Source organism: Rattus norvegicus, chromosome 19 (assembly GCF_021556685.1).
Source record: "Rattus norvegicus strain SHRSP/BbbUtx chromosome 19, alternate assembly SHRSP_T2T, whole genome shotgun sequence".
Lineage (NCBI taxonomy): Eukaryota > Metazoa > Chordata > Mammalia > Rodentia > Muridae > Rattus > Rattus norvegicus.
In genome coordinates this window covers 10,060,948-10,131,125 of record NC_141552.1, presented here as the reverse complement: position 1 = coordinate 10,131,125, position 70,178 = coordinate 10,060,948, and the positions used below count along the sequence as shown (strand labels likewise).

General features: G+C 51.7%; 1 protein-coding gene across 16 annotated transcripts; it reads left to right on the top strand.

The window, feature by feature from the left end:
* Positions 1 to 32,894: 32,894 nt before the first annotated feature.
* Adgrg1 (adhesion G protein-coupled receptor G1) lies at positions 32,895 to 69,972 on the top strand. Of its 16 annotated transcripts, none has more exons than XM_087593948.1 (16): positions 33,089 to 33,177; positions 39,892 to 39,982; positions 43,360 to 43,422; positions 58,347 to 58,415; positions 58,891 to 59,313; positions 61,000 to 61,132; positions 61,484 to 61,631; positions 61,932 to 62,063; positions 62,496 to 62,612; positions 62,980 to 63,025; positions 63,272 to 63,375; positions 64,248 to 64,366; positions 65,566 to 65,834; positions 66,552 to 66,660; positions 67,792 to 68,060; positions 68,625 to 69,969. In XM_087593948.1, the coding sequence occupies exons 2-16, from the start codon at positions 39,973 to 39,975 to the stop codon at positions 68,753 to 68,755; spliced, it is 2,142 nt and encodes a 713-aa protein (XP_087450074.1). In that variant the 5' UTR covers positions 33,089 to 33,177; positions 39,892 to 39,972; the 3' UTR covers positions 68,756 to 69,969.
* Positions 69,973 to 70,178: the final 206 nt, after the last annotated feature.

Genomic DNA, 70,178 nt, shown 5'->3' with positions numbered 1-70,178 from the left:
AGAAAGCACAAGGCTCTGGGTTCGGTCCTCAGCTCCGAAAAAAAGAAAGAAAAAAAAAATTAGCCTTCATTAGCTCACCCCAGCTACCCAAGACTGGCCCTAAGAGCAGTTTGTGATTGCAGAAAGTCAAACACAGCCCACCAGCCCATGAACGTGGGCATGGCTAGACAAGCAGTGGCTGCCATACAGTGAAGTATTAGACATGTGAATGCTGATCAGCGCGGGTCCACTTAACTGCAGTCTAAGATCAACGTCCCGGAGAACACAGCCCAATACAATACCCTTTAAACCAAACAGAAATAAGTTTATGCTAAGTGAGCTATCCAGGCAAAGCAAGGCAGCAGCACAGCATTCTGGGTGGCGGAGGGAGTCCTGGGAGTCCTGGGAATTTGTGGTCTAATTGCTGGTGGAGGTGGAGTCTGCTGCTTTTTCTTCCTTCCTGCCCCCACCCTTCTACTCTCTCTTTTCTTTGGTCCTCACGGTGCTCAGGATCCTTGTGTATGGTGTGTAAATACTAGGACCCCCAGATCTTCGCTGAGATTTTAAAAAATGATAAAAAAATAGTATGGAATACAGAAATGCTGGGGTTTGTTTGTTTGTTTGTTTTAAGTATTATTATTTTACATTTTGTGAGTATGTGTGGGCATGTGCGTGTGGGTGCAGTTGCCTGTGGCGGCCAGAAGAGGGCATCAGATCCTTCGCAGCTGGAGTTATAGGCGCCATGCACTGTCTGACATGCGCAATGGGAATCAACTCAGGCCCCCTGGAAGAGCAGCCATTACTCTTAACTGCCGAGTCATTTTTTCCAGTCCCAGACATCTCTGCTTTTGAGAATTTAACATCTTCTTCCTTTGTGCTCCACGCTCTCCCCTCAAAGAAAATCATTTTATGTATCAGATTGCCTATAAATATTTTATCAGCTCATTTGCTCTTTCAAGATAGATGTGTGAGATATCAAGTAACTCACAGGCGGAAACCGAAGCTCACAGAGAGGTATAGCGGCTTACCCGAGGTCACACAGTTTCTTGCCGAACCTGAGATCCAAGCCAGACTCTGCTTCCCTATCGGAACAGGGAGTGTGTGAGTGAGCCCCCAGGACAGTGATTTCCATGGGGTTTGCTGGCGCGTGCTCACACCAGGATAACCGGAAGATTCTTCTCAATAACACGGCAGGGCTTAGGTACAGGCAGGCTGGACTCAAATCTAGGCTTGCCTTGGTTCGGCAAGCCTCTGTTGCCTCTCCGGGATCTGCCTTCATATCTGCATCCTGGTTGATGTGTCGGGATGGTGTGAAAGACCAGAGAGAGAAAGATGTTGGATTTGTCATCTAGACTGCTGGGCACCCGTCTCTGACATCCCTGGCAGCTCTTCAGGCGTCCTCTAACAGCTCTTAGCCAAGCGCGTGTCCTTTGGGGTGTGAGGGAACAGGGGTACCCTGCAGCTGCAGCACAGTCTCAGAGCCTGCCTGCCCTTGGGTGGAGCATCTGTCTGCTCTGCAGCTCCTGGACTACCGACCAGGGATGCCAAGCCGGGTTCTGGAGTGGTCATTCCCACAGTGACCACCAGGGGTCAGTATTGGACATATCTACCTTTGTGTACCAGCCGCCGCTTAGGGCAAAAGCCGCATGGTACAGCATTGCTGTCTGCCTGGTAGGGGCTCTCTAACCAGGTTGCCCCTGGGGTTCTGACTTGACCTAATCTCTGTTTAAAAAAGAGCAATGTCTCTCCATTTGTTCTGACACTTGTCCATTCACTTATCTGTCTATCCAGCCATGACTGCTATCTACCACTTTGTTCAGTTGCCCATTTGTCTACCCATCCATTGTCTCCCACTTATTATCCATCTGTCCTCTCTCCCTCCCCTCCGTCTGTCTGTCCACCCTGATGTGTGTCATCTTTCTGTCCGTCGTGTGGAGTTTTGTACTCATTCACTGATCCATCACACGCCTGTCTAACTGCCGTCTCTCATACAGAGGGGACCTCTGCTGAGCCATAGGGGACCCATGATAGAAGGAGACCTGGAGATCAGAGTGACGGGAGGTCAGATGGCACAACCTGGGCAGTGGGAGAAACTGAAGGTCTTCGTCTAAGGTCATACCTTTTCCGTGTCCGGGAGCGAATCCCAGCCGTGAGTGGAACCAGTAGAGGGCTTCTGGGGAGGAGTAATAGACCCTGACTGACTGTAAGCGGTCAGAAGATGCTAAGTGCCTCCCGTGTCCCCCCCCCCGCCAGGCTGACTTTGAGGGAAGATGGCAGGCAGGACTAAGGTTTTGAGTGCCTCGAGGTGTGTAGGTTGGCCGGTGAAACTGATGGGGTCTGTGCTGGCTGATGCTATGTCAGTCAACTTGACCCACACACTAGAGTTATCTAAAAGGGGGAAGCTCAACTGAGAAAATGCCTCCATAAGATCCAGCTGTAAGGCATTTTCCTTTTTGGTTAGTTGGTTGGTTTTTTTTTTTTTTTTTTTTTTTTTTTTTTTTTTTTTTTGCTTCCTAGGTAAGCGCTCTACCACTGAGCTAAATCCCCAACCCCTGGTTGTTTTTTTTGAGACAGGGTTTCTCTGTGTAGCCCTGGCTGTCCTGGAACTTGCTCTGTAGATCAGACTGGCCTCGAACTCACAGAGATCCGAGTGCTGCTGCCGCCACCCTGTCAGGCAGGCATTTTCTTAACTACTGCTGATTGGGGGAGGACCCAGTCCTTTGTGACTTGTGGTCCTGGGTTTTATAAGAAAGCAGGCCAGTAAGCAGCACCTTTCGTGGCCTCTGCATCAGGTCAAACCTGCAGGATCCTGTCCTGTTTGAGTTCCTGTCCTGACTTCTTCAATGATGAAGACATATAAGCCAAATAAACCCTTTCCTCCCCAGCTTGCCTTTCGGTCATGGTGTTTCACAGCAACAGAAACCCTAACACAAGCTGAGAGCAATACAGTGGGGGCATCGCTGTGACAGGCCTGACCATGTTTGGGGGAGTAAGACGTTGTAACTTTGGGCTAGAAAAGCCATTATTGACTGTCGAGAGCTCAGTGGGATGTTCTGTGGGAGCTTGAGAGATAAGAGTACTGGGGGCAATGTGGAGAACGGAGGCCTGGCTTGTGAAGTTTCAGAGGGAAGGTAAAGGCTCGGCCAGGGTCATTTGCTATTTCTAATTGAGATTCTTTCATTGTGATTCGCTGAAGAGTCAGCTGCGATTAAGAAGAGACCAGCACCATTGAGGTGAAATCTGGGAAGTGTTTCCTCAGGGTCAGCACACAGAAGCTGTGTCCCAGAAAGTTGTACCTCAAGTTGACAGCTGAGGTACACTACTCTGACACTGACAGAGATAGTGTAAGAGTCACCTGGGTGGTACTGGTTTTGAAGGCTTAAAGGGGTCGTGGAGAGCAGCCAAGGCTTGGCTCTGTGAGAGGCCAGAAGCCACCACTGGTGAAGGTACAGCCTCAGTGGCAGTTGATGGGCCAGGAATGAAGGGATTGTGCAGAGAAGTTGAGGCCTGGCACCATGAAGAGATCCTAACAGACTATTGGTAAAAGTGCAGCCCGGTTGCAGCAGAAGACCCCAGCTTTTTGGAGATGTAATGACAGAGCCAAGAACAGCAGCAGCAGTGGAGTGGAACCAGCTGGAGCCTAGAAGACGAGCTGTGTGTCTGTAGAGGGTGGAGCTGGAGAAATGACCCAAGCCCTTGGAGGAGCCCAGGAGGTCGTGAGTGAATCCCAGATAACTGGACATTGAGTTATTTATATTGTTGGAGTTTGTTTTTTCTTGGTTCAGATGTGACTGTGCCCTGGTTCTTCCCTCTTGAAGAAGGTATTTATTTTAATTTTGATTTTTGAAGGATCCCACCATCAATGGGAGGAGAAGCCCTTGGTCCTTGCTCAATTCCTCAGAGTAAGGGAATGTCAGGGAGGGGAAGCAGAAAGGGGTGGGTGGGTAGGTGGGCGGGGGAACACCCTCATAGAAGCAGGGGGGGGGGACGGATGGGATAGGGGGTTTATGGACTGGAAACTGGGAAAGGGGATAACATTTGAAATATAAAGTTTTTAAAAATCCCATAGCTGAAAGATTTTGAGCTTTTAAAAGAGATTTTGGATTTTTAGAGAGATTGGATATTTTAAGTAGACTGAAATTTTAATGTGTTTGAATTTGTAAAGACTGGAACTTTTAATGTTATTTAAGTTTAAATATGAGATCTTGGGGATGAATAAGATGTAGAACTAGAGTTTTAAAAAGGTTACTCATTGTCAGAGTCCGGATGTGCAGGGCCGGACGTGCCTGAGGGAGAGCCAGAGATAGGACTTGCCAAACTAGCTATCAGCCCAAGGACATTGACCATCTGTAGCCACCCCCTCCCCTTCCTTCACCCCCCTGAGTGAGATGAGCCACCCTACCTGCCTGCCGAGCTGCTAGAGAGCACGTACTCCTTGCTGATGTAATTTCGCGCCGAAAGTAACTGTGCACCATTTGAATTGACCAATCATGTGTAACCTCGAGAATGCCCCTAACCTCCCCTATATAAACCCCCGAGTTTGGAGGCTCGGGGTCGATTCCTCTGTCTCCTGTGTGAGATACGTATCGACCCGGGATCCCGCTAATAGGGATCTCGTTAATAAAAGCTACCTCTTGCTGTTACATCAAGAATGGCTACTCGTGGTTCTTGGGGGCACCCCATCCCTCGATCGGAGTGAGAGACTCGGCTCCCCGTTTAGGGGTACGCTCTTTCATTTGGGGGCTCGTCCGGGATCGGAGCGTGACCCCCCCGGAACCCCGAATGCCACTTGGAGGTACGTTAGTGTGAGTGCTGGAAAGCGGCCGCTGTGTGTGTGAGTGTGTGTGAATTAAGTCCTATAGTCTGTGTTTTTCGGTACCAGTTTAAGGTCTTAGTGCACTGTCTGGGCAGATGAAGGATTCCTGCCCTGTGCACGGGTGGAAGAAGGATTCCCGCCCCGTAGAAAGCTAGCTTGAGAGTGCACTGTCTGGGCAGAAGAAGGATTCCTGCCCTGTGCACGGGTGGAAGAAGGATCCCCACCCCGAATAGGCGCCTGTGAGTAGATGAAGGATTCCTACTCCAAATAGTCTTTTTCTTTCTTTTTTTTTTTCCTTTTTAGAAAGCGCACAGGGGGACGCCCCAATCGCGCAGGTTCTGGGACACGTGAGAGACGTTCCGTGAGCCAGCTTTTGTCGGGAGGACCCGGCAGCTGACAGTCAAAGAGATCTGACTGTGTTTGAAATCTTGGACTGACAATTGTGTTTGAACTGTTTGCTTTGTTCGTCGAAGAGTTTTACTTGGTCCCCTTAGTGCTTAGTGAGTAAGAAACTTAATCTTATGGACCCCGCTCTAGTGGCGGTGTGTTGGTTGATAGCCAAAGTTAATTTTTAAAACAGTGTTTTATCTGTGCTTGTGCTCGCAGCCAGCTGAGATAAGCTAGAGAAAGATTTAAATTTTGCTTGGGAGTAAGGAATCTTAAAGGCGGAGTTTCAGCTGGTTTGACACTTAGTGCGTAGCTGCCTAAAAGATCAGAAATGCTGTCAACAGGCTATAAAAAAGGGACAGGCTGTGTTAGAAATGCTACAGGAGGAACTATCTCAAAAGGCTGAGAGCGAGGTGGGAGAGGACTATAAGGAAAACAAGAACAAGAAAGGAATTTCTGACATTTGCTCACAGAAGGAGAGCGCTCATTTAGAGAAGTTCTTTAAGGAAGCCTGCCTTATCTGCTGTCTTTATTCCAAGGGAGGAGCCAGTCTCCAGCACTAAATTACTTTTCTCGTCGGTCATCATTAACATGGAGAGTGCCTTTGGTCCTATCCCCACGGCAGCCAGTTCCTGCCCCTATGGTTAAAATGCCCCAGATTGGGGGACAAAAAGAGCCCCTAAAATAGTTTCAAAGAATCTACAACAAGCTGTAAAGAACTTTGTTTTGTTTTGCCAGTCAAAATTTAGAATTCAGGCTTTGGCAGTGGCCAAGGTCAGGATTAATGTTTTCTTTTCCATGGGCCTTTAAACCCAGTGAGACAGTTTGGTAAAGGGCTGCTACTGAGGTCCTGATAGCCCCAGGTGAACTGGTTACGATTCTTTTGTCAGCCACCTGGCATCTAGCATCCAGGTTCTAACCATCTCTCCATCCTTTTGTTATTAGTTGTTACTAGAAGCCTAGTGTCATTTGGAGGCTGGTTCTCTTGAGAGGCAAAGCCACGGAGCTGACACTGAAGAGAGATACTCCTTGAGGGAAAATCTAAGCTTGTGCTTATTTGTACAATGGCCTTTTTGTTCCAAGAAAGGCCTCCTGGTTTAAATGCTGTTTGCCCTCTTCGGTAGACCTCTATTCTCAAGATTCTCTTGTTTTCTCACCATCCCATTTGAGATGCTTGTTAGTAACTGTTACAGGTCTTCTTTACCACTGAGGAAAGACGGAATCCTACTGGAGACCAGAAAGAAGGTTCCAACACGGATAGAAGGCCCTCACTTCTGCCTGCTCTCTTCAGACGCCTGAAGGTAGGGAGTGCCAGGTCTGCCGCCAGGCTACAAGGGTGGGTCTCTGAGGGGCTGGAAAATGCCCCACCAATCTGGCTAAGATAAGGGAAAGATATGAAGAGAAAGTTACAGAAATTTGAAGGGTTAAGCTAAGTCACTGAGAGAGTTATTGTAAGTTGCAGAGAAAATAAGTTGATGCGTGGTTCAGGGTCTGTGCAGAAAAGTGGACAGCACCTAATAGATGCAGACAGAGAGATTGAAAAAAAGAAAGAAAGAAAGAGGTAAAAAGAGCAGGAAGCTAGGGAAGAAAAGAGACAAAAAGAAGAGGAAGTTAGAGAGCTAAAGAGAGATAAAAGACAAGAGAGGAACACATACTGACCACAGTAGTTAGGGAACCTAGGAAGATAGTACCTGGCAACAGAAGAGAATTCCTGTCTAAAGATCAGTGTGCCTAATGCAAAGAAAAAGGACACTGGGTCAGGGACTGCCCAAGAAAGAACAAGAGGGGCCACTGGAGAGCTTCTTGGTCCTAGAGTGCTGGCAATGTACAGAGATAGAAGGGAAGTGTGGATACAGAGACCCAATGCTCTGTGCTCCTATGCCCCCCAGTGGGCCAATATCCAAAGACCTTGAGTGCAAGGGGCTACTGGCAACAAACAATACTTATGGACTGCCCAAAGAACAGTGGACCTTGGCGTGGGCCAGGTAACCCACTAGTTCATAGTCATCCCTGACTGCCCCTATCCCTTGCTCATGAGAAAATTGCTCTCCAAAATGGCTTGCGTGGGCTAAAATGGCTGGGTGAGGCCATGTGTATGCATATCTACAGACTGTGTATGTGGAGCTTAAGACCTGTCTCAGTGCACCAGTACCTGATGCTGGGAGATGAATGGCTTAGTCCTGTTCTGCCTGGAACACACCACTCCTGCCAGCCGGGCACTAACAATTATCACCCAATCCAGGACTTAAACTGTGACAGAGTAGCTGATGTTTTGCCTTTGAATAGAGTGTTCCAAAAGATGGGACCACTGGTCAGCTGCCATGGACTAGATTCTCCACCGGTTGGGGACAATCTGGTCACCTTGCTGCCCGATCTGGACCTGGAGCCACCACAGCACGAGTGTCAAGTACTGGCAGAAGCCCATGGGTGGAGGAAAGACCTCTGCGACTGGCTGATTGACCCCTGCTGAAAGCCGAGGACCTTGTCCACAGGCGGGAACAGTTCTCTTCATGAATGAAGGTCAGAGATAAGTGGGTGCTGCCGTGGTGGACAACACAGTGTCATCTGGGATGGCTGAACTTCTACCCCCCCAGCACATCAGCACTTCAGATGCCTTTACCATCTCTTGGATGCCCTGGTGAAGCCAACAACTGCAAGAGACGGCCTCGATAGTCATCAAGAAGATACTGGAAGAAATCTTCCCCCTGTCTGGAGTGCCCAAGGTAATCTGGTCAGACAACGGCCCTACTTTCATTGCCAAGGTAAGCCAGGGTGTGGCCAAGTATTTAGAGGTCAATTGGAAATTACATTGTATTTACAGACCTCAAAGTTCAGGACAGGTAGAGTAAATAAATAAAATTTTAAAAGAGACCCTGGGGGTTGGGGATTTAGCTCAGTGGTAGAGCGCTTGCCTAGGAAGCGCAAGGCCCTGGGTTCGGTCCCCAGCTCCGAAAAAAAAAAAAAACCACAAAAGAGACCCTGACCAAATTAAATTAACCATGGAGACTGGCGCAGACTGGGTGACACACCTTCCCTCTTGCTCTCTTCAGAGCAAGAAATACCCCTTCCATATTCAGCCTTACCCCCTTTGAGATCTTATATGGGGCCTCAGCTCCCCTGACTGTATTAGATGATGTTACTGAACCAACATGTCATAGTGCCATAGTAATAATGATTTGTGTGCCAGGCTAAAAGACCTACAGGTGATACAGAAAGAAATCTGCTCAGAGCTGGCAGCAGCCTATGCCCTGGGGACCCCCGAGACATCTCATCAATTCCATCGGAGACTCGGCTACATACGATGGCACCGAACCCAGATACTCGAGCCTCACTGGAAAGGACCGTACCTGGTGCTGCTGACCACCCTGACAGCCATCAATTCTCAGCCCTCACCAGCCGTGTACTAGCTGTTGGGGCTGAGAGCTGGGACCTAGAGGGAAACTCAGATCTTCAAAAAGCTCCCTAGACTTAATTTCATGTTTGCCCTGGGTTCTATCAAGATAGGTGTAGGGATAGGCTTGATTTCTATTACAAATGATGTAACATTACATATGTTATATTTCTTGGGACTGTGCCTCAGGGATCACAGTCTGTATAGGTTTAGAAGTTCTAAAAGCTAGTCATGACCCTGGTATATAGGCTTGGATAGTGTCCAGATTAGAATCCTCATGTTAAGACAACAATACCAAGCCGTTATGCTAGATGAAGCTGAAGTTCTCCATGTAGTCCTAAGATTAGAACTACTAACAAAAAAGAAGAAGGGAATGTAGAACTAGAGTTTTAAAAAGGTTACTCATTGTCAGAGTCTGGATGTGCAGGGCCGGACGTGCCTGAGGGAGAGCCAGAGATAGGACTTGCCAAACCAGCTATCAGCCCAAGGACATTGACCATCTGTAGCCACCCCCTCCCCTTCCTTCACCCCCCTGAGTGAGATGAGCCACCCTACCTGCCTGCCGAGCTGCTAGAGAGCACGTACTCCTTGCTGATGTAATTTCGCGCCGAAAGTAACTGTGCACCATTTGAAATGACCAATCATGTGTAGCTGCGCGAATGCCCCTAACCTCCCCTATATAAACCCCCGAGTTTGGAGGCTCGGGGTAGATTCCTCTGTCTCCTGTGTGAGATACGTATCGACCCGGGATCCCGCTAATAGGGATCTCGTTAATAAAAGCTACCTCTTGCTGTTACATCAAGAATGGCTACTCGTGGTTCTTGGGGGCACCCCATCCCGCGATCGGAGCGAGAGACGCGGCTCCCCGTTTAGGGGTACGCTCTTTCAAAGAAAGGGAAGGTGTGGCTTAATAGTGATGCGTTTGTGTGTCAAGTTGAAGAGGGTCAGTTGTACAGGCTGGTCTCTGTCAGCCTGACACGAACTGGAGTTTTCTGAAAGGAAGGAACCTCAATTGAGAAGATGCCTTCATAAGATCCAGCTGAAAGGCATTTTCTAAGTTAGTGATCGGTGGGGAGGGCCAAGTCCATTGTGGGTGGTGCCAGTCGTGGGCTTGTGGTCCTGGGTTCTATAAGAAACAGGCTGAGCAAGCTATGGAAACAAGCCAGTACGCAGCACCCTCCATGGCCTCTGCATCAACTCCTGCTTCCAGGATCCTGCTCTGTTTGAGTTCCTGTCCTGACATCCTCCAGTTGTAAACAGTGATGTGGAAGTGTAAGGTAAATGGACCCTTTCCTTCCAAACTTGCTTTTTTGGTCGTGGTGCAGTAGAAACCCTGACTAAAACGGGGTCCCAGGAGAGAGGGGAGAACAGGTGTCGTGCATGATGTTCTTTTTCTTCAGGGTAAACAATGACCTTACCCTAAGATGCACACGTTCTTCTCTCCCTTCTGCTCCCCCTCACCTCCCCTCCCTCCCCCATCCTCTCCCTGCCCCTCCCCCTTCCCTGCCTCTCCCTCCCTCCCTCCCCTCTCTCTCATCTATATATTAATTCTCCTTTGCTCACTTCATCCTACCCTCTTCTCTTGAGAACCTTTCTTCCCAACCAGAGAACTTCAGGAGCCCACTGGCCAGCCAGAACGGTCTCCACCCAGAGCAAGCTTTAGTCCCGTCTCTTGCTCCAGAGCGGTTTCCCCTCAGAGAACTTCACGATGATTTTTCTGCCCAAAGGAGGAGATGTGACAGGCACAGGGTTAGCCCCCAGTGGAAAGTCCCTTTTCACCCAGTCCCTGGGTCGCCAGTGAGGTGGTTTACCTGGTTTTAGGTTTGTCCCCCTACAGAGCCTGACTCAGCCCAGACGCACTGTGTCCTCAACCCTCTTTGTCACCACACCACTCAGACACCTCCATGGTAGGTCGCTGAGCCACACTCCCGAAAGAGGGAGGCTAGGCAAAGGCTTAGGCCCTGAGTCTGGAAGTGTGGGGCGACTTGGACAAAGCAGGTTAGTCGTGCACAGTTGCAACCACTGATCCTTGCTCCCTGGGCTCGCTACAGCCGAACACAGGGTGGGAAGCGGACGTGAACGCAGATTTAGCTCCCGTGAGGCTGTGCTGCTGGCCGAGACAGACATAAAAGTTGAAGTCGCTGTGATAAGTGATGGGTTGGGGGGGGGGGTCAGGGAAGAGAGGTCATTTCTGGCACTTTAACACGGAGGCAATGACAAGCAGGCACAACCGCCAACACGAAACCAGAGGGCGAGGAGCAGAGCCCGCGTTTGCCTCTTACTCAGCCTCACACGTAAGCCCTGTGATGCCAAAACCCTCCTACAAGCATCGCTGAACTACGGACACCGAGAACACCAGCCCAAGCTGTGCCTTGTGGGGTCCGGCGAGGACGGATGTGGGAATGGCACCCTGGAACTCGGCCACAGTCCTTGTGGGCACAGGCTCTGGCAGAGGACGCTTGGCCACGCGCTGCATGGCAGTCATGGCCCTGCACAGACCTGCCGGGGCTACATCAGGAATCCCAACTACTCGGAGCCGGAGCCAAACAAATACCACAGACGAGTACTGGGCCAGGAACCGAGATGCTCAAGCAGCAACCCATGTCAGGTTAGGTGGAGAGCTGGCCCTGGAGGACTGTGGGTGCACTTGTGACTCTCGTTGGCAAACGGTAGCAGCAGGGACTTGCTCTACAAGGAGCCATAAAGCCTGGCCTTTCAGACACAAAAGGTCCCCAATTCTCCCCTTGTCCCAGGCTGCCAGATTCCCCCTTGGACTTCTTTAGCAGTTCAGATGGATGTGGGGCTGTTGGGACAGCTCAGCAGGTAAGGATGGTTGCTGTGCAGGTCTGACCCTTGGAACCCGCATAAAGGGAGAAGGTAGGGACTGACTCAACCTCCACTTGCATCCCAGGGCTTATTCTGACCACCCCACACCCACACACATAATGCATGCAACATACACACTATTTTTTTCCCTCCATCTTTATTAACTTGGGTATTTCTTATTTACATTTCAATTGTTATTCACTTTCCCGGTTTCCAAGCCAACATCCCCCTAACCCCTCCCCCTCCCCTTCCTTATGGGTGTTCCCCTCCCCACCCTCCCCCCATTGCCGCCCTCCCCCCAACAATCTAGTTCACTGGGGGTTCAGTCTTAGCAGGACCCAGGGCTTCCCCTTCCACTGGTGCTCTTACTAGGATATTCAATGCTACCTATGAGGTCAGAGTCCAGGGTCAGTCCATGAATAGTCTTTGGGTAGTGGCTTAGTCCCTGGAAGCTCTGATCACGTGCACCATTAATAGAGAAAAATTTAAAGTAATGGCAAAATACAGACACCCCCCCCCCCGACATTACCCACAGGGGAAAGACTGCTTCTGTGGATGCTTCTGATGGGCGCCTTCCAGACAGCCAAGATCAGGCCGTCTATGGGTAAACATAGATGCGTAACTGAATCTCTCGAAACTTGCAAAAAAAGGTTTAAATTAAGACTGACGACCAGAGCTGCCTCAGTCTGGGCTCTGCTTGCTCCCTGGAGAGCCATTTTTGTCAGGGTGAATGTCAACACCTCTCTGGTGTGACAGCCGCTCCCATCACAGGACCCATTACAGCTAGAATGGAAGGGCTTGGCTGATAGGACAGGGAGGGAGGAACCGCGAGGTAAGGAACCCTAAATGGCCCGCAGTTTCCGCCTCTTTTGTAGGAACAAAACTTTGAGTGTGAGCAAATGTCTTGTTTAAACACAGCAATCAGTAATGAATCATTTAGAAAGGGACTCTCTAGGAGATGGAGAGATGGCTCTGTGGTTAAAGGAACTTGCTGTTCTCCCAGAAGATCTGAGAGTTTTAGTTCCTCATATAGCTCCTTATTGGGCCGCTCCAGGGCCTCTGGCGCCCTCTTCTGGTTTCTGTGGGATCCTGCATTCATGTGGCATATGAGTTCTTCATTCAGACATACATGCACATATTATTTTAAATTAAAAGCTTAAAAAGAGAAATAACAAATAAAAAGTGGATCTGTAGGGATGTTAAAAAGATACACCTTTGGTCAACCTTTGTTTCCTAAGTTCCTTGTATGACTTGTCCTCGGGTGGAAATGACTGGGTTGAGAGCTCTCTCTATCCAGACAGCCTCTGACCTTCTTGCCTCTCATGTCATGCTGTCACAAAGCAGTCCAAGTGTCCTGTGACCTCCGTGCTTAAAAGATGCCATCGGGGGTCCTCACTGTCTGGGCTTCAGTGGAAGGTTGGGTTTATGGTCCCCATGTCCCAGCACAGATCGCTTGAAACTTGCTATGTAGCTGAGGCCAGCTTTGAACTCATCCTCCCAAATGTTAGGACTACATGATATATTAAATGAAAGGCATGCCCTACCACCCTCTATTTATTTGTTTTCTTTTATTTATTTGCTTCTTTATTTGTTTGTTTATTTTGAGACAGGATCTCAGTAGGTAGACTTGGCTGTCCTGGAGCTCACTATGTAGATCGGGCTAGCCTCGAACTCACAGAGATCCGCCTGCCTTTGTCTCTGGAGTGCTGGAAGTTTGTAGGGAATATGCAGGGTATGTATATTATTTAACAAAAATGATCAGCCATCCACACGTCAGCGCCCTTGTGAAGAAAGAGGTACCGTCCTGCAGGGTCTGTGCTCTTTCCACAATGCCCCTGCAGCAGAGTGGAACGTTGTTCCAGACTTTAGAAAAATCCCCTTGGTTTTATATTAACTTTCCTACCTGTGTCTACATTCCTAAACCATGAAGTATGGCTTTGTTTGCTTAAGAATTCTCCCTCCTTTCCTCCTTCCCTCTCTCCCTCCCTCCTTCCCTTCCTCCCTTCTTCTCTTCCTCCTGCCTTTCTTCCCTCTCTCCCCCCATCCCTTTCTCCCTACTATACTGGGGATTGAACTCAGGGCTTTGAGTCCTACTATTTGGCTAAAACCCCAGCCCTGTTTAGAGAGTTTCTTCTTTTGAGGTCCTCTCTTGCCAGCTGTATCAAGTTGACAACCATGAGTAGCTACTACACATGCATACACACACACACACACACACACACACACACACACGCCACACTAAAAAACCTGACCAATGCTCTACATGTGTGTTCTTTTGGGGTTTTTTGTGTACTCAGAATATCCTGATGAGTGATGAAGCTGATTTTATCTTTTCGGGGTTTTTTTTTCTTTTTCTTTCTTTCTTTTTTAAAATCTTCTCAGTTTTTTATTGTTTTGTTTTCCTTTCCTTACTGTACAGCTTAGACCTCAGAACAGCACCATGTGTGTATGTGTGCGTGTGCGTATGCATGTGTATGAGTGCATGTGTTTGTACACGTGTGTATGTGTGCATAAATGTGTGTGTATATATGTGTATGTATGCATGTGTGCATATGCATGTGTGTATTCGTGCATGTGTGCATGTGTGCGTGTGTATGTATGTGTGTGCATGTATGTATGTGTGTATGTGTGTATGTATGTGTATGTATGCATGTGTGCACATGTGCATGTGTGTTGGTGTTAGTGCTGAGTGTCAAACCCTGGGCCTTGCCCATGCTGAGCAATGCACTTTACCTCCCAGCCACAGCTCTGCTCCTAGGACCCCTGCCGCTGTAGTGACAGCAGGCTTCCTTATCTCACTGCCCATCTCAAGGGAAAGTTCTTGCCGGTTTCACCTGAAGGTATGTTTGATGAGGTATTTTGGGGGTTTTCTTCTTCTTCTTTCATTTAATGTATCAGATTTAGGAAGTTCCCTTCTGTTTCTGATTTCCTAATTTGTTAAAAATCTTGAATGGGTTGGGTATGACAGTGAATAATTTTGTTTTGTTTTGCTTTTTGAGACAGGGTTTCTCTGTGTATCTCTGGCTGCCCTGGACCTTGATCTACAGACTAGGCCGGCCTTGAACTCAGAGATCGAACTGCCCCTGCCTCCTGAGGGATTAAAGGTGTGTGCCACCACCGTCTGGTGATAGTGGATATTTCTAATTAAGCTGAGTTGGAATTATGGGTTCAAGACCAGCCTGGACTGCATAGTAAGATCCAGGCTCAACAAAGCCTCAAAAGGAAAAGGCATGAATAAATGTCATTCAACCCACGCTCTTTGGCTATATTGTAGTGATTACTTAAGTTTTCTACTTCAAAGTGGATCGCTGAAGGATTTATTCTGCCACCGCCCATCATTCTCCTATCTTGCCTTGGTTGAATGGAACTCAGTTAGATGTTGTCTTTTCATTGGAACTAGAGTTAGTTTGCTAATATTTTGTTAAGAACATGGCGGGGCGGGGGTGGGGTGGGGGAGACAGAGACATAAAGCACGCGAGAAAAGGTACACAGTATTTTTTCCTTGTTTGTTGCCGGGTGTAGGCTATATTTACCCCAGAAAAAGATTTAGAGTCTCCACAGAGTTTGGAGCAACTTGGAGCTGTCAGTTCTCCTGGGAATGTTGTGCGGAATCTGCCAGTCAAGTTGCCTGCGCTTGACTTTGCATTGTGGGAAAGTCTGTGAATCCGGTTACAAGTTCTTCAGTGTGCAGGACCTCTCAGGGTTTCTATCTCTTCTTCCAAAGTTTTTAATGGCATTTCATTTACTGACTTTGTGTGCACGTGTGTTTGTGAACGGACATGGGAACTTGTACCGCAATCTGTGTGGAGGCGGGGAACAACTTCTGAGAGTTGGGTTCTCTTTCCCACCGTGTGGGTTTCAGGGACCTGACTCAGGTCGAGCCACACTTAGCAGCCAGCACCTTTTCCTGCTGAGCCATCTCACCGGGCCCCTGATTATTTCTAACTGAGTTCTACCTTGATGACGTCATGCCAGAGGAACAGTATGGACAACGGAAGTCCTTGGAAATCTATTGAGATTGACTTTTTTTTTTTTTTTTTTTTTTTTGGTTCTTTTTTTTTCGGAGCTGAGGACCGAACCCAGGGCCTTGCGCTTCCTAGGTAAGCGCTCTACCACTGAGCTAAATCCCCAGCCCCTGAGATTGACTTATAACCATGGCTTATGAGCCGTGTTTATAAGTGTGTGGGGAGTGCTTGAAAATATGTGTGTTCAAATCCCGTCTCCTGATTGTGTTGTTCATTCATCCAGTTTATCAATTTAGGTCATCGATTTAGGTCATCGATTTAGTTCATCGATTTAATTTAGTCCTTCAGTTCTTCTATACCACTTTGTATTCTTTCTAACGAATTGAAAAGGTGTCTTAAAATCTATCACATATATTGATTTTGCCATATTATTTTGCTTTATACCTTTCATGCTCATGATAGGAGTAGAAATCTAATATTGTCAAATCCTTTTAGTAAAGTTTTTATTGTTATCTCTACCTCCTAATAGAAATAACTATATCTTTCTAAAGATTGATTTATTTACTTTTATCTGTGTGTGTGTCTGTGTGTATGTGTCTGTGTGTGTGTATGTGTATGTGTCCATATGTATGTGTGTGTCTGTGTGTGTGTATGTGTCTGTCTGTGTGTGTCTGTGTCTGTGTGTGTATGTGTGTATGTGTGTGTGTGTATGTGTATGTCTATATGTGTGTGTGTGTGTGTGTATGTGTCTGTTTGTCTGTGTGTGTGTATGTGTGTGTGTGTATGTGTCTGTTTGTCTGTGTGTGTGTGTCTGTGTGTCTCTGTGTCTGTGTGTGTGTGTGTGTCTGTGTGTGTGTGTATGTGTCTGTTTGTCTGTGTGTGTGTATGTGTGTGTGTGTGTGTGTGTGTGTGTGTGTGTGTGGTCACAGAAGCCAGAGGAAGGCATCGATCTCCTGGAGCTGGAGTTATGGGTGGTTATGAACCTTCCCATATGGGTGCTGGGAACCCATCACGAGCTCTCTGGAAGGGCTTCAAGTGCTCTTAAACACTGCGCCATTTCTCCAGTCAGGCTTTCTTTCTTTCTTTCTTTCTTTTTTTTACTAGTATTTATATCTTCTGGCTGTAAACCTTTGTCTCCTTTTGCATTTTAGAACATTCTCTTTTTGTAATTGTCTCCGTCCAAACAGAAATAAGTTTTCTTCAACTGGAGCATTTGGTCCACTTATATTTCATATAGACATAAATATAATACACGCCTGACATAAATATTTGAAATTAACCTTACACCGTGTTATGAATCTTAGTCATTCCTTCCTTCCTCTCAGTCTCTAAAAGTTGTTTGTGTGGGTTTTGTCACTGTATTTGCCTTTTGAATTTGAAATGTCAGCTGGGTTTCTAGTTTTTTACTGCAACCTTTTCTGTCTAAAGTCCCAGATGATAGACATTTTGGCCTTTGTGGCTCTTAGAGTGCCCTCACGTTGAGGGTCTGTTTAATGACTTCCCTCCCTTGCTGGCCCTGGGCTTGACTTCTGTCTTGCTCAAATAGAAAGTGCTGGAACCTAAGAACATGTGTGTATCCACGGGTGTCCTTGGCACTGAGGTGGCTTCAGTGGCTTTGTTGAGTTCCAACAACCCCCTTCGAGCTCCTCAGTTCTAAGTCCAGCAGAAAGAGGAGGCCCTCCATTTCCAGAAATGGAAATCTTACACTTTTTTACATTCCTGGAGCTTGAGACTCCAAAAGGATACATTCATTACGTTGCCATCTTGGGTTGCATCCCGTAAATCATGTTGCTGTAACGCTGTTGTCTACCTACACTGAGCCACCCATCCATGGGCCACGAGCATGCTGTGCCTTCTGGGGTGGTGTGCTTACAAGTGAGTGTGCATGGGCACGAGTGTGCATGGCTGGTGTGAAGCTGAGGAGGATCCCGGGGAGGCAGGACGGTGGATCACACAGCTTGGTGACCACTCCTATTTACTCGTCTTCAGACAATTGCTCTGAGATCCCTCCTCTCCCATGGTTTAGGAATTAAGAGTAGTGGGTTGGGGGAGCATCCTCATAGAAGCAAGGGGAGGGGATATGGGAGACCAGGGAGCTGGGAAAGGGGATAACATGTGAAATGTAAATACATAAACTGGAGGGCTGGAGAGATGGCTCAGCGGTTGAGAGCACTGACTGCTCTTCCAGAGGTCCTGAGTTCAATTCCCGGTAACCATCATAGCAGGAACTGGCTCAGAAAACAAGAGAATTCATGATGTGGTTCGTCATTAAGGGGGTGCTGCTGTGGGCTTATTGTTACAAAACCTGCTTTTAAAAGATGTTATGGGAGCTGGACAGATGGGTCAGCTGGTAAAGGTACTTACTGTCTGCTCTTCCAGAGGTCCTGAGGTCAATTCCCAGCAACCACATGGTGGCTCACAACCATCTGTAATGGGATCTGACGCCCTCTTCTGGCACACAGGTGTACAGGCAGATAGAGCACTCATCCATCAGCGAATTAAAAACAATAGTAGATGTCTTTGTGCCTTTGAGGTCAGCTGGAGCCAGGGGCCGTTACCATCAGTAGGGCCATTTTCATCTTGCAAGCATCCTCTGAAAGATCAGAAACTGAGATCCAGAGAGGGGCCGTGGATAAGCTAAGGCCACCCACCAGACATCCAGGGAAGCAAGAGTTCAACTTTTCAATTCCGCTTCCATCGATGCTGTGCAGCTGTGGCCTAAACTGTGCTGTCTAGGCCCTCTGTTTCCCCACTGATCAACCAAGAGGAAAGGCTGATCATCGCTTCTGTAGGGTAAAGGACCAGAGAAAACCCTGAACCTATCTTGACATAAAGCCTAAGACCAGGGCTAAGAAACAGAATTCTACCAATCCTGTGGTACGAAATTCCACCAATCCTTGAACTTCCCCCAAGATTAAGCCACAGAATCCCACCAATCCTTGAGCACGAAATCCCACCAATCCCTAAGCTTGCCCTAAGATCAGGCCACCCTAGAAAGCCCCGCCCCCAAGAGATCCTCTATAAGGCCTGCTGGTTTACTCAGCTCCATGCTGCTTCTCATCCCACCAGAGGCAGCCACCCTCCTGAGTATTTTCCTCCCAATCAGTTCCTTGTGTGAGGTTTGCTGTGCAGTGTGACTTTGTGGTTTTCCCTGGCTCCCAACTGCCAGGATACTTCTCGGCGTAGAGCTGTAACACTTTTCCTTAGGGAAACCTCCCCCTGCTGGAGCAGAGCTGTACACTCTGTCTGACCCCTAGGGACCAAGTCCAAGGTCTGTTCGGGGAGGGTGTAGTGGGATCGTGGCTGCCAGGGTGACCCTAGAACCTTACAGATGCCGCGGCATGGGCAGTGGACAATGTGGAGCTGCTGTCCACAGGCTTGAAGAGATCCGGTCTCAGCTCTGCCGCACCCACCGCACGTTTTATAGGTGTTGCCAGTTGGTTGGAGCTTTTCCCAGGGTGTGGACCTGGCACCTTGGGACTTGGTGCCCCGTGGAAACTGGGATGTCTCTGGCAGGCACAGCCACCTCTCTGGGATCTGGCTTCTGACAGGGCCTCCCACCAGCCTCTGCCCTTTCTAGGCTCAGTTTCTGCTCAGTGAAATGTCACTGCGGAAGCGTGGATAATTCTCAAGAGTCCCTCCAGACAAAAGTGTAACGGTCCTGTGAGTCTGGCCCCGGTCTCCATTCCCCATCCAGAGATGGAAAGGAAGACATACTGAGTGTGGGTATTTGGAACAATGGTCTTCCAGCTACCTGGGTCTCGCATTGTCAGTATCCTGTCCCTTCCCACCCCTGGTTGTCACGGGGCTCCTGAAGGTCGTTTACCCACGATCTGTGCTTGGCAAGGCGAAAGTAGCCTAGTCCATCCCTCTAACAGACTCATGGCTAGAGCCCGTTCATGGAACTAGAGGGCCTTGTCTTCAGGGCAGGAGTTTTTCTTTTCTTTTTTTTTTTTTTTTAAGATTTATTTATTATATATATAAGTACACTGTAGCTGTCTTCAGACACATCAGGAGAGGCATCAGATCCTGTTACAGATGGTTGTGAGCCACCATGTGGTTGCTGGGAATTGAACTTAGGACCTCTGGAAGAGCGATAAATGCTCTTAACTGCTGAGCCACCTCTCCAGCCCAGGGCAGGAGCTTCTTGTATAGACCCAGATCCTACTCTGCTCCCAGACCGAGGGCCAAATTAGTTTACTTAGGGCTCCCAGACTATAGGTAGGTAATTGCTTTATTAGTAAAACACGAAGACTTTGATGAGCAATTAATTAGTAGGTGGTGATTGCTAGAATCACTCATTTCTAGTGGGACTAATCTTATTAACCACTCAGAGAAGGCTGATGTCAATGGGTTTGTATACCTCAAGATCCTGTGGGAAACGAAAGGCAATGGTTTGTCCATCTAGAAGGCCCATGGGAGACCAGGAAGTGTGCCTGATAAACCTGCCTGTCTCTCAGTCCATACACACAGGCATTGTCACTGTGCACTTTGCCCAAGTGAAGGAGCTGAGCCCCAGAGGGTTGGTCCCCTTCTCTAGGGTCACACAACCAAGTGGAAATGGTTCCTAGTTAGTCTCATCCCGAAGTTCCCTCTCCCTGCTTTGTGGTAGAGTCTCATTCTCATGTAACCTCAAACTTTCTGTGTTTCTAAGGCTGATCTTAAGCTTCCGGTCCCACTGCCTCCCCCTCTTATGTCCTGGGATGACATATATATTTGTGTCATCAGGTCAAGTGGTGTTTTCCTCTCGAGGCCTCTCAAATTCCTTCTCTTTACTTTGATGGCAGACATTAGGGAGATGTTTTCCAGCTCTTTCTCCCTGGCTTCAAAGGGAGTAGGTGTGGTCCCTACTAATCTGATCCTCCTAACTCCCCAGTTTAGCCACAAAAGAAGCCCTTGGGACTTCAGACCCATGAGGCAGGCCTGCCCTTATAGCCCCTCTTCTGCTCCTTAGCTCCCAGCTTCCACCTGCAATTTCCAGACTCAGCTTTGCCTGCCCACTTCCCTCGCCCAGGGCAGAGCATCGAGTCAATCACAAGATGAACTTAAAAATGTTAATATTATCTTATCTGTGGAGATGTTTTGTCTGTACACCACATGAGTGCCTGTTGCCCACAGAGATCAGAGGAGGGCATCAGGTCCCCAGGAACTGGAGTTATAGATTATTGTTAGTCACCATGTGGGTCCTGGGAATCGAAACCAGGTCCTCTGGAAAGTGTCCAGTGCTCTTAACCATTGAGCCATCTCTCCAGCCCTGAGATTAACTTTAAAATAATTTTTTTTAGTGTGTGTGTGTGTGTGTGTGTGTTGTGGCACACATGTTAGGAGGTGAGGGGGCAGACTTTTAGGAGTCTGTTCTGTTTCCCCCGTGTGAGTCCCAGGGATCGAACTCAGGTTGTTGGCTTGGTGGCAGGTGCTTTGTCCACTGAGCCACCCCATCGGCTACAAGATTAACTTATATTTTTAGTATCATGATTAACCTCTTCTTTAATTATGACCCGTGCATGTCCCAGATTATTTAAACAGGGGATATTGTGTTTTCTTTTAAAAAGCAACAGTTTTTTTTTAATCAAACGCAAAAATAACACCCAGACATGATGCTGCACACTCTTAGCCCCAGAACGCAGGTGCCGAGGCCCTGATTGTTAAGGAGTCTGAGGCCAGGCTGGGTTATGCAGCGAGCAGAACAGCATAACAAATCGCAATGGCAACAAGAGAAACGACTCAGGTAAAAAGGTAAGGTCAGGTAAATATTTAACAGGTTTTATTCTTAGCTTTGGAAGAAGTGGTCATCATGGAACTCGTCGAGGTGGTCTGGGATGAGTTTTCTCCGGCCTAGGAGGTACGGTTTCCATGAGGGACATCGTCAAGCCTTCAGACCCACGGGACTGGTTGTCCCCGAAGCCCTCCTCCTCCTTCTCCCCATCCATCATCCAAGAGCAGGCCCTTGGGGGAAGTAAAGTTTCCTCCCCAGCCAACGGCTGGTGTTGCTGGGTTGCTTACTTCTTTGAAAAAAACGTTATCAAATGTCTGCACTCCCTCACTTAGACCGATCACCGTTGACTGCGGGGGAAGGGGAGGCAGACAGACTGCTCAGGGAACACAGGAACTCCTGAAACTCTTGATTAGACGGGGTCCTGGTTTCACAAGCTGCACACAGGCCGAGCCGCTGTGCACTGTGGCTTACGCAAACCCAACATAGAATGTAGAAATTTTAAGGTAAACGAGTCAAGATGATTTGAGCGTAGACGCCAGACCAAAGCCACGATCTCGAGTTGTGGCCCTGAGCTTGGAGCCCTGTGCTCAGCTCACTCTGGTGGGGCTGGCTCTCACTGAGTCGTTATTCCTTCTGGCTGTCCCCAAAGCCAGGGTTTACAGAGTTCCACCACGTGCCAACCTTGACAGGAGGTGCCCAAAGTGTCAGAGAGCTGCCTGTCAAAAGCGTATCAGGTTGGTGGGAAAGAATGGCTTTGTCGGTAGAGGGGTTTGGGATAGCTGCCCTCTAATAGAAGCAAACAGCAGATCGTATTTTGTGTGACAAGCACACGCAGACACTCTAGTGACTAAAAATGCAATAGTGCTAAGATATAAAAATATAAAAGATAAATAATTTAATATAAATATAAAATATATAAATATAATGATACAAAATCTTTATACTATATATATATATATATATATATATATATATATATATATATATACCAACTCTGGTGTACCTCACTCTGCCTCCACCCTTCTCTGGGCCTAATCCCTTTCAGTAACAAGATACAGGGAGCTGTATGTAGGTAAGTCTCAAGGGCCACCCGCTCTGCCCACTGGGCAGCCCCTCCTTTTAGAATGAGTCAAGAAAATCAGGGGTCGTCTGAGTGTACGACATTTCAAAACGTCTATGATCAAAGGCATACGAGGAAACTAGGCATAGAGCAGTCCACGGGAAGGTATGCATGAAGGATTTCAGGTCGCGATGTGCAGAAGGCCCTATGAGTCAGCGGGAATAGTACAAAAGGTCTAATTAAAATGGGCGAAGGAAACAAGTTTGTATTTCGCAGATGAAATGAACATGGGTGATGAGCTTAGGAAAAGACATTCAGTCACACGTGGTGATGTTAGTTAGAAAATGCATACCATGAGGCGTGTGCAGTGGAGGATCGGGCGTTCCAGGTCATCCCCAGCAACCAGCGTTCAATGTCAGTCTGGGCTACAAGACACCCTGTCTCAAAAAAATAAACAGCCAAACAGAAAACGCAGAATGAGCGTACCTGGTATCGCTATGACTCAATCAAAGCTATCTCATGGCATTTGTGGGTGGGTGCTGGTTGTTACTGCTTTTTTTTTTTTTTTTTTTTTTTTTCTTTTTTTTCGGAGCTGGGGACCGATCCCAGGGCCTTGCGCTCGCTAGGCAAGCGCTCTACCGCTGAGCTAAATCCCCAACCCCTCTGCTTTTTAATAAAAAGCTTTAATTACACAAAATCGGTGGCCTAGTCATCTCTTCCAGAAATGCTTCTGTCAGAAAGAGCCATTGTTCCGCCCTAGAAGAGCTGCCAATCGCTGCAAAATGCGTTACACCGGACGTGAAAACTGCCTGGTGTAACTAATTTTGCATCTTGTGCACTGAAGTTCTTGCACCAACTAAAAAGGATGACCTAGAACTTTCTGTGTTCGTGTGGACGACAGGCAGGCGTTATACCTTGTCAAGCAGGGAACGAGGGAAAGCTACTGCCTGAGTTAAGGGTTAATCAGGACAGTGCCCCCTAGTGGCCGTTCACTGCATGTACCAGGAGCCTGGGATTACTCCTGTTCTGTCTGTAGTTGGAGAAACTTGCCCAAAGCCAAATATTTGCTCCTTTACGGAGAGAGACCGACCATGTCACCTGACTGCACATCATGGAACCCTGAGTGTGGCTTTGCCATGTCTGCCAGCAGCAGCCATGCTACAAACCACATTGGAGAGGATGGTCACTTAAACAACTCTACCAACAGACTTCAAACCCAAACTAATAAAGAGGGCAGACAGTCAGCAAACTCCTCCACACACTTCTGGCTTTTGTGGCTGCCTCTAGGCAGTAAATAATATGCCTAGCCTGCTATTTCTTGATTTATTAACTTTGGACCATAGCTATCAACTTCTGCAAGTACTCATGAAAGCCAGTTTACTTCCTGTTGTCGCCTCGCTTTGTAAGTAGAAGCTCTTGCTGCCGGCACTCCTGCATTGGACCTTGGGCTTGGGCATTTGCAACCTTGTTTCCAAGATGAGTTCAAAGTCAAGGGCTCCCACCCTTAATGGGAGCTGTGTGGAGGTAGAGCCTGGCCTACCTGTTCCCCGGGGGCCATGCTGTTTCCTCTGAGTAACTCAGCCTGCAGTGGCTCTGCAGAGCCCTGTGAGCGCCCTGGCTGAGTACCTATGAGAGACTGGCGAGGCCGTCTGCTACTCAGTGCTGAGGGCAGGTGTGTTAGGGAGGGCAGGTGAAGCCAGTAGGCATTTTATTTTCCTCCATTGGTCTACCTTGGCTTTCCAGATCACAGGCCCTGGATCTCCAGAGAAAGATGAGCCAGTGGCTGAAGCCGGTGAAAGGCTCGCACCAGGCACCCAAGGCTTCTATTGCCAAGCCCTGAGGCACCTGGTAAGAACACTTCAAAGGGCAGGATCGGCACCAGGCACCAGTTCAAACCTGTTAAGTCAGAGGCCAAGCTACATGGCAAACTGCCCAGACAGGACAGTGATTGGCAGAGGCCACACGACAGCTGAGGGCAGAGGAGCTCTTAGAGCCTCTTTATCTTAGGGACGAACATGGGTCCTGTTTGTGGCTTTGCCCATAGAGAGGCCCTGTACTCAATACGTTACAGACTTACCTCTCTGCCCCTGTGCATCCTAGCCCGTACGATGGGTGTGTAGGCAGCAGGGGTGGGAATCCAGGACTCTGGTTTTGAAATTCTGAACTGAGGCTGGCTCAGGGGTAAAGTATTTGTCTGACACTCGCGGGATCCTGGCTTCTATCCCCAGCACCATGAACAATCAATCAATCAATCAATCAATCAATCAATGTAAAAAGAAACAAATAATACAGACTGAAGAAGATTCTCGCAGCTGTGCTAGGTGGACTGTCACTATGGCTACGGTAGCGCCCACAAGGAACAGAGAACAGTCTGAACAGTTTAGGGTGAGTATGGCCAGGCGGGATACCAGATATGCTCTCTTTTGCTCTTTTCCCCAAGATATGCCCCCATCCAGGCTTATGGCCAACAGCATGTGATCTTATTCGGATGGGCAAGTTTGGGAAGGCAGAAATGTGTGGCTCTTATTTTAAGGACTTTTAGAAATATTTATTATGTAAGGATTGTACATGTGCATTTGGCCAAACACACACATACAATCCTTACATTTTGGCCACACATACCATGTGCTCGTGGAGGTCAAAGGTCAATCTACAGAGGCTGCTCTCTCCTTCCACCATGTGGGTCCCAGGGATCAAACCCAGGCCGTCAGTGGTGGCAACTACATTCAGCCCCGATCCCTCTCACTGCCTAGGCCTCTTCTGTTCAGGAATGGGGAGCCCCAGCAGTGCAGACTCAGCTTCCAGGGGTTGCCTGTTGTCCAGCGCTCAGTCACGTGGACACCCTTAACTGCAAGGTGACCTAGCAAAGGATGTTTGAACCCAGCTGTAAAACAGAGCTTCTACCCCTAACAGTGGTGATGGTATTGGGAGGCAGCCAGCATCGACATTGATTCTAGAAGGTCCCAGTTGGAGCCGGGGCTGGGTTCTGGCTTTAGATGGGCTCCATCCGGCTTCCAAGGCTTTCAATCCTTCAACCAGTGCCAAATTTTTAATAATTGGGTTTTTCACACAAAAATCACACTTCTAACTTCTCTGGCAAAAACTGAGGACCTGGCTACACGGTTCTATATTTCCTGCATCCTCTGAGCTGGGCACTGCTGTTGAAGGACTGGGCTCTCTTGTTTGTGCGTTCTTCCCTCTGCTGCCTGCTCTACCTCCCTGCACTGGCCAGTTTTGCTGCCCATGAGTATCGCAGTTTGTAATTCTTGCCCCAGTTGCATCCAGAGACAAAGAGATGGAGGCCAGAGAAACAAGGGACCAACCCCCAGGAAGATCTCAGCATACCCCCTGCCTCCTTGCCTCCTCACAGGATACCCCAGGCCCAGCCAGGTGATCCTGTGCTCGGGAGGAAGGATGTGTCAGCTTGTGGATAAACAGGTAGGCTGAGGTCTGATCTCCAAACTGGATTCTGTCCTTTTCTATCGAGAGCAGGCAGCAGTAGTTCTCCATGCCGCATCTTCAGACTTTGGCAGGGCACTAACAGAGTTTGTCTCGGGGTTGGGGATTTAGCTCAGTAGTAGAGCGTTGACATGGGAAGCCTGTGGCTACCAGGTCTATATGAGCTGCAGTTTCTTTCCTCTGTGGTTGTGGCAGCACCATGGTGCTAACACTGTGGTGCTAACACTGTGGTGAGAACAGCTCTGGCAGGCTGTGGAGGTGAGAGCAGCACTTGGCTGGGCAGCTCTGAAAATACAAAGTCCTCTTGGATATAGGAGCGGGGCCAATGCAGGCCTTACCGTTCTCCAGCCCCTGGGGCTGCCTTCTGGGGATTTAATTATGGCCCAGGTTGGAATAGCTTTGGGGAGACCCAGCTTTCCTTTTGAGTATTTTTAAGGAATGACTTGTTTTAGAACTGGGCTCAGCCTGATACATCCCCACATCTGGTTTTGGTCTCTAGATAACCCACGTACCTATACACTCACGAGTTTTGTTTTGAACAAACAGCATTTGCACAGCCACAATGGAAATAATTCTAGTGTGGTTTTTAAACACTACCCACAATCCTAGCCCATGGTTCTGCATCCTGGCAGAGCTTGCCTGAGAGCTTGTGACAACTAGGGCACTACATGGTGGAAAGGTCAGGCTTAGCAAAGTTGAGGCCCCAGTGGTAGGTCATCTCCTAAGTCAGTCACCTGAACCCAGTTCCAGTGTCTGCTCCTCAGAATGGCTCTCGTTGCCCCCCACACTACATCCTCAGGCTTGGCTTAAATACTCTAAGTCTTGCTATGTAGGTGCTTTCCAGGGTCCCTAGGTACCAGCCCTGCCTCAGGGGAGAAATATTCTCAAGACAGGCAAAGACATAGACTTTGTGGTCTCTACTTCTACTGAAGTTACCACTATAGTAAGCATGTTGCTGCTGTGGCCATACAGATGTGACCAAATGTCCCCACTTACCTAGAACCAAGCAGTTTCTTAGAATGCAGAACTTTCCAGGCAAGGACAATCCTGGATAGAATGAGGTAGTTGGTCCCCTCAAGGTGAAAGCTGGGATGAATTGTTCCTGGCACTGGGCATGTAGACTATTTCTAGTTCTTTGCTTGTCAGCCTGACAGCCCTGTCATGGTCACTTGTCACTAGAGCATCCTTTCCTCAGGGTCTTCCCCGAGATGAGGAGACCAGGTCTCTGGTGTTCCTTAGAGGAGACACACAAGACACAAACCCATATTGTGGCCCATCTCTTATCTGAGCTCATGGGAAGCTACCTGGGGACCTAGGACAGAACTGAGGGGAAGACGCCAATGGCAGGAGTTGACCTGTTCAAGCTGGCTCAGGGAGCTGCTTGGTAAATGTCTAGACCACCTGAGGCTTGGCTGCTAATGACTGTGAATGGACAGGAACTGGAGGGAGTTCATGGCAGAGGGATTGCCTATCGTGTGCTGGATTCCATCTCTAGCCACCCCCCCCTTCCCCGACTCCCTCTACCCCAAATTAAAGTTGGGCATGTGCTTGCGGTCCCAACTACTTGGTAGGATGAGGCAGGAGGATTGCTTAAGGCCAGAAGTTTGGAATCAGTCTACAGACAGCAAGTCCTGATCATAGGAAAATAGAAAGAAAGCTGAAGGGAGAGGAGAGGAGGGAGAGGAGGGAGAGGAGGGAGAAGGGAGAGGGGAGGATGGAGGAAGAGGGAAAGGAGGAAGAGGAAGAGGGAAAGGGCAGGAAGAGAGGAGAAAGGAAAGAGGAGGGGAGGGGAGGAGGGAGAGAAGGGGGAAGGAAGAGGAGGGGAGAAGGGAGAAGAGAAAGAGAAGGAAAAGGGGGAGGGGAAGGAAATGAGAGGAAGGAGAGGTGGAGAGAGAGGAGGAAGAGAGAGAAGAGGGAAGGGGAGGAGGAAGAGGAATTAAGTTACATAAACAAAATTATAAAGTAGTAAAACTCAGAGTGAGGAACTTCTTTTCTCTTTGCTTTCTAAGACAGGGTCTCACTCTGCCGGCCTGGAATTTACAGAGATCCACCTGCCTCTGCCCACAGAGTGCTGGGGTTAAAGGTCTTTGTCACCATGCCCCACAATGTAGCACTTTCTAACTATTCCATTTGGCTATAATCTGTTACCGTTGCTCAACTCTGGTCTCCCTTTGCTTCCTTTGTCGTGGCAATCAAGGTTCTAGGACCTGAGTACAGGATGATTTGACAGGTGTGAGGACAGGGTCTTTCCTGAGTTAATCAAGTTAGCTGGAGGCTCTAAGGGTCAAGCCTTATAGAACAGTGAATGTGAGCCCAGACAGCCATGCAGGGAAGGTGGGGACAGAGGCCCAGCAATGCTACCTGGTCCAGAAATGTCACAGATGGCTTCCATCCACCAGAAGATGGGAAGAAAGGTTCTTGGGACCCTCAGAAGGAACAAGCCTTGTTGACACTTTATTCTGTACTTTCTGGACTCCAGAACCAACGACACATCTGTGTTCTTTAAGCACTGGACTGTCTTGAAGACAGCGATAGTGTACTCACATACATAAAATAAATAAATACATCTTTTTAAAAAAAAGAAACCAAAACCATATAAATGTGTTGTTGGTTCTGGTTCTGGTCAAGGGTTAAAGTGTCAACAGAGCTGGTCCCTTCTGAGTACTCCAAGAACATTTCTTCCCGGCTTCTGATAGACGGAGACCATCTTTGATGTTCCTGGAATGGGTAGCAGAACCAGTTCAGGCAGAGTGGCTAATTCTAGCCGAGGACAGACACGTCCAAGGCTGCCTGACTTCCAGCTTCCTTGGGTAACTGGAGTCAGTGTCCAGGAAGGAGGTGTCCTCTCCCAGTTCTTTTTGTCGGTTCCCCTACACTTGGGCCCATTGCCCTTCTGAGCCTTCCCATCCTGCCTGTGCCCTGAGTCCACTCTTCTCGGGGCTGCTGTTTCCTTACCTCCTCCAAGAAGGCTTCCCTGATTTCCTAAGCTAATGTGGATTCTGGATTCCGTATTCTCTTCCTTACTCCTTGGTTATGTGTAAACATTCACCTTCATATTTCCTGGGTCGCCACATTAGTCCTCCAACTTTGAAATCTCTTTCCCATCTTCCTCAAGGCATGGGTACCCTAGAGACAGACATACTGTGTGTCTGATCCCACAGAGAGCAGCTCGACACTTGGAAAACGTTGAATGAACGAATGAAATACATCCAGTAAGAAGTTTCATGGTATAGACAATCCAGGGATAGGTAATCCATTCAAAGGCTGATGATGGCTCTGCTTGGCAATGCAGTTACATTTGGGTCTCAGCCTCCTGGTCCACAATCCCTGGACACGATCCGAACGCAGCCTGAGACTCAGTGTGTGGCCGGGACCTGAACACACAGGTACTCCGAGGAGCTGAATGTTCTTACAGGTAAAAGGCTGTGGGACTTTGTGTGTGTGTGGTGGTGGGGGTGCCAGGGGAAGAGCTAACTTCCTGCACAGGGAGGTTAAGGGAAAGAGGACAGGTGGAGTTTCCCTGGCAGAGGAGGGTGGGAAGTGGGTTCCCTGTGTGGGTGGAATCTTACTTTGGGGCCAACCCCTTCTATGCTTTTCTGCTGGAGGCCCAGCTGTGACATTTAGTTTCCCCCCAGTTTCCTGTGTCTGTCTAGTGGGCTCATGGCGAGTGCCAACTCCAGGCTGAAGTGAGGCTGAGAAGCTGCAAATGTGATTCAGTCACCTCCAGACACAGGGCAACCTGGAGAAGAGCAGTGTCACGGAACACTGAGGATGTGGCCCAATAGTGTTGACTCATGATGGAGGGGCACAGGCACATCTATCTCTCTTGCCCATAACCGAGGACAGATATTGCTCTTAGATCTGCTGGCTGCTGGCATGGGTGTGTCTTCCAGCAGTACCCTCCCCTTCCCCTGTACATGCTCCATCTCCTCATGTGACTCACTTGAAAACACCTCAGGATGGACGCCTCATTGTCCACTACTGACTGCAGGTCAGGGAAAGGCTTCAGCTTCGAAGCACCGAAGTGCTACTGGGTGGCAAACGCTTAGACTGCAGCGGGGGTGGTTTCCTGACTTAGATTGGGCATAGATGGATGACTCTGTGTGGAGGGACCTAGATGCCAGACTTGACCTCAACCAGAGGGCACAAAGCTGCCGTGAACGAGCTCACTAAGAACTTAGCCAAGTCTGGGTCTGCCGCACAGCCCCAGGTGGCCTTGAACTCTCCATCCTCTCGCCTCAGCCTCTTGCTGGGGTGACAGTCATCACACCTGGCTTACCGTGAACTCGCCGAGGGCTAGGCAGTGTCATCAGCTACCCATACCGACTCTTTTCTGCAGAGGACGGTGAGGCAGCCCAGCATGCTGCTGGGGTGGGCTCTAGAGCAGTGAGCTCGCACACCCACATTCCTGGGAAGGATGATTTCTGCCAGGGGCGGCCATAGGGAGACACTCTGTGTCACTGGAAGCAGTGGGGACCCCTTCTGTTCAGTAGCAGGAACAACACTGAGCACGTGGAGGATTGCCAAAAGCCAGTACCTTTCATCTGCTCTGCACTGGGATGAGGAGCACTTAGGGGGCATTCAAACACGTGTCAGCCATTGATTGAGCATCTTTCCAGGAGTCCTCACAGCCTGGATAGGTGCCCCTAACACCTGCTGTGCACACGAGGCTGAGGGAGGTGACTGAACAGCAGGTTGGGCTGGGCTTCAGACAGTCTGATCCTGCCTCCCCACCCCCACCCCATCCACACCCCCACCCCATCCACACCCCCCACCCCATCATTTCCACTGCCCGCCCTACAGGGTGTTTGTTCTCTGAACCAGAGAGGCCCAGCACCTAGTACTTACTAGGCAAATATTAGCTCAGTGGATAAATACAGGAACTAGCGGAGGGGGGGGGGGGGAATGGCCCGAGTCAGAAACCCTGCCTGAGCTCATGCCTGCCTGGATGAAGCCAGCACCTTCTCAATGTCCAAGGTGCGCTCAACCACGGCTTTCAGTCAGGGAGCTCACCCCCTGACCTTGTGGGCTCCATCAGTTCTGAGAGAGGCCGTGGAAACTTAGCTTGAAAGCATGAGACCCCCTGGGGACTCTCTCACCTTCTCACCAGGTACACTGTGAGGAAAGGGAAGGGACAGGATCTGTATTCTCTCTGTTTTCAGTGAGGGGTGGGAATAGGGCTGATTCTGGAGTTCAGCTGCCTGGGTGTGACTACAAGCCTGTTTCTGTACCTGACTCTGACCTTTTTGGGAGTACTCTGCCCCCTCAGCGCTGGGTAGCTACTCCCTCCAGGATGAGGGAGGAGTCAGTGCCCCACGATTTGCATTTAGCTCAGGACTGATTGCCTGGGTCTGGTTGGTTACAGTTCATCTCTGCAGGTGGCAGGTCTGAGACTTGGCCAGGCTCTTGTTACATTTTATTTCCTTAACCCACTATCCTAGGGGATGGTCTGGGTCGCTAGGAGACCGTGCCTCCAGACTCACAAACGATCCACGGTGCCTGCACTGCCAGGGCACACAAAACCTTCCAATTCTTGCTATGTTTGGAGAGCAAGCACAGCAAAAGCAGAGGTCCCCATTTGATAGGTGGTCTGAGGCACAGAGAGGTTAAGCAACCTTTCCAAGGAAACCCAGCAAAAGTGAGCTCAAGACTAGGATTCTGGCACCAGTCCTTGAGATCAGGTGACAGAATAGTAGTTAGATCACACGTGGGGGTGGGGTGGGGCAGGGCTGAAGACACAGGGGAAGATGTGAAGTGTGGGTGTGGATCTCACAAGCTAGGGAGTCACTGGTGGGCATACAGGAAATCACTGGGACTCCCCTGTGTGTCCTTATCAGGACAGATGGTATCTCTGGGGGCCACGAGGAACTGAAGTCAGACTTTCCCTGTGGGCCCTCTCACTCCCCATCTGCTCAGCTCTAGAGATCCAGCTTGTGCTGGGCAGAGGAAGTGTGCATGCCCACCCTGTAGCCAGGGGTTCTCATGAGGAAGGCATTTTGGTAGGATTGAAGAGTCTCGGCAGGGCCCGTCTAGAGCTGTTGCCAGTAAGCAGGTGCTGGCATCATCTTGGGACTGATGCTCCCTTTCGAGATCCTTCTCCTCTGTGGTCTCGTCTCCGCCTTTGGGTCCTTCATTCAGCTGCACGGCCGGCCGTGAGCAACCTTCTCCTCCTCATCCCTTAAGTCAGAATCACCGACCCCTCCGCCTTTGCCCTTCTGTCCACCAGAATGCTCTTTTCTAGGTACTCCAAAGGCTACCTGCTTGGATGCTGTCTGTATTCAAGCATCATCTCCCACTGAGAATCTAACACTGCTCCCCTCACCGGTATTTTCCTCCCCATTACTCTTACTAGAGCTCTGGGTAGATTATCGTTTATCCATTTGTCATCTGTAGCCCTGCAGCTCTGAGAGGGCAGGTGTGTGGCTCGTAGCTGTCTCTCCTATGCCCAGCACAGTGCCTGGGTCACAGTAGGTTTTCTACAAACGTGATGGAATCCATCCTCTGGTCCATCTGTCCATCCACCTATCCATCCATCTTCTTTTCTTATCCACTCACTAGTCTTTCCTGTAGAACGGACCTTATTCTGGGTCTGCTGTGGTAACTGCTGGGGTTCATAGACAAGAAAAACAGAGGGATTGATCTGAGGCTCAAGAAACAAAATGGACTGAGGGTGGGGGTGTTTCCAAGGTAAATCCTACAGGAGGGACACCTCAGCCCACAGCCGTGATTGATATCTCTTGTTCAGAGGATCCGCTTCTGTTTGGATTGGCTTCCTGAGGGAAGTATGGCTCAGCTAGCAGGTTTCTATGTAGGGAGCTGGTTGTGCATCAGAAGAACCCACACACACACCGCCCCCCTGATACTGGTACTGATTGCAAGAACTTGAAAAAGAGGTGGGTGGCAGTGTCTGAGGGAATTGCATCCACAGGGCCTCTCCATTGCAGGGTGGAGCTTGCCTGGACTTCTCCCCTTGGCATCCTCCCAAGATACCTAGGGCAGCTGCCACCACCCATCCCTAGCAAAAAAGCTCCGTCCCTGTCCCCTCACCCTCTGCCTGCTCTGGTTCCGCCTTAGACCAGCAGGGCATTTTGAGAACCCCACCCGCAGTCCCGGAGCCCTCCTGCATCCAGCCTGTGGCTGAGTTTGTATTGCGCTGTAGACAGGATAAGGGGCAGGATTCAGGTGGGGCCCCAGCTCGGAAGAGGGTGGAGAAGCCACAAAGGGCTGGCAGTTTGCAGGTGTGTGTGGGCGTGGCAGCATGCCTCCCACAGCCCGAAAGGGTCTCTGAAGCGCCGAGACCGTGTGATCCCAGCCTCCCACAAGGCAGCTCTTACTAACCAGGGAAGAGATGCCAAAAGTCCACGGAGGCTGAAGACCCTGTAAAGCTTCGCCAGAAAACCTAGGAGTGTTCGAGGGCACTTGGCACCGGAAGCTAGACCTGTAGGCGGAGCCTCACCTGGGTTGAGTTCACAGCTGCCTAGACAGGCTCAGACTAGGTGCTGGGCACCTGGAAGGAGGAGGCAGAGGCACCAGCAGTAAAGCCTATCTATCAACAGAAGGGCCTGCCTAGGCTTGGAGGTAAGACGCTGCTGTTAGTTAGACTGGGAGACGGAGGTAAGAGAGGGCTGCGGGTATGGCGTGGCTCGGCCCGCTTGACCTTGGTCTCAGGTGCAGCGCAGTGCTTGGGGGTTCTTGTGAGTGGGCTGGATCATGTCTCCCAGGCAACGACTAAGTTAGAGGTTCTAGCTGTTCCTAGGATACTCCTTGCTGCGCAGAGTGTGGGCTGGGCATGCTCAAGAGACGCCAATGGGGCACGTTGGCTGAATGTGAGGTGTGTCCCTCTTTGCCCAGAAGGGCACCATTGCCATGAGGGCCAGAGTGAAGCTTGGGCCCTGGCGTGTGGATGAAGACTGGCGGACATGAACCCCATTTTCCTCTTCGTTCCTAATGCTCCCCAAGTAGTTTCCTCCTGAGATCCGCGGGGGAACCGGTTTAGCAGCAGCTCACCCTGGTTGTTTGACTTCTGAGGAGGAAGAGGGGGCAGGCAACCTTTCCTGGTAAGCCAGCAAAAGGGCAGGGCTCACGGAGTTCTGTCTCTGCTGCTGCCAGCCACAGGTCCCCTTGCCTGTCAGCCCAGGTTTGTCCCCATCTGCAAGGGTCCTACCAACTGCTTCCCCACATGGTGGCCCCAAAAATGCATCTGCACCGGAAGGAAAAGTTCAGGCTTGCTGTGGTCTCGGCGGGACCCTGGCATTCCTTCCAACTGGATCCATGACCCTAGCTGTACCGTGACGGAGGTAGACAGGGCCCCAGATGTCAAATCAAATATTGCTTCTAAAGCCCCAGTGCCCAGCCCCCAGCCCTAGCTCATGGCCCCCACCCAACCAGACAAAGGTGGGCGGCTGGCGCCGCTGCTTTGCCTCTGCCAGTCTGGCTCCCTGAGGCGTGTGGGCTGCACGGTGGGTCCCTGCTAATGAGCATCTGATATCACTCCATTATGCCGCCTGCGCCACCTGCACCCCAGCACTTAATGGGAGACACGGGGGGGGGGGTTCCCTGGCTGCTGGGCAGAGGGGCATGCAGAAGGCAGGAGGTGTTGGGGGCGGGTCTCCTGGGGTTGGGGTTGGGAATGCTCTGCGGGATTTCTGCAAAGTACTTAGGATTCCAGCTCTTTATTGTATCAAAAGAGAAGCGCTGGAGATGGATGGGGCGTAATCTCCACGCTAGGGTAACTGAGGCAGATCCATTTTGAGTTCCAGGCCAACCTGGGCTACATGGAGAGACGATATCTTGAAAGAAAGGGGGAGGGAAAAGGGAAGGAGGTGGTGGCAGCCTACTGGGATTTCAGGTGAGGAAATGAGTGTCTTTGTGACTGTCCAAGTGAGTCTCCCCGAGCCAACCTCTCACAAAGTATCTGTGCTTGTCTGTATGGGGAAGGGGGTGTGGGTGCACATGAGGACACAGCCAACATTCCGGTCCTGGAGACTGGCAGTGAGTGACCTGGCATAGTGCTCTCCTCAAGACGGAGCATGCCTTACCCATCCTTTCTATGGGCAAGACATCCTTTCTACGTCTTGAGCGTAGTCACTCACCCTCTCTGGGGGCTTCCTTTGCCTGCCTTGGCACAGATACTGCAATGCCTCTCTGCTTGATCAGAGACAGCTGAACCAGTTCTGGTGCCTGAGCAGCTGCCACTCAACCTCAGGACAGGACCCGGGGAGGGGCAGCATAGCCTGGGTACGAGTGTGGAACAGTTGGCAGCCGCTGACATGGCCTTTTTGGGGAATGCTGGTCACCTCAGACCAGGTCCAACGCTCTAGCTGAGGCAGGGTGGCCCCTGCGGAGGGTCGAAGTCCCTCTGTTCCTGCACACTGGAGCCATTTTAAGAGCAGACTCACAGAGGTAGGGAGGTAACTCAGTTGGCAACATGCTTGCTGCGGAAGCTGGAGGGCCTGAGTTCGGATTCTCCAGCACCACAGTCCCAAGCTTGGTAGTTTGTGCCTGCATCCCAGAGAGGCAGAGACAGGAGGAGCTCCAGGCTTGCTGTCCAGCAAGTCTAGCTGAATCAGAGAGCTCCAGGTTCCATGAGAGACTCTGTCTCAAAAAGTAATTTGAAGGGCCAGCAAGGCGTTTAGCTAAAGGGCTTTCCTTCAAGTCTGATGACTTGAGTTAGATCTCTGGATCCCGCATGAGGCAAGGAGAGAAGCAACTTCTGTGAGTTATCTTTTGACCTCCACATGCATGTCGTGGCACTGTTATCTGCACATGTTACACACACACATAAAACTCCTAAAACATCTAACACATAAGATGGAGAGTGATGGAGGAAGACGCACACTGGTGTTGACCTCTGACCTCCACACACATGTGCACATAAACATGCACACACATATATATTTCAACACATGCTCAAGAGCAAACCCAGTGGTCAGGAGGGTGCCATACCCATTTTACACATGAGGACACTGAGGCATGCAAAGATCAAAGCCCAGCAGCTTGATGCTAGACTCCCACAGCAGTTATGGAGAGCTTTGGGGCAATTCTGGAAGGAACCAAAGCAGCCAGGAGAGTGGTTTGGAGCCTCAGTCAGTGGCTCCCCTGTGCCAGGCTGCTTCTGAGCAGAGTATAGGTCAGAGAGTTATGTCCTGAAGAGGCAGAGCAGGGAACCTCATCATGACAACCTGGGCTGCAGAGGGAACCTATGTTAAGAGATGGGTAGGGTCTCCCTGGAGGACTCTAGGTCTCTGGATCCTGAAGGACAGGCCCAAACTAACAGACTTAGGACAGGATTCGTGAGGGCTTGTTCAAGGTGCTCACCTTAGCCCTGAGCTCAGGGGCTTCTGAATGCTAAGAGGCAGGGGCACAGCCAATTTGACTCTCTGAGCAAGATCTAGCTGGTTCCAGCTCTCCTGCTGGCGGGCTCTTGGTGTGGGGGTTGCTAAGGTGAGGGTCAGACATTCTGTCATGCCACCACACGAACAGGAGGCTCTTAGCCAGTTTTGCCTAGCCTCGGGTAGTTGGGCACCCAGGCATGCCCACCTCTCATGGCAGCCAGTGGGGGTGGCCTTGGAGGCAGCCAGCATGAACTTGGCTAGGGAACAAGACACTGGATTGGCTTCTTCCCAGCAGGCAGGAACGAGGTTCGCACAGAGAGAAAGGTCATGTGACCATGCTAGGGACCAAGGCCACTTCTTGTTGGCATTTGATCAAACATCCCTGGGACCAGAAAGAGAGACCTGGGGGTGGGGGTGGGGGAGTGTCTCCCCAGACCACAACCCTAGGGCTTAGGAAATCTGAGAGGCAGGTAAATGTAAACGGGCCACCCAGCTTAACTCCATCCCCAAGGACCTAGAGTGGACTCCCAATAAGGTCTCAGAAAATAGGCAAACTTGACTTGGGCAGACTCAACTCGCATCCTCTCCTGGCCTTTATTCCACTTTATCTGGTATGATATCCTTGAACCCCAAGCCTAGGCTTGAATCCTGGTGAGGCTTAACCCACCTTAATGGCTGAGAGAGGCCCCTGTTTCCTTTCCTCTGGACCAGCCATATTTTCATACTTCTCCCCGGCTAGGGGAAGGGGAGACCCCCCCAGTGGGGAAGGCTGTCCTGGGCACTAGCACACAGCTGCCTTTGTAAGGGTGACTGAGTCACATGGACACCCCCATCCTTGCTGGACCCTGGGGCGATGTGACGCGAGGTGGCTTTATCATGGGGCTGTGGCTTCCCCCACGCTTTCGGGCAGGAGCCTTTCCCACGGGAATGAAGGGAGCGGGGAGGTGGCTGGGAGCACAGCCCTAGCACATCTGCATTACTGGCTACAGGATCGTGGGGGTGGCTTTGGGAAGGTCGCTTTTCTGTGCCTCAGTTTCCATCTCTGATAAACGCACCAGGCATTCCTGTTGTAGAGAAGCCCTTGTGTTCATGTTAGCATCAATGTGCTGGGTATTACGCTCTAAAACATACAGGGACACTGAGCTTGCAAGAGAAGCCTGTACTTGAGCTCTTTCTGTAGAGTTAAAAACCCACCTCTGACCAGGCAGTGTGTTTCCAGGCTTTTTGTCAAGGCTGGACTCAGCTCATTCCTCTTGACAAGGCTGGCTGTGTAACCCGTTCTATTAGGCAGGTTAGAGAGAGATTGAGGCCTGAAGGTCCCTTGAAGTTGTACCAGCCACATACTCCATGGGGCAGTAGCCCCAGCAAGCAGCCCTCCCTGTTGCTTTCTCTTTTTTTCTTTCTTTCTTTTTTTTTTTTTTCCTGAAGCTGGGGACCGAACCCAGGGCCTTGCGTTTGCTAGGCAAGCACTCTACCACTGAGCTAAATCCCCAACCCCTCCCTGTTGCTTTCTAATCCATAGCCATGGGTTCCTGTGTCCCTGAAGAGCTCTCCTTGGTGCCCAGAGAGCAGGTGCTAATATTTTGTCTTCGCCTAACAGCGAAGGGGTAGCTGGGTAGAGATGCTTGCCCAAGTCACCATCTGGCAGAGGAGTCTGCTGTAGCCAGTTGGCCAGGGGTCCGCATCAGTATTCTCTCTTCCATTTCTTATAAAGAAGGGGCAACTGTCAGCTTCCTGTGCTCCCCACCCCATGCTGACTCTGTCACCAGCCTGTAGTCCCACAGCCCTCCCTGTGGAGCCCTTTTCTAGCTGAGTCCTGGCCTGGTGCTTCTAGTAGCCATGGGAACCAGAGAGGACATGTGGTTCCCTAATGCTACAGATCCACTCTGCATTAGGGTAGCCTTTTCTCGCCGTCTCCCAGATTTGCACCCTACTCCTGACATGTATACATGTCAGGGATGCTTTTGATACCTCCCCTTTCCCTGTTTGGCTTTCCTCAGCCTTGTTTGTCTCAGACTTTGGATACAAGACTTTACCCCAGCTTTTCTCTGTCTCTATCTTCAAGACACGGCCTGAGCTCAGCCACTTGTCCACACCTCACGTCATACCCACCCAGTTTAAGAGGAGAGCCAGGCCAAAAGGATAACCACCTGGGAATTCTGTTAAATTTTAGGTTCTTATGAGACAGATCTGGGGCATATCTGAAATCTGAGGTTTCTGGCAATTTTTCATAACTTGAGCCCTGAGCACAATCCTTCCTGTGAGAGTGGATTTTTTTTCAAAATCTTCCATTATCTGGATCCATTTCCTTCAAATGGCTCTCCCTACCTCTCCACCCCTGTTGCTGTTACCCCTAGCAGTTTCTTCTGAAGGTCTCTTTTTCTTGAACTTCCTAACTTCTCCAATATTCGGCTGGGCTCGGGAGCCATTTGGTCCACACCCAGCCTTTGGAGGGTGTGGCTGAGAGCCCCTTGCTTTCTCTGTACACGGTCCTGCTCTGTATGGTGGAGACATGGTGGAGATGTTGAGGCTAAGGGCCTGTACCTGCTGGATGTTTGCTGAGAGCCCGAGAGCCAGCTGCATCTCACGGAGTGGTGGTGGTGTGCAGTGGACCACTGGGCGCCTGCTTGCCACCTCTACTTCCCCAGCTGTGAGACCTTGAAGAAGTTAACTACCTTCCCTGAGCATCATCCCCCCCCCCCCTACTCCCTTGCCCCTCTTCCTTCTTCATTACCACATTCCTGGAGAATTCCTTCGGACTCATTAATTGTCTGGGCAGGGGCTGGGAAGCAGGGAGGAGGCAGAGGGAAGTCTGCAATGCCGAGCTGCAAGGCCTGCTATTTTGTTACGGCCATTAGTGTTATTGTTGCCACTTGCCCTCATTAGGTTGTGAAATCCTCTCCGGTGCTTCATTTTGCTCACACAGTATGGGGTATGGGAGAGCAAAGTCCGGAGGCTTCACTCTGGAGGGCCATGTTTATCCAAAACACTCCCCCTGCCACCCACTTCCCTCCCTTCCCCCAACCCCCTGGGCTGTGCAGGACCAGTGAACCTCAGCGGTGGATGGTACATCTAACAGACAGCAGCCAGAGTAGGCATGATGGGGTTGGCTCACTCCCAAATTGTTCTTTCTGAGGTTTTGGAATGACTCTTTACCTGGGCCTCAGTTTCCCATTTGGCTCAGCTGATAGACAGGCTATTTCCGGAAGTCCCTGGGGTCTCAGGGTCCAGGATGTGAGTTTTGAAAGGTTGAGACTGAGGTCTGGCTCCCTGCTGGGAAGACACTCAGAGACATGGGTCAGCAGTCAGCCATATGTGGCCTCCAGCCAGGCGGCCTGACACCCCCTTCCTCTTGGAGTGCTTTCCGCTCTGCCAGTCAGCGCTGGCTCTGCCTGCTGCCACGGAGGTTAGACTGTCCTTCAGGAAGGGATAGTTGTTGGCTGGGCCTGGAGGAAGGGGCAGCATCCGAGTGGCCTGTTGCCATGGCAAACTGGCTTTTTTGAAAGAACTTCAGGGGAGCAGCCCCCAGGGACTCAATAGTGTGTGTGTGTGTGTGTGTGTGTGTGTGTGTGTGTGTGTGTACACACTCATCCCAGCTCATACCCATTTTTGAAACTGTCACCAGGGTGCTGGGATGATGAGAGGAGAGACCCTGGTCCCCACTTGCCAGGCCTGAGTCATGGGCATCCCCCAAGGTCCCCGCCTCACCTCCGTCAGCCCTGCCTCCCTCTGAGAAAGCCATGACTCACAGTTCGCCAGTCATCTCATCGCCAGCCTGAAGGGAGGAGCCGAGCAAGAGCAGGGGGGTGTCCCGGCCCTCCCCCGGTCCTCCGGTTCTCCCGGCTCCACACAGGCTGCCGCCTGGTCTCTACTATGGGAAAGGGGGCTGCCGGCTGGTAGGAGCCTTCCCCCCACCCCAGCCAGTGCACTTGCTAGCTCTCGCTCACACTCTTACCAGAGACTTAGACTGGAAGAATCAGCGTTGGAGGTGAATCCTGAAAGGTGGTCCAGCTGCCTGGCTCCTTCCAGAACCCGCTGCATGGCACCAGGTACAGGACTAAGGGGGTGGCCAGTAGGTGGGAGGAGATGGGAGGGCATGTGGCTGCTAAGCAGAAAGTGTAGAATGTAAAGGGACCTTGGGGGGCTTTAGTACACTGCAGGGGTAGAGATGTGTGTAAACCGAGAGGTGCCTGGAAACAGAATGGGGCCAGAAGGAACAGAACTTTTGAAACTATTAGTTGTTGGGCACTGGGGAAGCCAAGTCCCTATTGGTGTGGCACAATCTTGAGCCCACAGTGTGTTGGCAATGCTCTGTGCCTTTTGATTGACTAGCTGTTCTCAGCCTTAGGCTGTGGCGTTCATCTGTAATCCCAGTGTTTGGGGAGGTAGAGGTAGAAGGCGTTCAAGTTCAAGGCCTGTCTGGGCTATGAAGAAGCCCCGTGGGAGTAGGGAGACTCTGAGTGGGCAGGCAGCTTGTCTGAGCTCACACAGCAAGTCCAGAGATGGGGACCCGGGCTCCGGAAGAGGGCACTGTGGTAGACTGAGCCTGGTGCCCCTGACAGTAGCCTCCCCTCTAGATTCCCTTAGGGACAGGAAAGGGGCCCCTAGAGAACCAGGGCAGTCTAACAACTTTTGACCAAGGAACGAAGGCACAGCACAGCGTTGGTCTGAGCAGGAGGCACCTGGAGCGAGAGTCCTGGGAAGGGAGGCCAAGAGCTCCTTACCCACTAACCACAAGTCCTTAGGGCCCCCAGCTGCTTGGGCCTGATAGGACCTCAATCCCCTTCCCCTGGTGTAGGAAATGGGGGGAGGGTTCCTGTCTTCCCTACTCTCCAACCAGCCATCTGTGTGTGGTGCCCGTTAGGGCCCCCAAGGGGCTCATTTTACTGAGAGGGGTGGGTTGAGTAGAGGCAGAACCCCTCTTCTCCCTTCCCCCCAAGGGAGGTTGCTGATCTTAAGCATTAAGTGCCTACTGTGTGCTGTGCCTACTGTGTGCTGTGCCTACTGTGTGCTGTGCCTACTGTGCGCTGACTGTTCTCCCTATTGCACAGTGAGCAACGAGGCAAAGAAAGTCACTTGGAACTTGCAGGGGGCTCCCTCCCTCCAGCTCCTCCTCCCAGGAGTCAGAAAGAACAAGCTTTGGTCACTGGGAGCTGCATGCTGCCAAGGGGTCCCCAGAGCGCAGGCCGGTCCTGGTGTGGGCTTCCCTGCCCTGTTCAGAGTCTGTACTAGCTTTTGGGGCCAGACTTTCATCTCCTTTTGCTATTAGGGGACCAGGAAACTTGAGATGCATCCCAACTTGGTCAAAGTCACTCTAACTGGTCTCTCTTTGGGTTGCATGGGGGTGACCCTAGCCACTGTGCTCCGTGGGCTGAGGACTTGGCTTCTAGAGACCTGGGCAGGGGGATCCTGTCTTCTGGTATGATCTTTGGTTAGGAGGTTGTCCTCCTATTCAGCTTGTAAGTGGCATCACCATCCTGTCAGGGACAGGCTGGTGAGGAGGTCTGATTGCAGAGGAGGGAGGAGATGGCAGGAACTCTGGGACTGTGAGAAAGAAGGGGTGTCTGGCCCTAAACTGGGCAGAAGGGAAGAGGGAGGGAGGGGCAGTGTCCGGGCATAGATGGTTGGAATGTCCATGGCAGAGAATATAATATGGGGAGAATTTGGGGGGAACAATGAAAGCTCAGAGGCATGGGGCCAGCCACAGAACTGCAGCTTGATATGGGCCACTTTGGCATACTTCTTGTCACGACAGAGGTTTCAGAATGCTGTGCTGTGGGAAGCAATGGTGAGAGGACCGGTCAGCAGGGTGGGCAGGACAGAATGAATGCTGTGTCTCTGATCCGCCTGCTCAGTCCCTGACAGCTCAGCCCCTAGCTGCTCATCGAGCCTCAGGCTTAGAGGATGGCTTCCTGGTTAAGGGAAAAGAAGTAGAAGTGATAGTTCAACCACGAGAAGGGAAAAGAAGAGAGCGGACGGAGTTATGATGTGTTCTGCGGGGATGGCCTGCTTATCAGGATCCTGCATAGACAAGAAAGAGACATGGACAGGACGGCCGTGAAGGGCCCCCCGTGGGCGATCTCCTCTCCAGTGGACGCCGAGCTCTCACTGGGATTCAGGATGCAGGATGAGCTTCTAGTCAGTAGGGGAAGGGTCAGGGCCCCGATAAGGATGGTAGAGGTGCTGTTGGGGAGGTTGGGGGATGTATGACAACACACAGGACCCAAACCTCAGTGTTGCACCCTCCCCCTCGGGGTGGAGGTCCTCAGAGTGGCCCTACTTTCTGACTCACATCAGATGGGGGCATCATGTGAGTCCACCCGGCAGCCGAGGGTGACCAGCCTCCAGGGACCTGGCAGATGGCAAGTAGAGGGGGTAGGGCAGGGCTGGCACAAAGGGGCCTCTCAAATGCAGTGGGTGGAGCACTGGCAAGCCATCCCTTGCTCGGCTGAGAGCTTGTCCCTGCTCCAGGCTCTGGACCTCCAGCCCCATCTGGAGTTGCTGGGGGCCCCTGGGGAGCCTGGAGATTCTGAGAGCAGGCCTGAGCTGCCAACGAGAGGGACTTAGGTTTGCCCGCTGCTAATCACTGGCCTGCCTGGCATGAAGTGGTCTGAGGCCATGTGCTCTGAATTCTCCAGGTTCCTTGGAAGCCCAGCCTGGACTAGAACAATCCTGAACCTTCCATGATGGGCTCAGTGCTTGCTTAAAGACAAAGAACGGGAGTGAGGTGGCTTCCCTGGTGAGGGATTCAAATCTTTGGGGCTCCGTGTCTCAATTGTTTTCTGCCTCTCTGGTGAGGCAAGGAGGTCCTTGTCTGGGTCCTAAGCTGGTTGTAGGAGGGCATTGCCCATGCCCTGCCACTGGCAAGCCCATTCATTTGGTGATGGAATTCAGGCAGACTTGCTCAAAGAGAACTTGGCTATACCCCCTCCTGGTTGTGTGGATTTGGGCATGTGCCTGTGTCCTCATCTTTAACCGTATCTTCAGGGGGCCGGTCCGAGCACCACAGAGTTAACATGAAAACATTCAGAATAATAGCTCTTGAACCATGGGGAGTTTGCATTCGTCTTTCTGGCTCCCGTTGGATGGATAGGCATACCGAAGTCAGTCATCACCTTCTTATCTCCAAGGCCTGTGGGGGAGCAGGACACTGGAAAGAGTCAGCTTGCCCCCGACTAGTCTGATCTGTGTCGGCAGCAAGGCTAGCATGATTGGGCACCAGGCTCCTGGGCTGGCACTGCCCTCGGTGGTGTTTGGAGTACAATTCCAGGCAGGCAGAGATAAGAGCTTAGTGCTGAGAAGCTGGACCATGTTTCTGTGGCTAATAACTTCAGCCTGCTTCCCCATTTCAGGGCCACTTTGACTCCAAAATGATAAGGTGGGAAACTGTCCTTACTGCCTCTTCATCCCACCCTTCTGTCCCCAGGCCTCTGCCCACCTCCTTCTAGTGATACCTGCCTGGATTCTCAGTTCCTGTGGCAGAAAGTGGGTGAGCACCAGAGACTCATGTGATACTGCCAAAAGTCGGTTTCTCTGGACCTCGGCTTTCCTGCCTGCGAGGGGAAAGAACCAGACCTGCCTCTCGTAAGCTTTGTTGCTAGAACAGAGGGCAACACGGGCTACAAATGTATAGTCAGCCCGCTGCACTTCTGGGAGTCCTCAGTAGGCCCCGCTCGGCTACTCAGGGTGTTTGACTCTCAACTAAGTTCAGATCCTGGAAGGGTAACCTTGAGCAACTGGCGCTGGCCTCTCCTCCCCTCCCTCTGCTGTCCTGTCCTCCCGCTACTGTCCCCTTTCCTCTTCTCCTCCCCTCCTCTTCAATCTTACTCTTCCTTTTTTGCTTTTTGACACAGGGTATAACTGTGTAGCCCAGGCTGGCCTCAAACTCGTGGTCTCACCTCAGCCTCCCAAGTGCTGAGATTACGATCAGGAGCTGCCTCGTCTGGCCAGTAACTTCCTTGCTCTGAGTCTCATCTGCAGTAAGGCGAGGATGAAGGCACTTGAATCTCCAAGAGGCGCCGTGGGGAGCGAAGGATTCCCTTAGCCACATGTTGCTAAGGCTCAGGAGAAGTAGGCTTCACCCTAATCTGCCCCAGACCTTCTCTATCGCCCACTTTGGCAGTGCCGTAGCATAGATCAGGTAGGTGGTTAGGAGTGTGGGCTCTGGGTCTGCCTGGCTCCATTTCAGCGCCTGCAGCTGTGTGAATTTGGATGGGTGCGTTAACCACCCTGCCCCCACCCCGGTTTCCTTTAGTTCTAAAGCAAGAGTAACAATGGCATCTTGAGAGCCATGAGACATTAAGTGCTTCCTTCCCAGTTCTCTTAAGTGCTTTGCCGTTAGTGGTACCATTCTGGAACCTTCTCTGGGGGAGCGGCAGCAAGTTTATCCCAGAGAAACGGTCTGCCCTTTGTCAAGATGTCACGTTATCAGGAAGGCTTCAATCGATAGGTAGCCCATACCCTCAGATATTCCACTGACAGGGTCTTGGTTGGCTGCTCTGAGGATCGTCCTGTCTGGGACTTCATCCTGCCTCCTAAGGCCTGGGGCCATACTGCCAGACTCTTGTCTGCTGGGTATCACTTGAAAGACAATCAGTTTTATTCAAGAGCCACTCCTCTTCCTCAGAGTTGTTTCTGGGGTCCTTGGGTGCACAGACGCTCTTGTCTGGGGAGGGCTGCAGTAAGATGGTGGACGGACAGACTACACATGATGAGTAGTCTTTGCCATCTACCGTGTCTACTGTGTCTTCCTTTTCTCAGGAGAAGGACACTGTAGACCTTGACCTTGTAGAACTCCCATGGCCCTTTAGACAGATGTTGCTTGTCTGCAAGAGAAATCTCTCAGTAGATGGTGGCTTGCGTTCATCACTCCCAGGTGCTCAGTAGTGGCGGGAGGGCAGCCCATTTTGACACTGACTTAGGGTCACCAGGTCTCCTAGGTTCTGCAGTCTTCAAGAGAGATGACCTCACAGTTAGTATTACAGTCAGTCATTTAGCTGAGGCTTCTCTCTAGAATTTCAAGTGCAGGGAAAGACATGGAAGGTGCACTTGCGAAAGGCACAGCAAGGGGAGGTGACCTTTAGGCATGGCCTGCTGTTAGATTATGGCCTGTTTGGCCACCGTCCTGGATTCAGAGAAGATGCCTGGGTTCCAGCCAGGCTGGGGACCTAAGTAGCATTCCATAGTCACTCTCTTTTGTACTAAGTTCCCTTGGTCCCTAAGGCCTGGGTTGGGTGGCCATTGCCAGCTGAGTCCAGTTCTTGGCGTATAGTTTTATTTCTGGAAGCCTGGGTTTCTAACCTTGAGGTAGGTGACAGGTGTCAAGACCCACCTGTTTTGATGTGACATATGTGAGGGGTGGACCTTAGACATTGGTCAGGACAGCTGAGTCATTCTGAGCCTGAGCCCGATTCCTGTCTGTTGTATCATCATCTGGGCACATGCCAAGTGGCTTGGGTTTGACCAATAGTCTGGCACTGTGGCCTCCACACTGCTGCTCAAAACCCTCATTCTGTCTTTGGTATTTCTGGTCCTCCAAGGCTGAAATTTCCAATCCATGTTTCAGAGATGGTGAAGGTTCTTGGACAGTCCATGGTGGCAGGGACCTGGACTCTGGTCACTTGCCTGGGATCAGTCTTGCTCCCATGTGGTCACCACGGTTGTTCCCACTGGAGGTAGTTAACTTTCTGTTCTTGTATTCAAGTTGGTCAGAGAAGATCTAGAAGCAGGGGCTGGAGAGATGGCTCAGTGGTTAGAGCACTGACTGCTCTTCCAAAGGTCCTGAGTTCAATTCCGAGCAACCACATGGTGTCTCACGACCATCTGTAATGAGATCTGAGGCCCTCTACTGGTGTGTCTGAAGACCGTGACCGTGTACACATATATAATAAATAAATTAAAAAAAAAATCTAGAAGGGACCTGGGGGATCATGAGGCTCTTCCTCACAATCTTTCCATCCACGAGCTTTCTCAACCCTGGGGGGATGACCCCAATGACCACATCCTTTAGTGTTGTCAAGTGTTACACAGTATGTGGGTAGTTCTAGTGCATCAGGTAATGTCTGTGAGTGACGTAATGCCCCCCCTACTGCTTTGATGGTCACTACACTGAGCTCCCCCATTGGTGCATCTCACTACATCTTCAGGGATGTTGTCTAAGCAGCATGTGAGGAGCTGGGAGTGACGGAGGTTGTTTTGTCAGGAAAGGCACGCAACCATATACAGGGTCTGCAGTCTCTTGATCATCGTCTATCCCTGAATCTGGGCAGGGTGTCCATGCTGCTGTTCCTCCTCCACAGCGCTGGCTGTATCACCTTGCTGGATGTGTGGGCAGTGGGCGGGGCAGTAAGGAGCCTTCTTGCCAGACTCCTGTAAGCTGTATTCCAGTTAGTAGATGAGCTTGCCCCAACCTCTTGGGATCCCTGCTGGTAGGGCCTGGTCTCTGAACCTGGCACAGGATGAGCCATCACCAGCCGTGATTGGGGAAGACACTTGGCCTGTCTCCCTAGACACCCCACTGTGGGTTTCAGCACAGCACTGTCTCTGTACTAAGGGGACCAGAGTTCAAAGCTGCAGTAAATGTGTTCTGTGAAGACAGTGGTGTTCACACAGCACATGTGTGTAGAGGGTTGGTCTGGTACAGTCCCTCAGCCGTGAGGCCTTGGGGTTGTGGTAAAACCTCTCTGGGTCTCCATCTCGATCGACCTCGGCCAAATGGCACGGGCAGCTAGCACTCCGCCCTGTGGTGCTGCCCACACAAGGGTGGTGTGCTGCAAGAGTGCAGTGGAGACGGACGAAGGAGTCACAGACTGGATTGGGATCCAGTTTTACCAGCTCCATGGCCCTAGGCATGTTCCTTCCCAAGCCTGCTTCCTCTGCTGTGAGATTGGAAAGAAAATCCCTCCTCACAGGTGACAGTGGAGGTGTGGGGTGCACGTCACAGAGCTCACAGGCATGCGGTCCCTGCTGCACCCTAACTCTGTTCTGTGTGCCTAATCCTAGTCTTGGGGAGGCACCCACTCTGGGCTCCTAAACCCCAGCATGCACTTCTTCCTGATCACCTCAGGTTTTCTGTAGGAAGCCAGCTCTACACACAGAATAATACTGTGACCCGACTTCCTAAGTGAAGCTTCTTCCTGGGTTCCTTTAATCCCACACCATAAGAGCAGGCCCTTGAGGGGTCCAGGCTGGTAACATTGCCTGAAAAGAAACCCAGAGTTCCATGTTTACGGGTGCTGGTGGGATTTTTGACGTCATGCAATCCAGAAGCCTTTGGAGTGGGGCCCCCTCTCACCCCGAAATGGGGTAGGAGTAAGAAAACCTAGGGGTGCTTCAGGGCTTCTCAGAGCTTTTGTTAGGCTGACATGCAGGCTGGAGTTTCTGACTCTCACAGCTCTCAGGCTGTGCATGGTTTGGGGGATCCCTGCACTGACCCAACACCCAGCAGACCAGCAGAGGGGCGTGCACTCCTCACCTAGTCAGAGGCTAGGGACAGCTCAGTGCCCTGGTCTTGAGCCTGGATCTACAGTATCAGGAACCAGCTGTTGGGGAGACAGAGCCTAGGGCCTGGCTTTGAGCCTCAATTCCTTTCATTTGCTTATGAGTTCAGCTAGCTGCCCTGAGCAGCTGCTGTGGCCCCACGCTGTGCCAGCTGGGGTGTCAGAGGCACTCAGACAGACAGACAGCTCAGTGGCTAAGAGACAACATTGCTCTAGCAGACTTTGGTTCCCATGTCAGGGAGCTCACGCTAGTCTACCCTTGACTCCAGACATAGAGATCTTATACCTCAAGCTTCCATAGCACCTGTGCTCATATGCACACGTGCGTGCGCACACACACACACACACACACACACACACACACACACACACGAGACAAACATGTACCTACATACAACAATAATAGCCTTAAAAAGAAAGAAGAAGAAGACAGAATATGCCACCAAAGAACAGCAAACAAGCTAATTGCAAGGCCACTTCAGAAATGACCTAGGGCCCTCAAAATAGAACAGGTCACTAGAGAGAGACACCGTGACGGACACAGAAGTCACTTTGAATTGGGGAGTCACAGATGGCATTTCAGGAGAGGGACGTTTGAATGAAGGCCCATAGAAGGCCAGTGGGTGGGGAGGTCTTAGAAAGTGCTCACAATGGTGGCGGGGGGGGTGGGGTGGTGGTGGTGAGGGTGGGGGAAGCATATGCAAAGGCCCTGGGGGGGATGCAACTGGACTTGGTGGGTGTGAGGAGGGCAGGGTGACAGGTGGAACCAGGGTCACACTCGTGTTGACAGCTCTATTACTCTGAGCCTCGGACATCCGATAGACATTTCTGATCCCCTCCTTCCCTCTGCTCAGAAGCTCAGTGAGGACAGAGATGGTTCTATACCAGGCCCCAGTTTCTGAGCAGTTGTTAGCAATGCCAGGCTTCTCATGGGTGAAGATAGGGAGGAAGCTCGGGGGCTGCAGAATGGGGATGTGTGGTCGTGCCCTGGTTTCTCGCCACAGCGAGTGAGTACCAAGTGTGTACTAAGGGTCTGGGTGCCCTCCCCCTGGGTTCTCAGAACCTCAGTGCCCCACCGGCTTCTTTGAGGTCTCAGGGTCCTTTGATCCAATATGGCTACCTTCCCAGCCAGTGGGTCTTGGAGCTCTGTCTGGAGGCAGAGGAAGGTGTCCCCACCCCCACCCCAGGACAGCAGCTCCTTTCTTTGCTTTCTTTTCCTCTTCCTCCAGACCCAAAATAGAGCCTGAATGGTCCCAGGCTCTGGCAATGAGACAATAGTGGCCTGCTGACCGAGGCAGCCTGCTGGCCTGGGTCCATGGGCTGGAGGCAGTGGGCTAGCATGCTCAGGGCTCCAAGCCCAGCTGCTTTTCCCAGGGCCCGTGCCAGTCCTTCCACCTGAGGCGTGGAATCTCCTAGAGTCAAAGGTGCTCTGAGGAAAGTCTTGCAGTGACTCAGGCTCATTAGAGGCCTGGGACCCTGTGCCTCAGCCTTCAGAGTCCCACTCGGTCCTTATCTGCTGCTGACTGGAGCTGGAGGCCTTTAGTTACCTCTCTGCTCTCACTCAAGTTTGGAGGTCAGAGGTGACCTCCTGGGATGAATATCTTCCCTTTTGACTCACTGGGTAGAAATGGGTCACAGAGCTAAGAGCTGTGCCCACTTAGAAAGGAGTGAGTGCCCTGTTTAAGGGGAGGGGACCAGACGGGATGAGATGGCTCATTAGAGTCTCAGAGATCTGCCTTTGAGTTTCATATCCTGCCCTTCCCAGCGAGGTAGCCTTGAGCAATCACAGCCTCTCTTCAGACTCTAGAGTCTTGGTTCAGCATGGGCTCAGAGTGGTAGAAATGAGTTTCTAAAACGCCCAGTGCTAGGTGCAAGGCCTCAGAAGCCTTGAATGTCCTGCTCTCTTCTTGGACAGGAAAAGAGAGCCCAGAAACTCCATCCATAGTCTGGGAGTGCCTGAAGAGAGATAAGCAGAAGGAGCCTCAGGCCTGGGCTGACTCACGAAGGGGACTCTGAGTGAGCCGAGGCAATCTGGGAAGGCTTCTAGGAGGAGGCAGACTCTTGGCCTTTTCAGGGAAGGATGGCATACACTCTGTTTACTGCAGCCAATGGTAGGGATTAGAGGGTAGGCCACCTGACTTGTGGCCAAGGCCATAGGGAGGCAGGCAGCAAGTGCCCTCCTCCAACAGGTACTCATTTGGTCAAGGGTCTTAACTCCCATCCTGTTCTAAAACCACACAGTCATTCTGGGGGTTAGAAGTTGTGGTACACATCTGAGAGCTCAGGACTCGAGGCTGAGGCAGGAGGATAGCAAATTCTCTCTCCTGTAACCTTGTATCTCCCCCCACCCATCTCCCCAGATGCTCACATTAGCTAATGGCGGTGTGTTGTCGGGGAACCCTAGGGAAGGACCGTCAGACATAGCTGGTCCTCTAAGGGGATACACACAGCATACTTGCCTGGACTACATCGCAAGTCCTTCCTTCCCTCATGCTTCTACCCTCCAAGGAAAAAATGTCATTGCTGACTGACTGGAAGAGTTTGTGCATAAATCTTCCATTCTGCTTCTCTAGAGAACTTGGGTGCTCCGGGGCTTTGGGGTCCCCTCAAGACAGATCCCTGATACTCTAGGACCTGCTCTCTCACATGTGAACCCAGTTTGTCCCTGCCAGCACCGGCCTAGCCTGGGGGGCCTTAGGATGAATGCGCTCATGCTTTGGTACAGACAAGTTAGAGAGCCCGCGCTCTAAGCCAGGCAGTGACGCAGTCCATGCAGCTGCCAACGGTTGCCAGGGGAACGGTTGCCAGGGGCTGCTGTCACCTGCGCCCCTTCCTCCCCCTTGGCGCTGGAGGCCCAGCTTCTCAGCCCAGCTTCCCGCCCGCCCCCTTTGTTTGGAGCGCTAGTAAGGGGGTGGTGACTGGGGGGCAGGCTTTCATGCGACCTTCAGCCCCCTATTCTAGGGGAAAGTGTCCCTTATTCCAGTATTCTGCTGCCTGCAAACAGGGAGTTTTCATCCAGTCACTCTAGCCTGGAGGAGAAAGCCAGGTAGACTCGCTCCTGCTTTTTCGGCTCTTTTTTCCTCCCTTCTCCTGCTTTCCACCATCTCCATTTCTTCTCCTTTCTTCGCTCTCTTTCCTGTAATCCTGCATCCTCTCCCTCCTCCCTCCTCTGACACTGACATGTAGCTAATGGGTGGTGGGTTTTCGGGACCCTGGAGGCCATCATAGCTGGCCCTCTAAGGGGACACGAACAGCCTGGAGAGCCATCAGGAAGTGGTTAGGGGCAGCCACACTCCCTCTCTCTCTAGCTGAACATTTTTGAGTCTCAGCTGTAGCCGGTAGCCGTGGTCACAGCATAGGTCTCAGAGAAGGGTGGTGAAGGTAGCTGGACAAGGAGAGCTGGTAACACCACAGCCTTGGGAAGAGCCAGGGAGGAGCCGAGATCCGAGATCCGTTGTTACCTGGTAAGTTCATGCAGACCTTTGAACTGGGGTCTTGCACAGAGGGCAGTGTGCTTAACCCAGGGAGACCATTTCATTGTGACTTCTAAAGAGACGCTCTCACTAGCCCGTAAGCTTTCTATTCAAGAGAGGGCCTCTTCTGGGGTTAGCCTATATTTCCACACAAGCTTCACTCTTCACTGTGTGACCCTAGCGGGTGACTTGACTTCCCTGGGGGCCACACATTCATCTGTTCAGTGGGTCATGGACTTTTTTCTCATGGGTTTTAAAAAGAAGATTAAATGTGTTAATGGTGGCTCAGGCCTGTAATCTGAACACTTGGGAGGCTGAGGCAGAAGAATTATAAGTCCATTGCCAGACTGGGCTACACAGAGAGACACTGTCTCAAAAGGCAAGCACGTAAATAAATGTATTAATTGCTCCAAGAGCTTTGAGTCCTGCCCTGCCTTTCTGAAGTATTTTATGGTATTGCTGTAGCTGTATTTTATGAGTGTAGCTGTATTACTGAAGGGGCAGGCACCTGCTTGTCACAGAGGAGCTGAGAGAACCTTTGTGTGCTCAGGGAGGGGGCCTCTGGTTAGTGCCTTGGATCCAGCCATAGTTGGGAGCTGCCTGGCTTTGTGTCCCTGAGCTGGCAGCGTCTGGGCCAGAAAGGAGGAGGAGAGAAAGGAGGTTTGGTAGCTGACCTTGGGAACAGAAAGATCCTACAGTCCACAGATGGGCATTCTGCCTGGTCCAGGGGAGCCCAGCGCAGCCCCCAGAAAGCCAGTGGTTGGCCTTGGGCAACTCAAGAAAGCAGATGGGGAAAGGGGAACTTTGAGGGGACGTGGAGACAGCTGTGGTCTGAAAGGGAAGAAAGTCTAGTCAGGGCCGTGTGTCTTCTTTGTCCCTCACTGCCACCTCAAAGGTAGGACTTTTCCTAATGCATGTACCCTAAATTGGCCAAGGATGGGGGTCATAGTCTCCCATTATAGAGGACAGGGGTCATAGTTGCCCATTGACCAAGTAGGAAACTGAGGCCCACTGAGAGGCAGACTAGCTCAAGATTCCCGGTTTAGGTGGCCTCTTTGTAACTGCTGCCACCTAACTCTGGGAGTCAGATGCTGGCCCCGTGTACCGATTCAAGAGGCTGTCCACAGTGGTTCATTGAATACAACTGTGTGACTGTGTACTAGACACTTGGCTTTGAACTGGCTTAGCGCACTCAGGGACAAGAAGCGACCAGGGCTGCACCAGAGTCCCTAGACTGCCCAAGCCTTAGCCTATACTGGGCTACCTATGGTATGACAGATGTGATTCCTCAGGGCATTACCCGTCCCTCTCCCATAGTTTCTCCAGTGGCCCCAAGATTCCTCGGGGCTTTGAGCATGTCCATCCCTAGACTCCCATTTTCCTCGCTTCCTCCAGTGTCTTAGTTGCTGGAGACTAGAACATGAGCCTAGCTGGCGAGGAGACTGCACGGCTGTAACGGACCGGATTGCTTTGGGTCAGGCACCACGCTGTCCTTTCCCCATGAGCTGCCGCTGTAGACAGAGGGAGGCAGGATCAGCCTGAATGCGCCTGGAAGTGTCTGAGATGGTGATGAGGGGCCCCGGGGAACACTGCAGCCTAAATGACTTCTGTGGCTCATCTCGTGCTAGCTAATAGCCTTGGGACAGCTCGGAAAACAAGGGGCGGGAGACAGTGTATGTGTGTGTGTGTGTGTGTGTGTGTGTGTGTGTGTGTGTGTGTGTGTGTGTGTGTGTGCACTGTTTCTACTTGTGGGGCTTATGAGAGGCTTTGTTATGCCAAGGCCCAAGAGAAAGTAGGGTCCAAAGGTCTCTCTAATCAGAGGATAAGTGGCAAGTTTTCCCACAGTAAGGCCAGGGAGAAAGGAGGAGGGAAGGGATGTAGTAGCCACAGTAGCTGAAACCATTGCTTTGAGGTCAGACGGGCTTGGTTTGAGTCATGGCACGACTCTAAGCCCTTTGCATCTAAAGTTCCCTGCCTTTGGACAAGCATTGTTTTAGAATTAGTCGGGGGTGAGTGGGCTAAGAGTTGAGACCCTGGGCCACTCTGGATGCTGCTGGTGCTGGCTCTGAGTGCCTCCTGGAGGGGACCTGGATTCCAGAGTCCCTTTCATTGTTCTGGATAGATCCCCACTGAGCCCCACACTTGGTGTGCTTCCTACTGGTCACCATGATGCTGTGAAGGAGGCAGAGGCCTGAGCCGAGGGGACCGTGGGTATGTTACAGGTTAGCGCTACAGAAGGACCTGTGGGTAAGGGCAGTTAAGGAAGTGACCAAGGCTAGCTCATTCCGGGCTTGGTGATGGTCCTTAACCTTCCTAGCCCCCTGCCCACCATGTGCATGCCTAGTTGCAGGAGCAAGAAGCTGCAGAATGAACAACTGCTGAGGCCTTGCAGTCTTTGTGCCCACAGGCCTTTTGCTGGGCTGGCACTCAATGCTCACAGCTCCTCTCCTTCAGTTTCCCTATGGGGCAGGGCTGGCAAGGGTATTACAGCTCGTGGATGTTGGCAGGAAAAATCACAAGAAGGTGAGTCCTGTGCTAGCTGTGCAGTCTTCTATAGCAAGGCTGGGCCTAGATGGTCCTATCTGGACCTATATGGTCCTATATAGTCCTATATGTTAGCCATGCTTGGTGTGGTAGTTCCAGCCTGTAATCCTGGTACCAGAGAGGCTGAGGCAGGGGGATTGCTGTGAGTTCAAGGCCAGCCTGGGCTAAGTGAGAGACAAACAAAAACAAACAAACAAGCAACACAGAAAGTGAGCTCTGCCCTAGCGGGTAAGACCTGGGAACCTGCCAGCCTCCAGGGCAGGTGCCAACTTGATTTTTATAATCTTGCAGTCTAGACAGATTCCTGAAGCCTGAAGTCACGATGTTGTCCTGTGACCCTGCTCTTCTCAGCGAGGGGTAGGTTCTGAGGGGTCAGCTTGCTTGGGTATCAGTCACCCAACTGTGGAGCGGGATCAGATGCAGGATGCAGGGCCCAGCATTCACAAGTGTGCGCAGAGGCTGGGGTTGTAGCCGAGTGAGCCCTGACTGAACGGGGAGGGGCAGCGCTGGTCCCCTGGGTCTGGTAAACACCTTTGAACGTGTGGCTGTGTGGTGTTTGCAAGTGAGGAGTTGTACTGATGAGCCAAGCCTGGAAGGTGTCAGAGGGAGGATCCCCTCAGCCCGGTGCCCACTCCCACTCTGAGCCTCCTCCTCCTCCTCTACAGAGACTGAGCCTTCCTCCCCTTCCTCCTCACCCGCTGCACACTGCAAATGCACACACCTGGGCTCGAGGACACACACACTAGCAGCTCTGCATGCTCATACTGGGAAGTCTCCTCTCGTCTCCCGCCCTCTCCCTGAGTCTCCATAGCTCTCAAGGAACACATTTTACAGCCCTCCCTGTGTTAAAAAGTAGCCCATGGTAAGCTGAGGCCTCTTCAGTCTCCCGAGATAGGCCCCAGGTCGGTCGCAGGAGTCTCAGACCTGGAAAACGGTTGGCTCCCTTGTCCCTTTATCTGGCTTTATCTCCATCTCTAGCTGTCCTGTGGGAGGCCCCTCAGATGACCAGCACCTTGCCAAATACTGGGGGACCATATGTCATGTCGTGCGGAAGGGACAGGGATCTGGAGAGCCAGGCTGCCCCTGTCTCTTATCCAGATTTTGTTCTTGCACAGCTGAGTAAATGCAGCAGACCCTTGTCAGGCTGCTGGGCACCATGTGTAGCCTGTCAATCACTGGATACCACCGAAGCCAGGCTCTCGGCCCCACCTGAGCTGTGGTGCAAGAACCCAGGCTATGTCCTTCAAAATATCTTTCCTGGGGTAGGTCCCAGTGCACTGCCAGTCTGGGGCACCTCTGATGAAGCCAGCCCTTGTCAGGGAGGCACAAAGGGCTGTGTATGGCTGGGAAGAAGTCGGGTACTCCTGGAGCCTTGGGCTTTGAGCAGCAGGTCAACAGTAGAAGTCTGTCATTCAGAGCCCAAGCACATATCCCAGCAAAGGCCTAAAGCTATGATAGATACCCTTGGGATAACTTGTAACCCTGGTGTGTATAAAGGGGTCCCCCTCACACGTGAGGCATCTGCCTGGGAAGGGTTAATCTAGAGCTCTCTTTGTTCCATTCAACTTCCACCTCCATCTAAGAGGAAATGGGTTTTCCAGGGACTGGTGGTGTCTAGGTGACGCAGGTCCACGTAGGCTGGCAGGGGAAGTGACTCAGGCCTTGGGAGCGAAAGTGAGCTCTAAGATTGCTGCTGCCCACCATGCCAGGCCCTTTCTCCAATAGCCAATCATGCTAGGAATGGTGGGGGCTCACACAGCCTTAGCCCTCACCTCTATCCTGGGGAATCCCTGGGGACCCTGTGATGTTGTCCATTGTGTGAGGTTGGCTCAGCGTGTCCTGTTCTCAGCATGTTTCCTGGAAGCCAAGGTCAAGAACAGCAGCCACCCTGAAAAGGGGTTGTCAGTCCAGCAACTTCTCTCTAGGCTGGACTTGGCTACCGTGTGCCTGTGACCCCCACAGCTCCTGCTTTTCTCTCTTCGGGTGACCCTGTGTACCTCAGGAGCTTTGGAGGAGAGGGCTTGGCAGCAGCCTTGTGTACGCTCGGGAGGGATGGCCTTTTACTGGCCTCAGTTTCCACATCTGTAAAATGGTAAGCCTGGAACAGTAGTCTCCAGATGCTGCTGCTACTATCGAGGTGGGGCTGCTAATCCACCTTCTCGGTAGCCATTGGCTCTGGCAGTGCTGTGGCATTTGGTAGCTGAGGTTGGTCTGCTTTGCTGTTCTCCATCTGCACAGGCTGAAGGTGGTCCCCAGGAAGTGGGCCTCTGCTTCTGAGATTTAGTTTCTAGAACACAGAGTTCCCTCATTTTGTCCAGGTGGCTAGCTGCAGGGACTGGGGTAACCAGATCTTAGGGTACCTGCAGGAGGCACTAGGGTCCCATCCTATGATCCTGCCCTTGCAGGTGTGAGCTGGGTGGCAGGTGCATATATATGGGTAGGCCTGGGAGGGGCTCAGACAGATATGTGCCGAATGGATAAATAGGACAGTACTCTTCCTGACCCATGTGGCTATCCCTGAGTTGTCTTAAGAGCAATCCCACCCCCACCCCCAAGTTGCTCTCCCAGCTCCTGGCAGCCTGTGACAGCCAGGGCCAGCTAAGAGGAGGGAAGTTGTCTGGGTGGGGTCACAGCCTTCCCGATACAGCCTTCCCAATACTCCGTCCGGAAGGGAGGCTCATGTTCTAGGAATTTCCCCTCAAGTGTTCCGAAGGCCAAGCTGGCCACCTGCAATAGACAGAGGCCTGAGCAGGGAAGCATGGGATAGGGAGTTGGGGTGGGGGAGGGTCTGGGTCAAGGGCAGGAGTACACTGGACGGAAGGTACACAGAGACAATCTAACTTCAGGGGAACCCTGCGTGCACCCGGGTTCAAGGCCGTTTTTGGAGAGCAATAGACTTAATTCTTACAGTGACAGCTGAGGTGGGTTTGATTTGTAATCCTCTTTACAAGAGAGGGAAATGAAGCCCAAATATGGTGTCGCTAACTTAAGGACACACAGCTAGGAAAATACAGGGGCAGGGATTTGACTCCAGGTGGTCTGGCTCTGGAGTCCACTCCAGTAAGAAATCCAAGCAGCAAAGCTGCTCCTCCTCACCCTTCTCCTCCTCACCCTCCTCCACCTCACCCTCCTCCTCCTCACCCTCCTCCTCCTCACCCTCCTCCTCCTCACCCTCTTCCTCCTCACCCTCCTCCTCACCCTCTTCCTCCTCACCCTCCTCACCCTCCTCCTCACCCTCTTCCTCCTCACCCTCCTCCACACCCACCCTCCTCCTCCTCTGACAGGGGTGCTTATCCTCCTTAGAGTGGCTCCACAAAGATGTGAAGTGGAGGGGCAAGAAGTGGAGGGGCAGTCTACCCCTTGTTTGTGCTTGATCCCTGCCATGGGTTGCCATAGTAACCCAGCCTCACTGTGTCCCTCCCATGAGGGGGAGCTTGCTCCCTTCCCTGCCTCTTTTGTTTTCAAGTGCCATTTGGGGATGATCAGTGCAAGATAAATGACTCTGTCCTGTCCTGGACCCCGTGCTGACAGTGGTAGCCCACCTTGAGAGGGACAAGAATCCTAGTTAGCTGTGTGACCACATGAAGTTGTTGGCTATCTCTGGGCTTCAGATCTAAATGTCACAAAATGGAGATCGAACTGAAGTCTCAAGTGATTTGTGAGCTTCAAGTTGAAGTGAGGAGTCTGTCTGGAAGGAGAGAGATTTGGGATGAAGGCTGAATGGACAATGACAGAGACAGCAGAGAGGGGAAGGGAAGAGGGGCTCTGGCCTATCCCTAGATGCTGGTCTGCCGCTGGCAGTTTGACAAGATGCAGGGAAACCTCAAGGCAACACGGAAGAGACACTCTCTCCCCTACAACTTCCCTGTTCCCTGTGGGATGCTTCAGCAGCGGATGAGGTCCATGGCCTCAGAAATTGAAGTTCTGTTCCTCATGTTTCAATGTTCCTCATGTTCGGGTGTGTGGGACTGGTTCTCACTTAAAGGGGCCAGGGTGACCAGAATGAGACAGGCCCATAAAGGAGACAGCAAGGTCCTGCTCGGGCCACCTGGTGCTTAGTTTAACATCTGCCTCTTCCAGGAAGCCCTCCTAGTTTTCCTCCCAGACTTAAACTCCCTTTGTGCCCCAGGTTTCCAGACTTCCCTTTGCCTAATTGTGGAAGATGAGTGTCTGTCACTGTGGTCCAACCCACTTCCCTACAGGCGGAGGGATGGTAGTGTGGGTATGTCAGCACCCACTTGGTCACTGGGCCAGCTGGGAGGGCCAACACGGGAGGACACCTCCAGTGTTGATGTAGTTCATGTAGGTGTAGGGTAAAGAAGCAGCCAGCTAATAGTGGCCCATGGAGTCAGTGTGGGGAAGATGGAGCTGACCTTTATCAGGGTGGGAGCACATAGAGGGGGGGAAAAAAAATCACACCTTTCTGCCACCAGCTTCTCAGGCCCTGGTGGCTGGCTCCCCCTGGTGGTCATAACAGGAAACGTCCTTCCCTCCAGCTCTTTTAGTGAGTTCACCCTGCTGCTGCCTTCCTGCTTACGCCTCCACACTAGGCTCTGTTTCGTAATGTGGCCAGGCTGAATGAGGGAAGAACTGTGCCAGTTGATGGTGTGTGGATAAAAGATCCAGGCAATGGGGTAAGGGGTAAGGTGGATCCAGACAGGGCCGCTCTTTGGCCTCTGGGCCCCTCTGTGAGCCACTTACGCCATGTGGCAGGGCAGTAGAAGTCAGAACGGTGGCTGTACTTATTTATAGCCTTTTGCTGCTCTGGAGAGGCCTGACCATTCCGGTGCGACCTTTAGCTCCCTCCCAACCATGCAGGCCTCCCGCTGTGGGGCTGGCCCCTCCCCCATCCTCTGTCCCGTCCCCACCCCAGTCATAATACTCTCCCTCTCTTCCAGGTATAATGGCTGTCCAGGTGCTACTGCAGATGGTCTACTTCCTACTGACTCTGCTCTTTCTGGTGCAAGGTAGGCTTTCTTGGGGCCCTGGGTTTGTTGTGACTTTGTCTTATGCCTCCATGTCTGTGTGGAGACTCTCTGGGAAAGGGAGGGTCTGCGAAGCAGCCCTGAGGGCACCTTGGGGAAAACAGGCACCTCTTCCTTCTTAGATAAAACTTCACAGAGCACAACTTGGGATGGGTGCCGTCCTCCTTTTGCAGGGAGTGTTCTTGGACAGTGCACACATGTACCACAGTCTAATGCAATCATGGTCTCGTTAAATAATTTCCATTAAACTTTGGCTTTTGACTTTGAAACAAATTCTTTATCTTCACTTTTACTTTTTTTTTTTCTTCATATTTTGAAACCAGTAATTTTCTAGCAGGATAGATACATTGTTATACATTGTTGTAGACCGATAGATACATTGTTGTAGGCCCTTGAAGTGTGTGAGTACCAGGTCCTTGCCCGTGGCTGGTCCCATTTATACCCTCTGCTTCCTCAGGTGCCCATGGTGCCAGCCCCCGAGAAGACTTCCGCTTCTGTGGCCAGCGGAACCAGACACGTCAGAGCAACCTCCATTATGATCAAACTTCAGAGCCTCACATTTTTGTATGGAACACAGACGAGAGCCTCACGATCCGTGCCCCATTCCCGGCAGCCCCAGACATTCCCTACTTCTTCCCGGAACCTAGAGGACTCTATCATTTCTGCCTCTACTGGAGCCGCCACACTGGGAGGCTCCACCTGCGCTATGGCAAGAATGATTACCTGCTTAGTAGCCGAGCCTCCAACCTCCTCTGCTACCGGAAACAGGAGGAGAGCCTGAAACAGGGGGCTCCACTGGTTGCCACCTCTGTCAGCTCCTGGCAGAGCCCACAGAACACCAGCCTGCCGGGAGCTCCAAGCTTCATCTTCTCCTTCCACAGTAAGGCTGGAGGGACGTATGAGTGTGGGATGGGAGTCACAGAAGACATGGAAAGTCTATCGAGGAGGGCCAGCCTGGGTTTGAATGACATCTGGTCACCAAACCTGGGCATCCTCTAGCAGGAGGGAGCCATGAAAGGTGGCTGGGGAGGAGAGGATTGGACAGTTTGCCTGTCTCTGTTATGATCTAAGATCTCTGTGATGACTACAACATCACTTCAGTCATTAGGAGAACACCTTAGTTACTGTTCCTCTCTATGATAATACACTCTGACAAAAGCTACTTAAAGGAGAAAGGTTTCTTTTGGCTCACAGTTCTAGGGTACACTCCATTGTGGGGGGAAGTCCTGGCGGCAGGTGCTCAAAGCAACTGATCATCTGCACCCATAGTCAGGAAGCAGACTATGATAAATACTTATGCTTAGCAAGCTTCCTTCCTATTTACATAGTCCAGGACTTAAGCCTAGGGGATGGGGCTGCCCACTTTTTTTTTTTTTTTTTTGGTTCTTTTTTTCGGAGCTGGGGATCGAACCCAGGGCCTTGCGCTTCCTAGGTAAGCGCTCTACCACTGAGCTAAATCCCCAGCCCCTGGGGCTGCCCACTTTTAGGGTGGATCTTCCCACCTCAGTTAACCTAACCCCCTCGCAGACATAGCTCCTGTCAGGTGGGTGATCAATTATATCACAGAGAACAAGGGATGGAGAGAAAGAGATTGTTACTTACAGGTCCTGAGGTGGAGTGCACACTTGGAGGTCATGCTTACACACACACAAAGATCGGGATGCGGTGGGAGGAGGGTAAGGGGAACATAGCTTGACCTGGGAATGTAACACTAGAAAATGTAAGCACTGGCAGAGCCCCACTCCAGCTGGAAGGTCCAGCTTCTGTTCAAAGTGCAGGGGCTGGAGGAATGGCTTAGCGGTTAGGAGCATTTGCTATTCTTGCAGAGGACCCCGGTTCAGTTCCCAGCATCTGTAACTCTAGTTCTCGGAGCCCCCACTCCCTCTTCTGGTTTCTGTGGGAACCCAATGTGTACACAGTACATGTTTATACACACACACACACACACACACACACACACACACGCTAACCGAATCATTAAAAACAAAGTACAGGTAGAAGCAACATGAACTGTAGGCATTCCGTATACCCTAGTGTCAACAAAGAGGGAAACTGAGGTACAGAGGGCTATACAACTAACAGATCGGAGCGTTAGGCTTGTGAAGCTAGCAGCTGACTAGTAGGGGTAGGGAGAATTAAGAGGATAAAGGTCTGGAAAGCAGGGAGGCTGTCAGGGAGTTCTGGGGACCATGTCCCTGTGGGTCAGGAAATGGATGCATTCTTACTTGGGACTCCTCCTAGAGACACCCAAGTTCCCAGGGGATCAGGTAGAGATAGAGAGGCAAGAGATTGGGAGATCTCCAAAGCTGGCACAAACAAGCCACCTAATTCCCCAGGAGATCTGCTGGGCCTGGTCCCTCAGACCTTCTGTGCTCATGTGGAGCAGGCTCTAGGAGACACAGCCTGGCCTAGCTGTTTGGTGACCCATGCCCCCTCTTCCTCTTGGGCCCTCGGCTCCTTCTTCTGTGAAGGGAATAAAGGCACGAGTGTCACATGAGGGCTGCATAAGGCTGCATGCTGGCCATCCGCGTAGGCAGCAGCCTCAGGTGGTCTGTTGCTTTCCCAGATGCCCCACACAAGGTCTCCCACAATGCATCTGTGAACATGTGTGACCTCAAGAAGGAACTGCAGTTGCTTAGCAAGTTCCTGCAGCATCCTCACAAGGCCTCCAAGCGGCCCTCGGCAGCGTTCATCAGTCAGTAAGTGCGGATTACCTTCCCGGGGGATGGTGGAAGGTCTAACCTGGGCTAGGAGGCTGGACCTCCTATTGGATCCTGCTGGGTTGTCAGTAGTAACGACAGATACCAATACATGTCCAGGCGGTGCCCAGCCTCTTGACTCTTATCCTGGAGTCTGGCACGTTGAATCCCCCGGGAGAGGTTTGGACAGGCATGAGTGGGACATGGGCATGGGGCACTGTTCCTTGTCGCCACTCCCCTCTGTCCTCATACTTAGCTCCTCCTCCTTTCTGTTCCTGTCCATCCTGTGTATCTAGACCACCCCTCCTCCCCCTTTCCCTCTCTCACCTGCCATGCTCTCTCCCACACCAGGCAGTTGCAGAACCTAGAGTCAAAGCTGACCTCCGTGAGCTTCCTGGGAGACACACTGTCTTTTGAGGAGAACCGGGTCAATGCCACAGTGTGGAAGCTGCCACCCACAGCCGGGCTGGAGGATCTGCAAATCCACTCCCAGCAGGAGGTCTGGTGCCTCAGGATGGGGGTGGGCTAGAAGGGCAGGCAGGAGCACTCCACACAGCATGGTAGCACTTCTTGGTTTTCCCCTGGTCTGGGGACAATCCACAGCCCACAGGGAGAACCGGTGTCTGAAGACCCAGAATGTAAGACCCCACTGAAGACCTCTTAGCCTTGGCTCTTGTCACCCGACTCCCTGGCCTCTTGTGGGGTAGCCCAGAGCACAGTGTTTAGAAGGGGGTTGTTTGGCACAAGGGGGAACCTGGGGCATTTGCTGGGCGAGGAACTGAGGGACCTCAATACGCAGGAGGAGCAGAGTGAGGTCCAGGCCTACTCCGTGTTGCTTCCCCGGGCCGTATTCCAGCAGACCAGAGGCCGTCGCCGGGATGCCGCCAAGAGGCTCCTGGTAGTCGACTTCAGCAGCCAAGCTTTGTTCCAGGTATGGAGTCTCCTCTCACCTGCTCCGAGGGTAACTGATATGCATATATGTGCATATATAAATACCAGTGTATATATGGGTATGTGTGTGTAATACACACACACATGTATATATATATATGTAACCAGACAGACAGACATAAATATCTGACAGAGGGGTGGGGTGGAAAGGCAGTGGCTTATCTCCCTCCTCCAGGAGCCAAAGCCTCTCCTATAAAGGCAGAAAGGACACTCCAATGCGGAAACCTCCTGGGAGAGATGTGAACAGTGCCGTTCTCACTACAGCATGAATGACCAACAAGGTCCTCAGAACAAAATGTTAGGAGTGACAGTAGCCTAGAAAGAGTTGGCAGAGGCCTTCTTAGCTTTTCTTCTCAGCCTTAAACCTCCAACCTGTCCTCCCCTTCCCACCCCCCAACCTCCCTCTATCTAGGACAAGAATTCTAGCCAAGTCCTGGGTGAGAAGGTCTTGGGTATCGTCGTGCAGAACACCAAAGTCACTAACCTCTCAGATCCCGTGGTACTCACCTTCCAGCACCAGCCACAGCCAGTAAGTGTGAGCGAGCTAACCATGGGGCAAGGGTCCCTTCCTGCTGGGTCACATGTCCGTTTCCTGTCTCTCCCAACTCACTTGTCTTTTATGGAAAGGTTGTCTGATAAGAGCACCCCACAGTTCTAGGGTATTGGGGGTGGGGACTGCGAGGTGGGTAGTGAAGAGAATGTGAAGGGTGGGCCATGGGAGGAATGAAAGGTAGGCTGTGGAGGGAATACTGAGGGTGGGTGATAGCCGGACATGGAAAGTGAACAAAAAGAACACAGAGGGTGGGCTATCAAGAGAAAACGGGGTGGGGGAGAGTTGGCAAACAAAGGAACACAGAGGCTGAGTTGTGGTGGGCCCATGCTTCTTGTCCCCACAGAAGAACGTGACTCTGCAGTGTGTGTTCTGGGTTGAAGACCCGACATGTGAGTAGGGTGTTGTGGGGAACAAGTATCTGGGGGAGATGTGGAGGTCTGTTGGGGTAGGAGAGATGAGGATCCCCAGGGATGGATTTCTGGAGATGAGCTTAGAGGAAGGCGTGACGGAGGCCGGGGATCTGCTAGTGGAGCAGAAGTTTGTAGGAATGACCCAGTCTTGTGTTGAGAGCATGGTGGGTGGTGGGTGGGGTCTTGAGGACTGGGGTTGACCAGAGTCCTGTGCTTTCCCCTCAGCAAGCAGCCCTGGGAGCTGGAGCAGTGAGGGCTGTGAGACTGTTAGCAGAGACACACAGACATCCTGCCTGTGTAACCATCTGACCTACTTTGCAGTGCTGATGGTAGGGGTCTCCCCTGTAACCCCTTGCAGTGCCGCCATAGGCCGAGCTCATATCCTATGTTATATACTTGGAACCGGCTTACTCATTTAATCCCAAATAACCTGCGGAGGTAGCTCTGGTCATCATCTCACTCCAGAGGATGCTGAAGCTAAGTAAGGCTGCACAGGTCATTAAGTGCTGGCCTGTAGACCATTGTTCCTTGTTCTCAAGTGTTGGTGTGTGATGGACACTCAGATTCCTGCTCCCAACCCACAGACCTGGGCCAGGAAACTGTTTCCTATATGCCCCCACCTGGAAGCCACTAAGACGGGCTCTTGTATTCCCCAGATATCAGACAGAGGCTTTGTTAACTTGACGTCATGCTCCCAGAATTCCTTTGTGTGAGAAGCTGAGGAGCTTATCTTTGGGTCGAATGTCATAGAAATAAGGGGTCTTCTTGGCTTACAACGTGGCTATATCCCGATAAACCCACATTGGGAAAATATGCTAAGACAACAAATGCATAGGCTTTGCCCCACACCAGCTCTTCTGAGCACACGGGTGAGCATCTCCTAGGCCTCAGGGCTCAGGTAGCTTCAGTGGTTCTAGGAGATCTCAGATTCCAAGCAGAGCTACCGATAACCAGGGCCTGAGGACCATTGTTGAGTAGACGATCCCCAGCCAGAGCTGCCTCCATTGGGGCTTTGCATGGCTCAGGTGTGGCCAGAGCCGACTTCTTGGGTGACGGTTCCTGGGTTGTGGGTCAGGGAGTCACAGAGGCCTCCAAGAGGGCATTCATGTGGGAGGGGCTTGCTAGCTCCCAGCTGGCCAGGAACTGACACTGGCCACTGGGGAGGGAACTATGCTGAGACCACCACTCTGTCCCCATTCAGGTGTCATCCATGGAGGTAGAAGCCACTCACAAACACTACCTCACGCTCCTGTCCTACGTGGGCTGTGTCATCTCTGCCCTAGCTTGTGTCTTCACCATCGCTGCGTACCTGTGCACCAGGTAGGCCAGAGGAAGTAGAGTGGATCCGTTTTATTTCCTATAGACTGGGACTCCTACCATCCAGGCCTGCTTTACCCAAAATATTGTTGGGTGAAGCTGTGGGTGGGATCTCTGCTGACCACCGCATCAGTGGCTGTGGGACCTCAATGATAACATTAGTTAATCCAGTATTAGTACTGAGGATCTGCACGGTCAAAACCCAAACCGCAGGGCACACACGGTGATAACGCCATGGTCATGGCAATGGGAATAGAGCTAGGCAACTTCGCATGGCTTATCCACACACCACACACTGTTCAAAGAAGGCAGCAGACCTTGAGACCTCGCAGTGAGGGAGTGCCAGAGGTTGTCCAGTTATCAGTGTTTGGTATAACCTCCGCTAAGGTCAGTTAGGACCCAGGCTTGCCTGAGTGGAGGAGAGACAGACACGCTTGGCTGTTGGAGACACCCAACAGGTCTTCAGTTGTCTGGAAGCAGGAGGAGGGGTGGAGCTGGGTGCAGGTGCGCCATAAACAGGTGCATTATGGGGCTGGGGATTTAGCTCAGTGGTAGAGCGCTTACCTAGGAAGCGCAAGGCCCTCGGTTCGGTCCCCAGCTCCGAAAAAAAGAACCAAAAAAAAAAAAAAAAAAAAAAAAAAAAACCAAAAAAACAAAAAAACAAAAAAACAGGTGCATCATGGCCAGGTGCGTCTGCAGGTGCACACTTCCAAGGCTGGGGAGGTGCTTCTGAGGACCAACAGTGTTTGGCTTTGTGCAGGCTGAGGTAGGCAGAGCACTGAGCACAGGGGCAGGGGCATGGGGACTAGTAGGAGATGCAGCGCTCCCTGCACCAGACCCTTGCTAGGTCCATCCTCCCACTGTGTAGAGGAGGAGGAGGAGGCATCCTGAGGTAGACTGGACTAGCCCAGGGCAGTCCAGAAGAAGTCAAGGATAGTTACGGTAGGGCCAGTATCTTCTGCTGACATTCTAGAACTCCTTAGAATCCCATGGTACAGGGTATACACTGCGCTGTCGGGCAGACGTCCACAGCTACTCAGAGCCACGTGGGCAGACAGCCATGGAGCAGACATGGAAGGCTTCCTGGAGGAGAGAGAAAGCAAAGAGGCAAAAGAGAGGAGGATGAGGAAGGGGGAACAGGACAGGGTCATGCCCCTGCCCCTGCACTGCACCACCAGCACATGCTCACATTCTCCCTGTAGGAGGAAGTCACGTGACTACACCATCAAAGTGCACATGAACCTGCTTCTGGCCGTCTTCCTCCTGGACGTGAGCTTCCTGCTCAGTGAGCCCGTGGCGCTGATGGGCTCTGAAGCAGCCTGTCGCACCAGTGCCATGTTCCTGCACTTCTCCCTGCTTGCCTGCCTCTCCTGGATGGGCCTGGAGGGCTACAATCTCTACCGACTGGTGGTGGAGGTCTTCGGTACCTATGTCCCTGGCTATCTGCTCAAGCTGAGCACCGTGGGCTGGGGTAAGTGTCAGGGGAGAGCGGACCCTGGGACCCACTGCCTCACCACTACCCACTAGGCTTCAGGCCAAGCACAGACATCAGGTTCTGCCCTCCCCTGTTAGGAAATCAGCCAGTTCCTCTGCCTGGATTAGGGACATGTGCTCTAGCAACAACTTCACTTGTAGACTCCCACAGACCTCCATGTAACAGTCTTTCTATGGCTTTGGCAATTTTTTTCCTGGCTGGTGACAAGTTGGTTCTCCTGTGACCCAGACTACTGGAGTCAGACTGGGGCCCAGAGTTTCATGGCGTGAGTCATTTCAGATAGTTCACAGAACTTGACCTCCCCATACCCCGGACCCCACACCCCACTTGCTGCTCTTCCTGTGTCCCTCCCATTCACCTTCTGCCCAGGATTTACAAAACCTGAATTGACTGTGGCGGCCTTGGCTATGTGCTGGCGAGTCAAGAAGGCCATAGCGGATGTCCTCTCGGCCAGAGTTCTCTCACTGCCCTCCCCCACCAGCCCCCTCATCCCCTAATCTCCCTGTTTGACAACAGTGCTTCAACAGTGCACCACAGGCCTTTTTTTTTCTCCTGGGAGAGCCAGGAAGGGACAGGGGAAAGGTGAAAGAGAGCCTACCCACTATGGAAACAGAGAGGACCTACTCAGGCCCACTAGGAGCAGAGAAAATGGACTCAGAGGGTGGAGGCAGAACTTCCGCTTGCCGTCCGCAGGTTTTCCTGTCTTCCTGGTCACTCTGGTGGCGTTGGTCGACGTGAATAACTATGGCCCCATCATCCTAGCTGTGCGCCGGACTCCGGACCATGTCATCTACCCCTCTATGTGAGTGACTGTGGCAGGGACAGGAGCCTGGGTCTCGAGGGATGGGCAGGCAACAGCAGTCTTAATTGGCTGGGTTGGCTGGGAGGCTATGGGCTCCAGTATGCTGGAGGAATGGGCCCAGCAGTGGCCAAAGCCCAGGACTAAGGACCTCAGGGTCTAAGAGAAGCCAAGTCTGCCTTCCAGTGGTCAGGTGCATAGATGCCCAGAGCCTGGCCTTTCTCTGAACCCCAGAGGAGAAGTGTTGGGCCACATGGTCTCCCACCAGGCTTCCTTCCCACATCCATTGGTTCTGAAGGAAGTGGAGACTTGTGGTGGCAGAGAGCATGGGGACCCACTCTTAACCACACCGTGGTTAATGCGTGGCACCAGCTGGCAGGGGACATCCTGACACTAGACCTGAAGCTGGGCGTTCCAGCTCTAGGCCAGGGAGGAATGCTTTTCACTGGCTCTGTGTTGATGACATAGGCTCCCAAATGCCCCTCCTCCCCTCACACCAGGCCTGGTGGGTTTGCCTCAGCCTTGGAATGGCTTCCTTAACCCCTTCCTTTAAGTTATCTGACTGGGTAACTGGCACCAACGATGGCTCAGTGGTTAAGAGTGCATACTGCTGGGGTTGGGGATTTAGCTCAGTGGTAGAGCGCTTGCCTAGCAACCGCAAGGCCCTGGGTTCAGTCCCCAACTCCGAAAAAAAAAAAAAAAAGAAAAGAAAAAAAAAAGAGTGCATACTGCTCTTGCAGAGGACCTGAGTTTGGTTCTCAGCACTCAAATCACAACCAGCTACGACTCCAGTTCAAAAGATCTGATACCTCTGAGCTCTGTGGCCTCCATGGGCACCAGCATGTATGTGTACACGTCCACATAGATGCACATAACATACCATTAAAAATAATAAAAAATAGGGGTTGGAGATTTAGCTCAGTGGTAGAGCGCTTGCCCAGCAAGTGCAAGGCCCTGGGTTCGGTCCCCAGCTCCGAAAAAAAGAAAAAAGAAAAAAATAATAAAAAATAAATATATGTTTTAAAAAAAAGATGGCGGAAGGCCAGTGGTGCTTCCTAATGAGTGGTCCCAGCACCCTCCGGGGTCTTGCTGCTCCCACTCCTGAGCTGAACGGAGCCTTCCACTCTCACTCAGGTGCTGGATCCGGGACTCTGTAGTTAGCTATGTCACTAACCTGGGCCTCTTCAGCCTGGTGTTCCTGTTCAACATGGCTATGCTGGCCACCATGGTGGTGCAGATCCTGCGGCTTCGCCCACACAGCCAGAAGTGGCCCCACGTGCTGACTTTGCTGGGCCTCAGCCTGGTCCTTGGCCTTCCCTGGGCCTTGGTCTTCTTTTCCTTTGCTTCTGGTACCTTCCAGCTTGTCATCATCTACCTTTTCAGCATCATGACTTCCTTCCAAGGTAGGTGTGGTAGGGGCCCCGCCCCTGCTCAGCAGCCCTTGCCTCGCCAGCTGGTGGCAGGGTGGGGAGGGAAAAGCAAAGGCCCTGTGGTTAGGACAAGTGTTGGGGAGGGTAAGGAAGGGGGTGTGGGTGAACTTCAGTCATTGAGGGCTCCAGGGCTCCAGGAGGCAGGATCCTGGAGGCCCCAGCTTGAGACCAGCAGGACCCACACCCTCTGCCCTGTGCCTCTCGTACACAGACAGAAAGGCCTATCCCACCTCTGTATTTGGCTAGGCCGACTGGACAGGGCCTGTGTGGCCACGTCGGAGTCAATTGGAGTCACCAGGGGGTGGAATGGGATAAGGGGGATTCATTCCAAATTTCGTAGTTAGGCATTTCATCTATGAGGCACGGGAACCTAGGCCAACACTGAACCCCTGATATGCTACAGCGTATTGAGTCGTTCTGAGTGACTCCAGAGCCCTAGGTGTATGGCTGGACCCCTGGAGCAGAGGGACTGTGAGAGGGGAACAAGGCCAGATAGAGGTCCTGCTATCCGGTAACTCATGTGCTTACTGACCACAGGCTTCCTCATCTTCCTGTGGTACTGGTCCATGAGGTTCCAGGCCCAAGGCGGTCCCTCTCCTCTGAAGAACAATTCAGACAGCGCCAAGCTCCCCATCAGCTCCGGCAGCACCTCTTCCAGCCGCATCTAGGCCACCGCCACACCTCCCCTCCCCTCTGGGGTTGGGGGTGCACATGCATGGCGTCTGCTCACATTGTCTGTGGCCTGGTGCTGTGCCCAGCCTTGGTTGGTTAGTGGCATACTAGAGAAGGCCCTGGTCCTTGAAGGGGTAGGACTGTTGCTCTGGTAGGTAGATACCTAGCTTGCCTTGGGGATTACTCTGGTCCCCAAAGGACTCAGAAGCACACTGCCATTCCGTTTGTGGGCCTGCCCTATTTCAGCCCGGAGCTGAGGCCTTGTCTTTCTGGCCACCTCTGGGTCCAGCTGTTGCTGCTGGGTGTTGAGACCTGCAGGCCCAAGCTAGGGTTAGATCTTGAAGGAGGCTGACACATCCAGCCTGAGACACAGCTGCCTTGGCTCTTGCTGCTCTGTCTCTGTGGTCACCACGCAGATCAGGAGGTTGGCACTGGGGGTAAATGGACTGGGAGGAGGTTAGGAGCTGAGCATCTTCCAAACCTGTCTGTAACTCCTTCTCTTCATTCCCCACCTCACCCCCTCCTCTGTGGTCCCCTAGCACTCTACCTGCATCCTGGGGTCCTAGACCAGTGCTGTGATTAGGGGTAGTAGTTCCCAGGAGTTTTCCTGGTGCCAGCTATAAACTTCTGTCTATTGTGTGGGCTTTGGCCTCTGACTCAGGGCAGGTTCCTGGGCTGAACCAGGCCAACCTGTCTGAGCCTCTCTCCAAGCTGCCTCATCTTTGTTCACACCTCAGAGGGGCCACCGCCTCTCCTGAAGACTCCCTCTGGCAAGAACTGTGGGATACAGCCTACTTTTCAACCCAGCATTCCGAAGACCAAGACGGCACCCTCTGGTGACAGTGGCCAAGCTTGATGCTCTCCTGAGAAGTGGTCTTCAAATCCCTGTGGGTGTATCTGAAGATACTGGGCTTGCCTGTCGTGAATTCTGTCTTGCTAACATACAGTGAGGGGACCCCCCCGCCCCCCACGAAAGCTCTCACGAAGTCCTGGAGCTTTAGGCATGGGGCTGAGAATCCAGGAGGACTTCCTGCAGGAGGCAGCGTTTCATCTTGACCTCAGCCTTCTAGTTGGGGAGGAGGATGTTCTTTTTTAAAGACCAGTTCATTTGTCTTTTGATATTAAAGCTCTTTGTAGAGAGTTTGGAAACTGTAGGAGATTGTTGAGAAGAAAAATAAAAATCAGCTGTTATCTAATGCCATGGTAAAAAGCAGCAGCGTGGAGGGTTTCCCGCCTCAGTTCTTTTTCCCCCCCTCACTTCTATTACTAGTATTGCTGAGTCCGGTGTCTTGGGGACAATCAGGAAATGGTGAAGAGGAGAGGGCGATGTGAGAAAGAAGGCGTCTGAGGGCACTTTCTCAGGAAAACAAGAGAAATGGCCAGCCGGTGTCTGCTGGGGTGGTGCTGGGCAGAGGTGTG

Bases quoted from the DNA above. Each gene is read 5' to 3' on its own strand.
- Adgrg1 (XM_087593948.1), top strand. The intron at 59,314-60,999 runs GTAAGGCTGGAG...TTGCTTTCCCAG, and splicing joins CTTCATCTTCTCCTTCCACA to ATGCCCCACACAAGGTCTCC. The intron at 63,376-64,247 runs GTAGGGGTCTCC...GTCCCCATTCAG, and splicing joins CCTACTTTGCAGTGCTGATG to GTGTCATCCATGGAGGTAGA.